The 72,089-nt window shown below is 40.6% G+C and overlaps 1 protein-coding gene across 1 annotated transcript; it reads left to right on the top strand.

The window, feature by feature from the left end:
• Positions 1–3,704: 3,704 nt before the first annotated feature.
• On the top strand, positions 3,705–45,694 carry HPRT1 (hypoxanthine phosphoribosyltransferase 1). The gene is made up of 9 exons (XM_025372991.1): positions 3,705–3,894; positions 17,586–17,692; positions 19,318–19,501; positions 30,820–30,885; positions 34,539–34,556; positions 38,445–38,527; positions 43,408–43,454; positions 43,626–43,702; positions 45,057–45,694. Exons 1-9 carry the CDS (start codon positions 3,868–3,870, stop codon positions 45,102–45,104), a joined length of 657 nt encoding a protein of 218 aa, XP_025228776.1. The 5' UTR covers positions 3,705–3,867; the 3' UTR covers positions 45,105–45,694.
• Positions 45,695–72,089: the final 26,395 nt, after the last annotated feature.

A 72,089-nucleotide genomic window follows, 5' to 3' on the forward strand; every position in this document is an offset into this window, starting at 1 on the left:
AAGCTATTCTGATGAAAGTGAAACATCTGACATTATTGAGAAAACCATTATCAACTCATTAAAAAATTAAACATTTAGTATAAATATTTCTGTGATGATTTTTTTTCATAGAAATACAAATTTTGGAGGAGAACAGCACCATGGTTAAAAACAGACATCTTAATAAATAAATTTCTAGAGAAGAAATATAGTTGGACTTGGTTGTGGCACACAAATAATTCATAATTGTGTTCAAGCGAGTCGATTACAAAATTGTTTCTGGCCAGGTGCAGTGGTTCATGCCTGTAATTCCAGCACTTTGGGAGGCCAAGGCAGGCGGATCACCTGAAGTCAGGAGTTCGAGACTAGCCTGACCAATATGGTGAAACCCTGTCTCTACTAAAGATACAAAAATTAGCCGGGCGTGGTGGCATGCAACTGTAGTCCCAGCTACTCGGGAGGCTGAGAAAGGAGAATTGCTTGAACCTGGAAGGCAGAGGTTGCAGTGAGCTGAGATCACACCACTGGACTCCAGCCTGTGTGACAGAGCTAGACTCCATCTCAGAAAAAAAAAAAAAAAAATTGTTTCTGGAAAGGCATCGGGAAGAGGAATCTTAGGTTACACTCATGCTTTCCTTATTTCTTCCTGCATGCAGATATTCCAGTAAAGAACAGTGACACACCTAGCATATAAGACGTCCAGAGTAGATAATTTTTTAACATTTTTCACCTCTATGACAAAATTGTTTTAGTAATAATCATATAATAATTAGGAATAATTGTTTTCTTGCTTTTTGTCTGTAGTGGGAAAACAATATTTTAAAAGAATACATTTCCATTTTAAATATAGTGTCCAAATTCAGTAAACTATTTCATATGTGAACCAGATTTTCACTTACCAAGAAAAAGTCTTACATCTTGCAGATTGCAGTGTTTGCTGTTTTCCATTTTAAATACAAATAAAAAGTCCAAATTGTCACATGGAACGACAAGATTGAAAGAACAGTACTGTTTCTTTGTCTTTACAATCATCTGGCTATCATTATTTGTTTCAAATCCACTGTTAAAATACAGGAATATCTGGTACTGGAGGATTTGGAGAAAGGAACTGCAAGCCAGAGGCAAGCTGGAAGGATTCTGAATTGTTGGGTACCTAATTTAGAAACAAATTTGAGTAGCTGAGTCCACGTGTGTCAGGGGCCGAATATATAACTGGAAGTTCTCTGAATTAACTTCTTGGTAGAACACAATGTTTGTTAAAAGGGTAAGGAAAATGTTCTAATATGAATTTCAAGTTCTATGCCAAATAGAAATGCATTGATATATTCACCAAAAGATATGTACAAAATGTTCATAGTAGCATTATTTCTAATAGCCCAAACCTGGAAACTGCCCAAATGTCCATCAACAGGGGAATGGATTAGAAGTCTTAGAGGCAGGCTGGGCGTGGTGGCTCACATCTGTAATCCCACCAATTTGGGAAGCCAAGATAGGAGGATCACCTGAGGTCAGGAGTTCGAGACCAGCCTGGCCAACATGGTGAAACCCCATTTTCTACTAAAAATACAAACGTTAGCCAGGTCTGGTGGCACACACTTGTAGTCCCAGCTACTTGGGAAGCTGCGGCAGGAGAATTGCTTGAACCCGGGAGGTGGAGGTTGCAGTGAGCTGAGACCATGCAACTGTACTCCAGCCTGGGCAGCAGAGCAAGACTCCATCTCAAAAAAAAAAAAAAAAAAAAGTCTTAGAGGCTAGAAGAAAGTGAAGAACTGTTTAAGGCAAAATTACTGTGGAACACATAACATTGGTATCATCATGTATTGAGCCAAGCTCTATGCTAGGCACTTTTGCATATATTATTTTGTTCAATCTTCACCACACTCTGTGACAAAGATATTAACCTCATTTGACATATAAGAAACCAAGCACACAGCGACCAAGGATCTTGCCCAGAGTCATAATGCTATAATAGTTAGTGGGGAACCCAGGATTTGAACTCAGTCCAAAGCCCATATGCACCTTTTCCATTATAGCCTCCTGCCTCTCCAGGATAAAGAGGGAAGGCAGGGAAAGTAGGGAAGTATGGACTTCACAAATTCATACATGCTAAAATTGTAACAGCTACTGCTTCTTGAGCACCTATTATGTGGCAAAAACCATATGAGGTACTTTACATAAATGATTTTTACAATTCTTGTAAAACTCTTCATGGCAGTAGTTATTATTCTCTCTCTCTCTCTTTTTTTTTTTTTTTTTTTTTGAGACAGGGTATTTCTCTGTTGCCCAGGCTGGAGTGCAGTGGCACGATCTTGGCTCACTGCAGCCTCGACCTTCTGGGCTCAAGCCATCCTCCCACCTCAGCCTCCCGAGTAGCTGGGGCTACAGGCACATGGCCACCAGGCCCAGCTAATTTTTCATTTTTGTAGAAACTGAGTCTCACCATGTTACCAAGGCTTATTATTCTCATTTTTTAGATGAAGAGACTGAGGTCCAGAGAAGCTCGATGACTTGCCTAGTTTTACAAATCTCCTGCCATCACATCCCCCTCAGCGTCCTTAATAAGAGGGAGGCGACCGACTATGTGCTGGGCACTGTGGTGGATGCTGGAGCTATAGGGTTGAGTATATAAGAAATGGTGTTGCTGGAGCAACTGTTGCTTGCTTACCTGACCTATCTGAGAATTAATTAGCAGGGGAACATATTTTTGTTTTCAGATTCAATATAGGAAATTGTGTAGGCAAAAATAAAGATCAGTAGTAGTAGCAGTAGTTCCAATTTGCTGACTGTGTACTGTCCTAAGTGCATACATATACATACACACACGCATACCTATATTCCTCTAATACTCAAAATGATCCTGTTTATGTATTATTAATATGCTCATTTTATTTTTAATTTTTATTTATTTTAAATTTATTTTTATTTTTGTTTATTTTTGAGACGGAGTCTCATTCTGTCGTGGAGGCTGAAGTGCAGTGGTGCGATCTCGGCTCACTGCGACCTCCGCCTACCGGGTTCAAGTGATTCTCCTGCCTCAGCCGCCCGAGTAGCTGGGATTACAGGCGCCCGCCTCCTCGCCCAGCTAATTTTTGTATTTTTAGTAGAGATGGGGTTTCGCCATGTTGGCCAGGCTGGTCTCGTACTCCTGACCTCAGGTGATCCACCTGCCTTGGCCTCCCAAAGTGCTGGGATTACAGGCGTGAGCCACCGTGGCCGGCCAATATACTCATTTTAGTGAGGCAAAAATAGAGGCTCAGAGTCTGATTTGTACAAAGCTACAGAGCAGTTAAGTGTCCTCTCAGATGTGTACCCTGATATGGGTGACTAGGGCTCTAGGTCTCAACTGTTACAACCAGTTAAGAGTTTGGGGAAGCACTGGGCCAAGAGTCAGGAAAATGGAAGCCACAGGTAGTGCAAGGTCTTGGGAATGGGATGTCTGGTCCAAGGAGTCACGCGGTGACTGGAACCCGAAAAGCCTGCGCCCGGTTTATGGCCGCCATGAAGCAACGCGGACGGCGGTAGGTTTGGGAATCTGGGAGCCTTCTGAATAGGAGACTGAGTGGGGAGGGAAAGGGGCTTCGCTGGGGGAGCCTCCGCTTCTTCTGGGAGAAAATTCCCACGGCTACCTAGGGAGCCTACAAACTGGTAGGCGCTGGCGTAGGCGCGTGGGCGGGGCCGGCGGGGCCGGGGGCGGGGCCTGCGGGGCTGGGCTGGGCGGGGAGAGGGCGGGGCCTGCTTCTCCTCAGCTTCAAGCGGCTGCGACGAGCCCTCGGGCGAACCTCTAGGCTTTCCCGCGCGGCGCCGCCTCTAGCTGCGCCTGCACCTCCTCTGCTCTGCCACCGGCTTCCTCCTCCTGAGCAGTCAGCCCGCGCGCCGGCCGGCTCCGTTATGGCGACCCGCAGCCCTGGCGTCGTGGTGAGCAGCTCGGCCCGCCGGCCCTGGCCGGTTCAGGCCCACGCGGCAGGTGGCGGCCGGGCCCTGAGGCGTGGGGTCCGCAGTGCGGGCTCGGGCGGCCGGGCCCAGGGAACCACGGAGGCGGGGGCGGCCACAGTTTCCCGGGTTCGGCTTCACGTCACGCGAGGGCGGTAGGGAGGACGGAATGGCGGGGTTTGGGGTGGGTCCCTCCTCGGGGGAGCCCTGGGAAAAGAGGGCTGCGTGTGGGAAGAGAAGGTGGAAATGGCGTTTTGGTTGACATGTGCCGCCTGCGAGCGTGCTGCGGGGAGGGGCCGAGGGCACATTCGGGAATGATGGCGCGGGGTGGGGGCGTGGGGGCTTTCTCGGGAGAGGCCCTTCCCTGGAAGTTTGGGGTGCGATGGTGAGGTTCTCGGGGGCGCCTCTGGAGGGGCCTCGGCACGGAAAGCGACCACCTGGGAGGGCGTGTGGGGACCGGGCTTTGCCTTTAGTTTTGCACACACTAGTTCATTTTTATGGAGATGCGCATGGCCTCATTGAAGCCCCACTACAGCTCTGGTAGCGGTAACCATGCGTATGTGACACACGAAGGAACTAGGGAAAAGGCATTAGGTCATTTCAAGCCGAAATTCACGTGTACTAGAATCCGGATTCCAGACTGACCATTGCCCCAGGACATAGAAAATGAGAATCTGGTCCTTACCTTCAAGAACATTCTTAACCGTAATCAGCCTCTGGTATCTTGGCTCCACCCTCACTGGTTTATTCTTGTTTGTTGAACCGGCCAAGCTGCTGGCCTCCCTCCCCAACCGTTCTGATCATGCTTGCTAAAGTAGTCAAAACCCCTGCCAGTTAAATGCTTTAACCTGCTTTATTACGATTATTTTTGTTGTTTTGGCAATGACCTGGTTACCTGTTGATTGTTTCTCCTACTAAAACTTTTTAAGGGCAGGAATCACCGCTGTAACTCTAGTACTTGGCTTGTAAGAGGTCCTCGATGATGGTATGTTGAATGAATACATTAAATGATTAACCACTTGAGGCCTAAGAAGCGATTCTATTTCATATTAGGCATTGTAATGACTTAAGGTAAAGAGCAGTGCTATTAACGGCGTCTGACTGGGAATCCAGCTTGTTTGGGCTATTTACTAGTTGTGTGGCTGTGGGCAACTTACTTCACCTCTCTGGGCTTAAGTCATTTGATGTATATCTGACGTGCTGGTTACCTCCTGGAGTTATTGAGAGGATTATAAGACAGTCTATGTGAATAAACAACCCTTGCATGGTCCCTGGCTGGGAATAGTAATAATAGCCATCATCATGTTTACATATGTAGTCCTAATTAGTCTTCAAAACAGTCCTGTAGCAATGGTATGATTATTACCATTTTACAGATGAGGAACCTTTCAAGCCTCAGGCTAACAGACATACTGTAGGTCATATAGTTATTAAGAGAAGGAGCCTGACTTGAACCTAGCTCTCTCTGGAGTAATACCAGTTAAAAACTAGGCTAATAATAGGTACTCAAAAAAATAAACAACCCTTGCATGGTCCCTGGCTGGGAATAGTAATAATAGCCATCATCATGTTTACATACGTAGTCCTAATTAGTCTTCAAAACAGTCCTGTAGCAATGGTATGATTATTACCATTTTACAGATGAGGAACCTTTCAAGCCTCAGGCTAACAGACATACTGTAGGTCATATAGTTATTAAGAGAAGGAGCCTGACTCGAACCTAGCGCTCTCTGGAGTAATACCAGTTAAAAACTAGGCTAATAATAGGTACTCAAAAAAATGGTAGTGGCTGTTGTTTTTATTCAGTTGCTGAGGAAAAAATGTTGATTTTTCGTCTCTAAACATCAACTTACTTAATTCTGCCAATTTCCTTTTTTTTGAGACAGGGTCTCACTCTGTCACCCAGGATGGAGTGCAGTGGCGCAATCACTGCTCACTGTAACCTCGACTTCCCGGGCTCAGGTGATTCTCCCCAGGCTCAGGGGATTCTCCCACTTCAGCCTCCCGAGAAGCTGGGACTACAGGTGTGCACCACCATCCCTGGTTAATATTTGTATTTTATTTTATTTATTTATTTATTTTTATTTTTATTTTTTTGAGATGGAGTTTCGCTCTTGTTGCCCAGGCTGGAGTGCAGTGGCTTGATCTCGGCTCACTGCAACCTCTGCCTCCTGGGTTCAAGCGATTCTCCTGCCTCATCCTCCTGAGTAGCTGGGATTACAGGTGCCTGCCACCATGACTGGCTAATTTTTTGTATTTTTAATAGAGACGAGGTTTCACCATGTTGGCCAGGCTAGTCTCGAACTCCTAATCTCAGGTGATCCACCTGCCTCGGCCTCCCAAAGTGCTGGGATTACAGGTGTGAGCCACCGCGCCCGGCCTAATATTTGTATTTTTTGTAGAGATGGTGTTTTGCCATGTTGTCCAGGCTGGTCTCAAACTCCTGATTTCAAGCTATCTGCCTGCCTCTGCTTCCCAAAGTGCTGGGATTACAGGCATGAGCCACCATGCCTGGCCTAGGTAGATGCTTTTAGCTTTGGGGTGTGATGCCTGCCCCAGTATACAGTGAATTTAATTATTGCTAGAGCTGGCTGTTTGTTAGTTTTCTTTGAACATAAGATACTCATTGTTTTTAGTTTGCAAATCCCTCTTCCTTTTTAAAAAATTTCCTTCCCTTAAATTGTTTGCATGTTAGCAATAACAAATGCTTAAATGGTGTTATGTGCTAGATACTCTTCTAAGCCCTATTATGTATATTAACTAATTTTTTTAATTATGCAAATCAGAGAGGTTAAGTAACTTGCCCAAGATTACCTAACAATACTAGGATTTGAACCTAAGTTTGTCTCACCCCAGATTCTGCTCTTACAATCTCTAAACTTTTAAGTTAGTGATGACAATAGTAGATATTTATTGAATACTTAACTATGTTTTAGGCGTTGAAGTGAATATTTTGCAGGCATTATCTAATGTAAACACCCTAAAGTTACATAACAGGTACCCTTTAGGTAAATAAACACTAGTATGACCTTGGAGGCACAGATAGATGAAGTAACTTGCCCAATATCACTTACATGAAATTGGCCCTTGGCCGGGCGCGGTGGCTCAAGCCTGTAATCCCAGCACTTTGGGAGGCCGAGACGGGCGGATCACGAGGTCAGGAGTTCGAGACCATCCTGGCTAACACGGTGAAACCCCGTCTCTACTAAAAAATACGAAAAACTAGCCGGGCGAGGTGGCAGGCGCCTGTAGTCCCGGCTACTCGGGAGGCTGAGGCAGGAGAATGGCGTAAAAACCCGAGAGGCGGAGCTTGCAGTGAGCTGAGATCCGGCCACTGCACTCCAGCCTGGGTGACACAGCGAGACTCCGTCTCAAAAAAAAAAAAAAATTGGCCCTCAAATGTGTCTGTTACAACCCATGCTGCTTGTAACTATCATTTTAAACTGCCAGGGTAAACTTGGACACACTTGAGCTAAGAAAAAGCTTCTAGATTTTTGCAAATTAATGTAAAATATACTTTATGTGGATATAATATCTTCTAAATTTCAGGGATGGTAGTCCTAGAAATGTAATTCCGCCCTAGCCGAGCTTACCCTGCCAATAATTTTTTACAGAATTGGTAAAACGGAGCACTTTTTTTTTTTGTCCTTGGCCACACTGTTATCAGTAGGGTGTAGATTGGCATCAGTCTGTAGGTGTAAACCAGAATTATTCTTTGTGACCACCAAGAAATAGAGCAGTTCAGTTCAGAGGTTTCTTTCTGTGAATTTAGCACTGTGACCTGCATACTACAGGTCTACTTTGTTTTCTATCCAATGTTTATATCTGGGTATTGCAAAAGGTAGGAAAAGGACCAACCAGATCAGCAGAGAAGAGGTGCCTTGGAGTTTTGTTTTAGTTTTCTGCAGTTCATTAGATAGTAACTAGTCCATGTCATTTTACTCCCCTGTAGTGAAGATATGTTGAAGATGTACTAGTATATTCTTCTACCTTTCTGTAATTTTATATTGTGTAGATTTGATAAAATTTATGTGTCCATCACCACCAGTAATATCAATATTGAACCTCAATTCTTATTTTCCTGCCCAGTGGCTGCCAAATTACTAACATTTACAATAATTCACTACTACTGAGATAATTTACTTCTGATTCAATAACATACTTCAGATTGTTAGGGAACTACTGTCTTCAGCATTGTGCTTCTGATAACTGATAAGTATAATTTTTTTTTTGTCCAGAGTGAGCATGTCTATTCTTCTACTGTACACACTAATAAAAGGAAAAATTATAATATTGAGTAAATTCATGTCCTTACACATATAGTAGTTATGAGCCCATGTCCCTAGAATGGGTAATAATTTTTCCCTCTCTTGATTGAGTAGTCAATAATGCTGATTTTAATTCTTATAACAGCTTTATCCCTCAGAAGGGAAGGCAAGCAAGTTATATATGTAGTTTATTTGTAAGACTGATATGAAATTGGAAGATGAATCTACTATTAGCTTAAATTGTTTTTACATTAGGGCATATTGCATCGGCAACTCATAATTTTGGTTTTTTGTTATCCTGAGTTAACACAAATTATCCAAGGAGATGGCAGATCATCTGCTTTGAGGGGTTTTTTTTTTTTTAGAATTTTAATGTATCTGAATATAAAAGGTAAAAATATGCCAACTAGCAATTTCTGCCCATTCCACAAGTTTGGAAATGTTATTGATTACTAGGAATAAAATAAAATGTGGTTTATCTATTGTTGTACCTCTTTTAATTCACATAGCTCATTTTTATCTTTTTTTTTTTTTTTTTTTGAGACAGAGTCTCGCTCTGTCACCAAGCAGGAGTACAGTTGGCTCACTCCAGTCACCGACTCCCTGGTTCAAGTGATTCTCCTGCCTCAGCCTCCTGAGTAGTCGGAATTACAGGCATGTGCCACCACGCCCAGCTAATTTTTGTAGAGATGGGGTTTCACCGTATTGGCCAGGATGGTCTCCATCTCCTGACCTCGTCATCTGCCTGCTTTGGCCTCCCAAAGTGCTGGGATTACAGATGTGAGCCACCGCGCCCAGCCCACATAGCTCGTTTTTAGACTCACTTCCATTAACTTTTGTTTGGACCCACGAACATTGTCTTTTTTTTTTTTTGGAGGTGGAGTTTCACTTTTGTTGCAGACTGTAGTGCAGTGGTGCAATCTCAGCTTACTGCAATCTCTGCCTCCCGGGTTCTAGCAGTTCTCCTGCCTCAGCGTCCTGAGTAGCTAGAATTAAAGGCGCCCACCACCACGCCCAGCTAATTTTTGTATTTTTAGTAAAGACAGGGTTTCGCCATGTTGGGCAGGCCAGGAGTGATCTGCCCACCTCAGCCTCCCAAAGTGCTGGGATTACAGGTGTGAGCCACCACATCCGGCCAACATGTCTTTTTTTTTTTTTTCTTTTTAACCACAAAGAGACGTAAGCAATCCTTGTCACAGATGATGAATTGATATGGCAAGTATTGTCTTAGCTTGGATTAATTTTTTTGCTTACTGTAATTTTAGATAATATAGCTTTGTAATTAGAAATTTTATGTGTAAACCACAAAAATGTTTACGTGAAGGCCATTATTACAGATGTGACATGCATAATTATTAAGAATTTGTATGCTTACATGGGTCAGTCTGGCAAAAAATTACGAAGTTTTAAAAATTAAAAAAAATTTGTAATGCTAGTTTTACTGGAAAGTAAAATTATTTCAGTAATTGATTATAGCAAAACTATTGATTTTCATTCTAGACAAAAGTTAGAATGAAAAGTAATTTCTCAATACTCTTTCATATTAATAAAAGTACCTGTAGCGATTTTTATCATTCACAAGTATATCACAAGTAAGTTAGAATTTGAGAACTGTGTTCCAGATCTCTGAGGAGATGCAGTCAGATTTCTGAACTGTCTCGGCAAATGGTAAGCAACTTAGAGCTAGTAATTAATAACCTGTCCTTTGATTTCTAGTTCAGCCAGAAATGGCCATAATTGAGAAAGGCAGATCTGGAGAGTAACCACATTTTCATTCGCTTACCACTTCTAGGCCCCTCCAGAACTCTCAAATATTTTGGGGTTGAGCCCTTCCCCAAAGCCATACAGGACCTTTTTTTGTGATCTGTTCTAGCCGTTTTTATGTTGGGTGCTTGTTATGGACTGAGCATTTATGTCCTCCCCCACCCCCCATACCTTTTTTGAAGTCCTAATCCCCCAGTGTGATGGTATTTGGAGATGGGGCCTTTGGAAGGTAATTACAGTTAGAAGTCAGGAGGGTCAGGCCCAGGTCTGATTGGGTTAATGCCCTTATAAGAAAAGACACCAGACCGGGCGTGGTGGCTCACACCTGTAATCCCAGCACTTTGGGAGGCCAAGGTGGGTGAATCACGAGGTCATGAGTTTGAGACCAGCCTGGCCAACATAGTGAAACCCTGTCTCTACTAAAAATATAAAAATTAGCTGGGTGTGGTAGCGGGCTTCTGTAATCCAAGGTACTCAGGAGGGTGAGGCACGAGAATCACTTGAACCTGGGAGGTGGAGGTTGCAATGAGCCTAGATTGTGCTACTGCACTCCAGCCTGGGTGACAGAGCGAGACTCTGTCTCAAAAAAAAAAAAAAAAAAAAAAGAAGAGGCACCAGAGAGCTTACTAGAAGAGGTGGTGTGAGCACACAGTTGGAAGACCTACAAGCCAAAGAAGAGGCCTCAGATTGAAACTTACCTTGCAGGTACCTTAATTTTGGACTTCCCAGCCTCCAAAACTGTGAGAAATAAGTTTCTGTTAAGTCACTCAGTCTATGGTATTTTGTTATGGCAGCCTGAACAGGTAATAGTTCTTTCAGAAAGTGTTGATAATGACCACATGCAACACCAAGTCACAAATAAAAAAGAGATGTGACTTATATTCATACAGAAAGTTGGGCACTGCCGTTGCCTTGTTGGTTTAGAAGGCTGTGCTAGTTCAGTGGCAGAGAGGTGCTGGTCTCCTTTACTCAGTTTACAATCTAGGCAGTAGAATGTAATCACTGCTTTAAACTTGATATTGCTTATGGAGAGAATCATTGGTGCTGGGTAACTTTGGGTTCTAGGTTTACTTTTTGTGTATATATAACTGTGTTTGGTAAATCACAAGTTTGTGGGCTTGTCGAATTAGATTTTGGTACAGATGATGAGCTTTATTATGCTGTACAGTTAGTTCTATGTATATATGCCTTTACCACTAGATTATAAGCTCTTTTTTTTTTTTTTTTTTTTTTTGAGATGGAGTCTCGCTCTGTCCCCTAGGCTGGAGTGGAGTGCAGTGGCACAATCTTGGCTCATTGCAACCTCCACCTCCCAGGTTTAAGCGATTCTCCTGCCTCAGCCTCCCAAGTAACTGGGACTATAGACACGTGCCACCACACCCAGCTAATTTTTGTATTTTTTGTAGAGACAGAGTTTCGCCATGTTGGCCAGCCTGGTCTCGAACTTCTGGTCTCAGGTGATCCACCTGCCTTAGCCTCCCAAAGTGCTGGGATTTACAGGCACAAGCCACCACACCCAGCTATAAGCTCTTCAAGGGTTGTAAATTTATAATCATCCTTGTGCCCTCCTGCAAATTCTGTTGCACAGTGCCTTAATCAAGGTAGATGCTGAATGCATTTTTGTATAATTGAGTATGTTGCAATCCCCAACTCTTTCCAACTGTTCCTGTCAAAGCAGCCACTGCATTGTTAACTAATCCATATTAGATGGGGTTAATTAATATCAGATGGGACAAGTAAGGGCTAATAAGATTATAGGCCACCAAGTAGATTTATGTCTAGCTCTTATAGAGAGTGAGTTTATTGGACCTGTTTAATAGGAAGTTTTGGTGTTTGAGACGATTAAAACTGAAGTTCCTGTTTATTATATCTATTTATATTATTTCATATCAGTGGTCCACATGCAAGTGAGGCTTCTGAGTCAGAGTTTGAGTTCTCTCTTAGACTACCATAACACTTTACCTTTATCTTTTTTTCTTTTTTTAAGACAGCATCTCGCTCTGTCACTCAGGCTGAAGTGTAGTGGTGTGATCTCGGCTCGCTGCAGCTTCTGCCTGCTGGATTCAAGCAATTCTCCTGTCTCAGCCTCCCTAGTAGCTGGGATTACAGGCCTGCACCACCATGCCTGGCTAATTTTTTTTTTGTATTTTTGGTAGAGACGGGGTTTTACCATGTTGGCCAGGCTGGTCTCGAACTTTTGACCTCAAGCAATCAACTCGCCTCAGCCCCCCAAAGTGCTGGGATTACAGGCATGAGCCACAGCACTCAGCTGTCTTTTTTTAAAATAGCAGTTTAACACTGTTCAGTTACTCATGTACATGTCATGCCATCTACTACACTGTAAGTTCTATGAGGGTAGCTGTATCAAATTTATCTAACTTTCTCTTTATGCATGACATACTAAGTATTCAATAAATATTTGCATGTTGGTGATAAGGATATAGGTTCTGAATAGTGGGTCCTTACCATTTAAGAATTGGTATTTGATGGCCAGGCGCGGTGGCTCACGCCTGTAATCCCAGCACTTTGGGAGGCCGAGGCGGGTGGATTATGAGGTCAGGAGATTGAGACCATCCTGGTTAACATGGTGAAACCCCGTCTTTACTAAAAAAATACAAAAAAAGTAGCCAGGCGTGGTGGCGAGCGCCTGTAGTCCCAACTACTCAGGAGGCTGAGGCAGGATGAATGGCGTGAACCCAGGAGGCGGAGCTTGCAGTGAGCCAAGATCGCGCCACTGCACTCTAGCCTGGGCGACAGAGCGCGACTCTGTCTCAAAAAAAAAAAAAAAAAAAGAATTAGTATTTGATATTTGATCATTAAATATGAATTAAGAGGACTTAGACTTTTTGTTAAATGTCAAGCTGGGAAAAGTTGTCATTTTAATGAATTGCCTCTTATTTAATTTCGTCTGATGATACATTTTGTTTTTATTTTGTAAAAATTTTTTTTTCTTTTTAGAGACAGGGTCTTGCTATGTTGCCCAGACTGGTCTGGAACTCCTGACCTCAAGCAATCCTCCTGCCTTAGCCTCCCAAAATGCTGGGATTACAGGCATGAGCCACCTCGCCCAGCCGTGTATTATGATACGTTTTGAACAGCTAAAAGTAGACATAGTATAATGAACCTGCATGTACCCATTGCCAAGTTCTGACAACTGTCTGTCTATAGCCAATTATGCATTTCTTAAATTAGAACCCCCTCAATATACCCAAATATATATATATATGAAGTTGTGAATTCATACCTAAAGTATCTCAAGTGATGCAAGTTTTATGAATTTTTGTTTATGCCTTTTGGGAAAGTTGTATTGGCAATTTTTTTATGCTTAAAGTAAACCATAAATAAATCTTTCAAAAAAAAAATCCAGGCTGCAATAAAACAAACAAAACAACTTATTGACATAAATGTGATATGTAAATCTGTTTTGATTGGAAATCAATTTGTTATATTGACAGAGATAGAATTCCTATTTTAGAATACATCTCTGCTGATCTGTCTGTATTCGTAGACTGCATATCTGGGATGAACTCTGGGCAGAATTCACATTGGCTTCATTTGAAACAAACAAGACTTTTGAAATTCTTAGTCCATCTGCAGAACCTGTAGCCAGGCACTGAACCATTTTGATAGATGCCGTAGTCGTTACAAGTGTATATTTCAAGGAGTTCTGGCTGGGTCCTAGTTTGTGCTTGTGGCAGAAGCAGTGAGTAACTGGGAGGAAGTTGGTGAGTAAGCTTCAAGGAAGAAGTCATTTTTAGTACTCTGGATCTTTCTGATTTTAAAGCACTACAAAATGGTGCATTTTCATTCTTGTCAAGTGATAACAGATATATTCTGATGAGCCTGAAATGAATACATATTGTATCATTTTTATAATATCTAGCAAAGTGTGTTATTTTCCCAAAACTTGAACTAAATTTCAGTTCATAAAATTTTTAAATTTTATTTTATTTTATTATTTTTTGAGACAGAGTCTCGCTCTGTCGCCCAGGCTGGAGTGCAGTGGCGCGATCTCGGCTCACTGCAAGCTCCGCCTCCCAGGTTCCTGCCATTCTCCTGCCTCAACCTCCCAAGTAGCTGGGACTACAGGCGCCTGCCACCACGCCTGGCTAATTTTTTGTATTTTTAGTAGAGATGGGGTTTCACTGTGTTGGCCAAGATGGTCTTGATCTCCTGACCTCATGATCCGCCCACCTCGGCCTCCCAAAGTGCTGGGATTACAGGCGTGAGCCACCGCGCCTGGCCAGTTCATAAAATTTATAAAATACTTACTTGTTGTAAAATATTTTTGGAATGTTCATATAGGTGACACACAAATGTCCCATTTTCATTCTTTCTATAGTAAATATGTTCTGATATAATGTGAAGGTTTAGCAGATGCATCAGCATTTAATCCTAGAGGATCTGGCATGATCTTTTCCCCCAAGAATAGAAAGTTTTTCTGCTTATGAAAGTAGTACATGTTTGTTTAAAAACAAATCAATATTGACTTCTTCCCGCTGTGTAGCACTACGCCCCCACCTGGCCATGACCAGGGGCATATCCTGGTCCACCTACCTAAAAATGTTTGAAGCCAGCCTCCTGGCCATGTGCACAGGGGCTGAAGTTGTCCCACAGGTATTATGGGCCAACCTGGCAATACATGAAGTTCCACCAAAGTCTGAGAACTCAGAACTGTGCTTTGGGGACTGAAAGACAACACAAACCTCAGATTTCTCAGCACTGGAAACCTCAAAATATAACTGAATTCCATAAATAAGATTTTAAGTCTTAAATATGTATTTTTAAATGTATTAAAAGTCAAGCTGCTTGTACTTAAGCACCTAATACAATGCTTAGGTTGTAAAAGGAGATGCTCAATAGGTACTAACTGGTATGTTGAGATTTAATTATGGTATGACCAGTATTTCTTGGAAATTGCCAAAGCTTATATCATCAGCTTCTTGAATGTGATTTGAAAGGTAATTTAGTATTGAATATCACGTGAGCTAGAGTATTTCATTCGTTCTGGTTTATTTCTTCAAATAGACTTTGAATATAATGGTGAATGGGCATTATAAATTAATAAAAATGACATTGAAAATGAAAAAAAAAAATATTAAAGTGTAGAAAGTGACCAGGCGTGGTGGCTCACACCTGTAATCCAAGCACCTTGGGAGGCTGGGGCAGGAGGATCGCTTGATCCCAGGAATTCGAGACCAGCCTGGGCAACATAGGGAGACTTCATCTCTAAAAAAAAAAAAAAAAGGATTTTTTTAATTAAAGAATTTTTAAAAAGTGTAGAAATTGTCAAGACCCCACTTCTTACCATTATTTGGTATATTTCTCTATACCTACCCACCCTTCCTCCTTTTTCCCTCCCTCCCTTCCCAATCTTTTTATCTTTGTATTCTGATTTTTTGTTTGTATATTTTGCTTTAATTTAATGTATCCGTTAATTTCCCATACATTTTATATCTATATATAAAAATACGTGCTGCCAAAGATAATTTATAAGAAAGACCATTGAATTTTTTTTAAAAAGTAGTATATATTCATTGAAGAAAATTTAGAATATATAGCAAAGTAATAAAGAAGTAAATAAAATTGCTGTAACTCCTCTTTCAAAGATAATTGCTTTTATGATTTTGTTGTATTTTTTTCTGTATATAGGTACATATATAGTATTTATAAAGCTGTAATCATAGTACATTTTCACATCACAGGTACCATATCAGTGTTACTAAATATTTTGTATGCCAGGGGCTAGACATACCAAGACAACCAATATGTGGTTCTACTTAAACAATATTAGAGTATCTTTTATAATGGCACTTCATTAGTTGACTGTAACAATCTTAGACTTCTAAGAGTTTGAGTTTTCAAATGATCACTTAGGTTTTTTGGGTGATTTTCCCCCCCTACTGTGAGATGAGAGAGGCTGTTTGGATTTGGGATTGGGGTAGGGGGGACAGCAGTTTTTCTTTTCTTTTTCCAGGTAGGGTATTGCTGTGTCACCCAGGCTGCAGTGCAGTGGTGTGATCTCAGCTCACTGCAACCTCCACCTCCTGGGCTCAAGTGATCCTCCTGCTTCAGCCTCCCCAGGCGCGTGCCACATGCCTGGCTAGTTTTTGTATTTTTAGTAGAGATGGGGTTTCACCATGTTGGCCAGGCTGGTCTCTAACTCCTGACCTCAGATGATCCACCTACCTGGGTCTCCCAAAATACTGGGATTACAGGCATGAGCCACTGCATCAGCCAGCAGTTTTTCTTGTTTTGTTTTGTTTTGTTTTTTGAGATAGGGTCTTTGTTGCCCATGCTGGAGTACAGTGGTGTGATCATAGCTCACTGCATTCTCAAACTCCTGGGCTCAAGTGATTCCTTCTGCCTCAGCCTCCCGAGTAGCTGGGACTACAGGTGTGCACCACCATGCCTGGCAAATTTTTAAAAAGTTTTTTGTAGGGATGGAGTCTTGCTACATTCCCCATGTTGGTCTCGAACTCCTGGCCTCAAGCAACTCTCCTGTCTCAGCCACCCAAAGCACTGGGATTACAAGTGTGAGCCACCACACCATGCCAGTTTTTCCTATTCTGTGTGATATTTTATCTTGTTAGACTGCAGTGTGTTAAAATTTGTTTTACTAAATTTTCAAACATACTCAAAAGTGGAGAGAATAGTGAATACCGATATATCATCACCCATGTTTAGAATATTATTAAATATTAAGATTTTGCTGCATTTGTCTTAGCTCTTTAAAATTTTTCTTTTTCTCTTTGTGACCTAAAGGAAATTCCGTATCATATCACTTGACTTCTATATTCTTGACTAAGATGACTAAGACATATAGTTAAGTGGTGGGTTTTTGATTTTTTCTTTTTTTTTTTTTTTGAGACGAAATCTCACTCTTGTCCCCCAGGCTGGAGTGCAGTGGCGTGATCTCAGCTCACTGCAACCTCTGCCTCCCGGGTACAAGCAATTCTCCTGCCTCAGCCTCCCAAGTAGCTGAGATTACAGGCGCCTGCCACCATGCCCGGCTAATTTTTGTATTTTTAGTAGAGACGGGGGTGTTCACCATGTTGGCCAGGCTGGTCTCAAACTCCTGACCTCAGGTGGTCTGCCCGCCTCGGCCTCCCAAAGTGCTGGGATTACAGACCTGAGCCACTGCGCCCGGCCTGTTTTTTGTTTGTTTGTTTGTTTGTTTGTTTGTTTGTTTGTTTTTGAGACAGAGTCTTGCTCTGTTTCCCAGGCTGGAGTGAAGTGGTGCATTATTCTTGGCTCACTGCAACCTTCATCTCCCAGGTGCAAGTGATTCTCCTGCCTCAACCTCCCAAGTAGCTGGTACTACAGGCATGTGTCACCACACCCGGCTAAGTTTTTTGTATTTTTAGTAAAGATGGGATTTTGCCATGTTGCCAAGGCTGGTCTCGAACTCCTGAGCTCAGGCAGGCAGCCTCCCAAAGTGCTGGGATTACAGGTGTGAACCAACGCGCCTGGCCTGTTGTTTTCTTATATAATTCATTATAATACCTACAAAGTTAACAGTTACTAATATCATCTTATACTCAAATTTCTCTGATAGACTAAGGTTATTTTTTAACATCTAAATCCAATCAAATGTTTGTATCCCATAATGCTCTCATTGAAACAGCTATATTTCTTTTTCAGATTAGTGATGATGAACCAGGTTATGACCTTGATTTATTCTGCATACCTAATCATTATGCTGAGGATTTGGAAAGGGTGTTTATTCCTCATGGACTAATTATGGACAGGTAAGTAAGATCTTAAAATGAGGTTTTTTACTTTTTCTTATGTTAATTTCAAATGTCAGCAACTGAGTACTTGCTATTTGAACATAAACTAGGCCAACTTATTAAATAATAGATGCTTTCTATTGTTAAAATATTCTTTATTAAAAAAAGAGAGGAGGGCCTTACTAATTACTTAGTATCAGTTGTGGTATAGTGGGACTCTGTAAGGACCAGAACAAAGTAAACATTGAAGGGAGATGAAAGAAGGAACTCTAGCCAGAGTCTTGCATTTCTCAGTTCTAAACAGGATAATGGGCTGGGGCTGAATCACATGAAGGCAAAGTCAGATTTTTATTATTATGCACATCTAGCTTGAAAATTTTCTGTTAAGTCAATTACAGTGAAAAACCTTACCTGGTATTGAATGCTTGCCTTGTATGTCTGGCTATTCTGTGTTTTTATTTTAAAATTATAGTATCAAAATATTTGTGTTACAAAATATTCTAACTATGCATATATGTATTTATATTTTAACATATGAGTATAGTTTTAAATGTTATTGGACACTTTTAATATCAGTGCATCTAGAGCTATCTAATATATTTTAAAGGTTGCATAGCATTCCATCTTATGGAGATACCATAACTGATTTAACCAGTTCACTATTGATAGACACTATCTTGTTCTTACAAACTGTACTAGAAGAAACATTCTTTTACATGTTTGGTATTTGTTCAGCTTTATTCAAGTGGAAATTCTGGTCAGGGGGAAAGAGTTTATTGAATATTTCGGTATTGCCAAATTATCCTCTAAGAAACTGAATCATTTTATACTCCTGATGTTATATGAGAGTGCCTTTTTCCTCACAATTTGTCTCTTTTTTTTTTTTTTTTTTTTTTAAAGACAGGGTCTCTGTTGCCCAGGCTGGAGTGTAGCAGAATGATCACAGCTCACTGCAGTCCCAACCTCCTGGGTTCAAGCGATCCTCCCACCTCAGCCTCCTGAGTAGCTGGGACTATAGGTGTGCGCCACCACTGCCAGCTACTATTTTTATTTTGTAGAAATAGGGTTCGCCTTGTTACCCAGGCTGGTCTTGAACTCCTGGGTTCAAGTGATCTGGCCCACCTCAGCCTCCCAAAGTGCTGGGATTATAGGCGTGAGCCACTGGCCCGGTTTCTACAGTCTCTTTTAATATTGTATATTGTCCAAGAAATTTCATTTAATCAGAACCTGCCAGTCTAATGGGTGAAAATGATATCTTGTTTTTATTTGCATTAAAAAAAAATTATGATAGTGGTATGCTTGGTTTTTTTGAAGGTATCAAATTTTTTACCTTATGAAACATGGGGGCAAAGGATGTGTTACTTGGAAGATTTTTTAAAATTTTTAATGCATTTTTTTGAGACAAGGTCTTGCTTTGTTGTCCAGGCTAGAATGCAGTGGCACAATCACAGTTCACTCCAGCCTCAACATCCTGCAATAAAGTGATTTTCCCACCTCACGTCTCAAGTAGCTGGGACTGCAAGTACATACTACCATGCATGGCTAATTTCCAGGCTGGTGTGGAAGTTTAATGACTAAGAGGTGTTTGTTATAAAGTTTAATGTATGAAACTTTCTATTAAATTCCCGATTTTATTTCTTTAGGACTGAACGTCTTGCTCGAGATGTGATGAAGGAGATGGGAGGCCATCACATTGTAGCCCTCTGTGTGCTCAAGGGGGGCTATAAATTCTTTGCTGACCTGCTGGATTACATCAAAGCACTGAATAGAAATAGTGATAGATCCATTCCTATGACTGTAGATTTTATCAGACTGAAGAGCTATTGTGTGAGTATATTTAATATATGATTCTTTTTAATGGCAACAGTAGGTTTTCTTATATTTTCTTTGAATCTCTGCAAACTATACTGGCATTCATTTCACTTGGTTACAGTGAGATTTTTCTAACATATTCACTAGTAGTTTACATCAAAGCCAATACTGTCTTTTTAAAATTAGTCACCTTGGAGGATATGTACTTATTTTACAGGTATGTGTGTGTTTTTTTAATAAACTTCTTTTAGGAATTGCTGTTGGGACTTGGGATGCTGTTTTCACTATACATACATACTAGTGGCAGATACCATCTCTTGAGCTACATTGGTTTGGGGGGAGTCAAAAGTCCTTTGGAGCTAGGTTTGACAAATAAGGTGGGTCAACACTTGTTTCCTAGAAAGCACATGGAGAGCTAGAGCATTGGCAAATTGAAGAAACCACTTTTTTTTTTTAAACACACTTAAGAAAGGGGAGTGCAGGTATACCCGAGAGAGTATGGGTATACCAGAAGCCACTTTTGATCCACAGTCACTCTGCCTGTGTCACACAATTGAAGTGCATCACAACGTTGACACTGTGGATGAAACAAAATCAGTGTGATCTTTACAAGTGAATTTCATTCATAATTTGATAGTGCAGATGTTTGATTTTTATTACTTTAGACTATTGTTTCTGATTTTATGTTGGGTTGGTATTTCCTGTGAGTTACTATTTTCCTTTAAAATAGGAATTTTTCATACTCTTCAAAGATGAGAACAAATGTCCAGCTTTTGCTGTTTCATGAATGAGTCTTGTCCATCTTTGTAGAAACTCGCCTTATGTTCACATTTTTATTGAGAGTAAGACCACTTATCTACATTTAACCTTCAACCTCATCCTCTCCATTAATCATCTGTTTGAGTGACCCAAGTTTTTGACCTTTTCCATGTTTACATCAGTCCTGTAGGTGATTGGGCAGCCATTTAAGTATTATTATAGACATTTTCCCTATCCCATTAAAACCCTTTATGCCCATACATCATAACATTACTTCCTACCCATAAGCTCCTTTTAACTTGTTAAAGTCTTGCTTGAATTAAAGACTTGTTTAAACACAAAATTTAGACTTTTACTCAACAAAAGTTATTGATTGATTGGTTAATTGATGGTTTACACTAGGACTTCATTCTAGTCAGTATAGTTGCTGGAAGTATAACTGGCCAGCCTTTAATACATTGCTGCTTAGAGTCAAAGTGTGTACTTAGAGTTCATGGTATGATTTATCTTTTTGGTTTTCTATAGCCTCCTTCCCAATCCCCATCAGTCTTAATCAGTCTTGTTACGTTATGACTAATCTTTGGGGATTTGTGTAGAATGTTATTTTAGATAAGCAAAAACGAGCAAAAAAATTAGGGGAGTTTAACTTTAACATTTTCTTTTAAAAATCATTTTATAGTTATAAGACCAATTTTGAGTGGTAGAAGCACTTTGACATTTTATTTCCATTTTCTACTTTTACTTTTTTTCCTGTTTTAGATCTTAGAGGATTATTAAGCTGAACTCCTCAATTGATAAAAAGCATGACATCTTAAACATAAGCAAAGCATATTTTTAGGTTAATTTTCACATAGAAAACAATTTATTTTATGTGAAATTCTATGTAGATATACTTTTCTTAGTATTTATTTACATATTTAATTAATTAATTTATTTATTTTATTTTATTTTTTGAGATGGAGTCTTGCTCCGTCACCCAGGCTGGAGTGAAGTGGCATGATCTCGGCTCACTGCAAGCTCCGCCTCCTGGTTTCACACTGTTCTCCTGCCTCAGACTGCCACGTAGCTGGGACTACAGGCGCCTGCCACCACGCCCGGCTAATTTTTTGTATTTTTAGTAGAGACGGGGTTTCACTGTGTTAGCCGGGATGGTCTTGATCTCCTGACCTCATGATCCACCCTCCTTGGCCTCCCAAAGTGCTGGGATTACAGGTGTGAGCCACCGCGCCCGGCATTTTATTTTATTTTATTTTATTTTATTTATTTATTTGAGATGGAGTCTCACTCCGTTGCCCACGCTGGAGTGCAGTGGCGTGATCGTAGCTCACTGCAACCTCTGCCTCCCAGGTTCAAGTGATTCTCCTGTCTCAACCTCCTGAGTAGGTGGGACTACAGGTGCCTGCCACCATGCCCGGCTAATTTTTGTATTTTTAGTAGAGACGGAGTTTCACCTTGTTGGTCAGGCTGGTCTCGAACCCCTGACCTCAGGTGATCCACCCACCTCGGCCTCCCAAAGTGCTGGGATTATAAGGGTGAGCCACTGAGCCCGGCCGACATGTTAATTTTTTTAAAAAGGCTTTACTGGGGTATATTTTATATAATATAATAATCACATGTTTTAATGGTACAATTCCAAGCTTTTTAGTATATTTATAAGGCTATGCAAGGAAGATATACTGTTAAACAGTAGAAATTGAGAAAGCTCTTCTGATAATATCTCTTGATTTGGTGATGGCTCATGCCTGTAATCTCAGTGCTTTCGAAGGCTAAGACAGCAGAATTACAGGAGGCCAGGGGTTTGAGACCAGCCTGGGCAACACAGTGACACGCTATCTCTACAAATAATAAAAATAAAAATATCTGTTGGTTTGAAGTAACTTTTTTTTTTTTTTTTTTAAAGACAAGGTCTCATTCTGTCACCCAGGCTGGAATGCAGTAGCAAGATCACAGCTCACTGTGGCCTTGACCTTCTGGGCTCAAGTGATTTTCCCACCTTAGCCTCCCGAGTAGCTGGGACTACAGGTGTGCACCACCATGAGTGGCTAATTTTTTTTATGTTTGTAGAGATTGGGTCTTACTATGTTGCCCAGACTGATCCCAAACTCCTGGGCTTAAGCAGTCTTCCCACCTCAGCCTCTAAAAGTGCTGGGATTATAGGCTTGAGTCACCATGCCCAGCTTGAGGTAACATTTCTACCCTGTTTAATAATTCAGCAGCTTGTCATGTAAGATATTCATATATGCATATAAAACATTAGGCAGTTTAATTTGGAAAAACTGTAAAATGGAAATTTTAAATTGTTTGCAGCATCAATAACATTGATGTTAGTATGATTTTTACATGCTGATCTTGACCAGTTTGAAATAGTGAGTTAAAATCTGGCTGATCCATACTAAATCCTAAAGAAATATTCTATGAACTGTTAAATGTTTCCAGACTGTATAAAGAAGCATTATGATATAAACACACCCATCTATTTTTTTTTTGGAAATAAAAACTCCATTTTTCTTATTAAAGAAAACATGCTTATTAGAAAACATACGGCTGGGTACAGTGGCACACGTAATTCCAGTGCTTTGGGAGATCGAGGTGGGAGCGTCACTCGAGGCCAGGAGTTTGAGACCAGCCTAGGCAACATAATGAGACCTCATCTCTACACAAAAAGATTTGGTTGCACATGGTGGCGTGTACGTATAGTCCCAGCTATTTGGGAGGTAGAGGCTGGAGCATCCCTTGAGCCCAGGAGTTTGAGACTGCAGGAGTTTGAGACAGAGGGAGACCCTGTCTTAAAAAAATAAGAAAGAAAACACAACTGCAGAAAATTATAAAGGATTTCAGTCATTCCAAATATCACTGCCACTTTTTATTTAGAATATTCTAAAGAATTCTCTGTGTACACACACACATGCGTACTCTTAATCCAAGTAGCTAGGTAGGATTTTATTTACCTAGTGCCTAGATGGGAAATTGCCTGGGGATTCCAAATACCTATTTCATTAAATTAAAGATGCTGCTGATTTTAAGGCTTAACACTATTTTTCATACTGCCAAGAAAGAAACACTACCAGTTATAATTGTAAATTGTCATCAATTGTAATACATCAAGTTAGAGCTATTATTAATAAAGTGTGAATGTGCATCTTAGAGCAATGAAATATAGTACTATATATTTGATGATCTTTTCTGTCCTGTGATATTCAGAAAGTGAAAGTTAAATATGGGCTGGGCATGGTGGCTCACACCTGTAATCCCAGTACTTTGGGAAGTCAAGACGGGAGGATGGCTTGAACCCAGGAGTTCAAGACCAGCCTAGGCAACGTAGCGAGATGCCATCTCAAAATATTAAAAATAAGTAAATAAATAAAAAGAAGGTTAAGTATGCAAATGTATTTCCTTTGTTGTGAATTTATTTCAATTTTATAGTGATTTTTTTTTTTTTTTTTGAGACGAAGTCTCGCTCTTGACCCCCAGGCTGGAGTGCGATGGCATGATCTCAGCTCACTGCAACCTCTGCCTCCCAGGTTCAAGCTATTCTCCTGCCTTGGCCCCCCAAGTAGCTGGGATTACAGGAGCCTGCCACCATTCCCAGCTAATTTTTGTATTTTTAGTTGAGACGGGATTTCACCATGTTGGCCAGACTGGTCTAGAACTCCTGACCTCAGGTGATCCACCCGCCTCGGCCTCCCAAAGTGCTGGGATTACAGGCGTGAGCCACCGTGCCTGGTCAGTGATTTTTTGTTTTTGGTTTTGGTTTTTTTTTTTGAGACAGGATCTTGCTCTGTCACCCAGGCTGGGGTGCAGTGGTGCCATCTTGGTTCACTGCAACCTCTGCTTGGGCTCAAGCAATCTTCCCACCTCACTCTCGAGTAGCGGGGACCACAGGTGTGTGCCACCGTACCTGATTAATTTTTGTATTTTTTTTTTGTAGAAACAAGGTTTTGCCATGTTGCCCAGGTTGATCTCAAACTCCTGGGCTCAAACAATCCAACTGCCTTGGCTTCCCTAAGTGAGATTACAGGCATGGGCCACTGTACCCAGTCTAGTGGTTTTTAAATTTTTATTTATTTATTTTTACCAAAGAAACAATGAAGCCTCAGGAGGAAAACTTGATACACAAGTAAATTTTATTGGAAATGTTTTTGTGTGGACCTTAAGCAGAGGGAAAATTAGTCTGCATTATGGTGTATTCAGACTAAATGACTGATACTAAAATGAAATTATCCTTAGGATTTGCAATCTTAGAGAAAACTTTTTCATTTTTATTTTTTTTTGAGTTACAAATTATCTCCATTTACATTTGAGAACAGTGAGTCACAGAGGGATTAAGTAACTTACTCAAGATCATACAAGTCTTTGATTTGAACCCAATCTTTTAACTCTGTAGAACTCAGAGTCACTCTTATCTGGAAAAACTTTTTAACTGATGTGGATCCTCTAATATGGGCTTCCTATTATTCATTCTCTATTAGTCAGAAGTTTTGTAAGCAGACAGAATTCATTTTGCCAATTATGGGACTTTTTCCCTCAGTTGCAGTCAAGGTTCATAAAACTATAACTCTTTATCTTTAATTAGAAATTTTTTTTGAGACAAGGTCTTGCTCTGTTGCCCAGACTGGAATGCAGTGGCACAGTCATAGCTCATTGCAGCTTTGAACTCCTGGGCTCAAGGGATCCTCTGCCTCAGCCTCCCAAGTATCTGGGACTACAAGCACATGCCATTACCCCTGACTAATTTTTTTTTTTTTAATTTGTAGAGATAGGGTCTTGCTATGCTGGTCTCAAATTCCTGGTCTCAAGCAATCCTTCTGCCTTGGTCTCCCAAAGTGCTGAGGTTACAGATGTCAGCCGTTGCACCTGGCCAAAACGATAACTTAAAATACACACACACACACGTGTATCTCAAAAGCATCAAAAGAGAAAAGCTGTAGCTTTAGTCTTGATCTTGATAGTGACTTGATTAGGCTATCTGTTTAACATCAAAGATGCAAATTAATACTGTCTTTGAGTGAGCATATTAAAAATGCAGAAAATTTTGGAGTAGTTTTTTATTTTAAATTGTAGTCTGTATATTTAACATATACAACATGATGTTATGGGATACATACAGATGGTTAAAAGATTACTGCGATGAAGCAAATTAACATATCCCTCAATTCACATAGTTACCCTTTTTTTTTTTTTGGTGGCAAGAGGAGCTTAAAATCTCATTTAGTGTGAATCCCAAATACAGCACAATTTTATTACCTATATACCTCATGTTGTACATTATATTTCTAGACTTGTTCATCCTACATATTTGCTACTTTGTATCCTCTGAGCTACATCTCCCCATTTTCTCACTTGCCGCCCAAGTAGTTTCTTAAAGTGTCTCATATAAGAGGGCAGTAGCTTTCAGCTTAAACTTTTTCTCTGTATGTATTTAATCAATTTCTTTGAGGTATACTTTTCTCTCCAGAATAGTTAGATGTAGGTATACCACTTTGATGTTGACACTAATTTACCTAGAACTTATCTTCTGCAAATCTGTCTCTATTTCCATCTGTCTCCATCTTTGTATCTATCTATCTATCTATCTATCTGTCTGTCTGTCTGTCTGTCTGCCTGCCTGCCTGCCTGCCTGCCTGCCTGCCTGCCTGCCTACCTACCAACCTACCTACCAACCAAAGCAAATTCATGCCCTTCTCCTATTTATTGAATTGAGACCATAGACAGGGGTGAGATACAAAATTTGACAGGAATGGGAATGTGTATTATCTGTGGCATAAGGAAACTACAGAACTAGGTTCAAAAGTGTACTTTCTAGTTCTTTCCCATGGCTTTTCACTTTGATATAGTCCTTATCAGGCAACTGAGGTTTTATATAAGTCCCCTGATTCTTAGAACATGAAGTGTAGTATTCAAGTCTGGTCCCTTGAAACCACAATTTTGTGAAAAAAAATTAAGAAAATTGAATAATTTATTCAGCAGATACATATTGATTATCTGTTATACAGCCATGAGAAGTGGTTCTGTTGCACACGTTTATTTTATCAGATCCTAATCCCAAACCAGGCATAGAATGGAAACCATGAAGATAGGATGAAATAACTTCTGAATGTTTGAAAATAGTGTACTTAAAAATACCAGGTGATGTTTGTTTGTTTTTTGTTTGTTTGTTTGTTTTTGAGACAGGGTCTCACTCTGTCACCCAGGCTGGAGTGTAGTGGTGCAATCTCACCTCACTGCAGTCTTGACCTCCCAGGCTCAGGTGATCTCCCACCTCAGCCTCCCAAGTAGCTGGGACTACAGGCGCATGCCACCACGCCCAGCTAATTTTTTGTATTTTTTGTAGAGACTGGGTTTCACCCTGTTGCCCAGGCTGGTCTAGAACTCCTGGGCTTAAGTGATCCTCCCACCTCAGCCTCCCAAAGTGCTAGGATTACAGGCAGGAGCCACCATGCCTGGCTGAAAATACTAGGTTTTTAAGTATCAGCACTACCTCTTCAATCTTTTCTATTACTGTGTTGTGCTAAATGGTATTTTTTATTTAATTAGAGCAATGCTGTTCAATAGAACTTTTTTTGAGGGTGGAAATCTTTTATGCTTCTGCTGTATGGTACAGAGCCACTAGTGACATGTGGCTTTTGAGCACTTGACACATCTTGTGCAACACAGGAACTGAATTTTTAAGTAATTTATATTGCCACATGTGGCTACCGTATGGGATAGTGTAGGACTAGATGATCTGTAAAGGCCCTGCTTCATCAATGTCATTTTTTAACTGACAGAGACTTTTAGTTTTTTTTTTTTTAAGTAATGTGTTTATTTAAAAGAATTCATAAAATACAAGTAAATAAACTTACTACCTGAGCATATATCCTTCCATACTTATTTTTTCTGCATACATATTTTGGAAAATGGAATATCTGCCATTTTTTTTTTATCTGAGATACAGTCTACCTCTAAAAATATGTGATTCTAACATTCTCACTTTTGTTGGCATTTGATCAGGGTATAGAAAACAGTTAAAGGACAGAGGATGGTTGAGAGATTATGATATGAAGAGAAAATGTGATTGTGTGTGGTAGACTTGGGGCCTGCCTGAATGTTGAGAGGATGACTGTTTTCCAATAAAAAAATTCCATTCTAGGATCCTAAAAGAAAGGTCTGAAGTTCACTGCAGAAAGCAAGCTGCATAGTACTAAGCCACTAAGGGGACATGGAGCCAGGACTTCCTACCTCGGTAATATTCTCATCATGCCCTCTTGGGAACCCAGCCTTGTTGATTAGCCTCTCTGCTTTCTCTCCTTATAGTTCAACCTCCCTGTTTGTTCAAAGCAGTTCTTTTCCAGCCCATTTATTATGCACTTCTATACAGCTTTTCCTCCTCTTTTCCTATACCATGCTGCAGTTCTTATTGCTACCTAGAGGTTTTCAAAATTCCTAGGGGCGGACAAGTAGGCATAAATAAAGTTCTTCCCTATTATCCTTATTTTTTCACCTAGACTGAAGAGGTAGACAAAATAGAAATAAAGACATTAAGGGTATGTGTTTGCAGTCCCAAAGAGCTGCTCTGGCAATTTTATGTAGTTGACAGTGACACTCTTGAGTTCAGGACAGATTGGACTCCTTGGCTGAGAGGAGCGAGGAGATAGGATGGTAGAGGAGAGGGTAGAGCAACTCTGGAGGAAGCTTTCCCCTCACCTTTGCCAATCCTGTTTTCCTAGACTTAACCATAATTAAAGATGAGGGAGGCACTCAGTGAAGGGATCTAGTGGGAAGCTTGTTCCAGACAGCCAAGGAGGAAGGTTTGCGCAGTTCCTTTGGCCACCCAGGTGGTGTAATTGATCCATATATGCCATCCATATACAATGTAGGCACTTATACCTGTATTCCAATGTAGTGAACTATACCATTACTCTTAAATTAATATTCTTTATTAGCTTCCATGGTGGCTATAGGCCAGGCGAAAGAGTTAAGAAAAAATAAATAGCTAGGTATGATGACTCAAGCCTGTAATCTCAGCATTTTAGGAGGCTGAGGCAGGAGGATCGCTTGAGTCCAGGAGTTTAAGACCAGCCTGGGCAAAATAGTGAGATCCTGTCTCTATTTTTTAAAAAAGCCTTGGGGCAAACAAGAATATGAAGGTTTGGATGCTAATAGAACAGCAGTGTCTTACTTCTTGGAGTTCTCTTGTTTCTTGTCCTATCACCATAGCCTTTGGATCACAGCAATTTTTCCATAACTCCATACTTTCAGTTCTTGAGTATTTTTTCCTTTATTCCTCTTGTCTCTGTAAAAAGAGATCAACTGGAGTCAGACTGTAATACCAAGTGTCTCCAGAAGATGTCACTATTTAACAGGCTTTACAGTGTAAATAATTTGGTGTGAGTCACTGTCATCTGAAGCTTGTTGTCTTTTCTTTCTTTTTTATTTCTTTCTTTTTCTTTTTTTTTTCCCCATCAATTCTGTATGTTTGAAATGCTGAGTTTTAAGTTAGTGAATGAGGGATGTCTGTAATTTCCCTAAAATGAGAAGTAATACGCAAAGGTTGATATCAGAAGTCATATGCTCACTTTGCAACACCAAACAATACTGGCCCATTTGTGTTTTTCGAAAGTAATACTCCATAATAAATGGATGTATATGTAGAAGCATAACAAAAATAGAAGCACATAGAAGTGAAAAGTCTCATAAACCCCATTCTCACTACTCATGCAATTGCTGTTACAAATTTGTTTAAATGTTGAATAAAAATGGTGTCATAGGCAACACAGTGTTCCACTCCTTGGTGTTTTTAATAGCATTATTCTGTCTCAGTGTGCATTGGATTACCAGGTGCTTTTTAATAGTTGCATGGTATTACATTGTGTAGATGAACTTGATTAATTTAAATGGTTCCCTGTTAATGTACATGTTAGTTCGTTTTTGTGAACAACTGGTACAGTGAACTTTTTTTTTTCATAATAATAATAAAAAGAAAGACAGGGTCTTGCTGTGTTTATCAGTCTGGCCTTGAATTCCTGGGGTCAAACGATCCTCTCACCTCCACCTCCCCAAGTGCTGGGATTACAGGCATGAAGCCACCGCACCTGGCCCAGTGAACACTCTTTAATGTATCTTTGTATACTTGTCAGTGTTTTTGTAGCATTGATTCCCAGAAGTGGGATTACTGGGTTAAGTGACATGCGTATTGCAATTTTAACAAAAGAGGCTATGCCAATTAATACTCTCACCAACAAGAGTGCTTATTTCCCCTCAGCATATTATCAGGCTTCAGTTTTGCCAGTACGGGTGGGTGAACAGTAGAATCTCATTGTTTTAGTGTTTGTTTCTCAGATAGATATAATTTTATACCTTATGGCCTTCTCTTCTATAACTTGTCTATTTGTGTTCATTCTCCATTTTCCTATGGGTTCTTATTGTTGGAGCCCAATATATAAAAGGGGGTATTCGTTACAGAACTTTTTCAGTTTTGATTCATGTCATGCCTGGGTTTTTACCCTTTCTATGGATGTTAAAAAAAATTCTTCTATATTTTCTTCCAGTCCACTTATGGCTTTATTTTTTACATTTAGATTTTAATCCATCTGGAATTTATTTTTGTGTATGCTGTGAGGTAGGGACCATACTTTTATTTTTTCCCAAATGGGTAACTAGTTGACCAAACATCATTTATTGAATAATTCATCTTTTCCCTACTGACTCGAAATACCATCTTTATTGTATACTAAATCCTCATATATTTCTGGGTCTGTTTCTGGGCTCTAGTTTGTTCATTTACTGTGCTGGTACTGCACCGTTGTAATTGCTGTGGCTTTATAGTATGGTATGGCTTGCTCTCTGCAAGGGCAAGTCGAAGCTCTTTTGTTCACCTGCTCTTTCACCCAAATTTTCTGTCCTGAATCCAGCACAGCCAAATTATGGTCATTGTCACCACCAACTGCAGTGGGTGTTGAGCATTTCCCATTGAATCTCCTGTAAGGGTTTTATTGGATTCTGTGGTAGCAGGAAAATGGGAGCCTAAGGTATTCCTTAAAGGACTACTAATCAGACCTGGTTTCCCAGACAATGCTGAAAATGACTGGGCCTGGGCTAGACTTTTGAGGGACATACCTTGGGGTTGGATGTGATATAGACCAGCCCTTACAATTTGCTTGACTCATGGGAATCGTACAGGGCCAGAACCAGACACCTGTCATGCTAATAACTTCCCTCACAATTCAGAAATCGCTGTGATTGAAGATGGGTGGCTGTTATAATACTGCCCACTTAAAAATGAATGTAACCTATTTTTTAGGACTCTTAAAAACATCAAATCAGTAATGGCCAATTAGGACTTTTTAATTTTTACTAATCTCTACTTGAAAGTTTTCTAGTCATTCATTTCAGGAAACCTAATTCTTATAATTCATGTCATTTAGAATATCATAATGCTATGAACATTAGATAGCTAACTTCTCAAATCTTCTAGTTCTCATTTAATTTGAAGTTTGTGTGTGTACATAAGGATATTCGTATACGTGTGTGTGTGTGTGTGTGTATATATATATATATAGTTGTTTTTTTTTGTTTTGTTTTGTTTTTTTTACTAGAATGACCAGTCAACAGGGGACATAAAAGTAATCGGAGGAGATGATCTCTCAACTTTAACTGGAAAGGTATGTATCTTGAAGGGAAAGAAAAAAAAGCACTTCATACCAAGAGTCAATTAGTAACAGTGTGCTTTCAATCACTAAGAGATAGTTTACATAGTATAACTAAATGGGTTATTTAACCCTTGGAAGCAATCTAGGTTAATTATCTTTCCCTAGGTCATGTAGCAAAAAGACAGTAGAATCCAACATTAACCTTAAACGTCCCTATTGTCAAGTACTGCTGTCTGCCTCTGTGGGACTCTAATTTGGGATCCTTCAAAAAACATTGATGGGGGAAAAGACAGCCTTTTTAAAAAAAGAAAGAAAGAAAGAAAACTATGTGAGTCTTCCTGAGATAGACTAACATAGTTTCCTAAAAGATAGCAAAGCAGTATCATGTAGTGGCTGAAAGTGTGAGTTCCGGAGCCTGACAACTGATTGAAAGCCTGGCTTAGTACTTCCTAAATGTGACCTTGGGCAAGTTACTTAACCTCTTTTTGTCCCATATGTGATTAGGGTGAGGTTGATAATGGCAGCCATAGAGTTAAGAGGATTAAGTGCTATAATGCAAGTAGAGCTCTTACAACAGTTTCTGGTAAATAAATGCACTCAATAAATTCAGACATACTATTATTTTAAGAAATCTCAAAGAGTTATCTTAGTACATTAAAATCCTCCTGGTGTGGACCATTGGTTTTGGTATATTGTGCTTCCATGTAGTTTATCTCAAGATGTTTTTAGATTTCCCTTTTGAATTCTTTGATGACCCATTGGTTGTTCAGGAGCATGCTGTTTACCTGAAAATAATGGAGATATTAAGATATTTGAATATTTATCTTCTAGTACATTGAAAAACTTTTTGAGAGTAACCAATAATGATGGAATGCTACTGCTTTTTTTTTTTTTTTGAAGCTGCCAGTTATTGTTTACTTACACTGTGCCAAATATAAAGGCATTAATCTCATAAAAGTTTCACAACAATCCTGTGAGGGAGACGATATCCCCATTTTACAGATCAGGAAATTAAGGCTCAGTAAGGTTAAAAGACATGCCCAAAGTCACAGAACCAGTAAGTGGTAGAGCTTGAATTTGAATGCAGACCTGACTCTAAAGCTCTTTTCTTTCTTTAGATTTTAGTGTTCATTGCTTACATGAATGAGTATCTATAAGAAAACTTTAACATGTAAAACTTGTGTGAAATTCTCTTGTCCCATATCAGGGTCATGTCAAACTAATGTCCTCCTCAGCATATTTGGAAAGCTTCAGAGGAGAAATTAGCTTTGCCCCTCCTGTTCATTTCATATACCACTGCTAGACCTGTCCTTCCCTTTCAGCATGCTTTGTCCATATTTAGAAGCTGTTGAAGCCATTACTTGTCTAATCAGTTTTTAGTGCTGGAATAGACCTAGCCTTTTAGGCCTTCTGTGATTTAGCTTGATCTCATCTTTCCCACCTAATGGCTCTGTTCTACTACATAGATCTGATCTGAAACAGTTCTCTGTTTCTAAAATAACTTTATTTTCATGATAGTCACAGTAAAGTACATTTATTATGGAAAAATCAATAAGTATAAATTGAGTGAAAGTTATTTCTTGGTGGTAAGATTATGGGATTATTTGAACTTTCTGTTTCATTTTATTTTATTTTATTTTATTTATTTATTTTTGTGATGGAGTCTCGCTCTGCTGCCCAGGCTGGAGTGCAGTGGTACAATATTGGCTCACTGCAACCTCCCCTTCCCAGTTCAAGTGATTCTCCTGCCTCAGACTCCCAAGTAGCTGGGATTACAGGCACACGCCACCATGTGCGGCTAATTTTTGTATCTTTAGTAGAGACAGGTTTTCACCATGTTGACCAGGCTGGTCTCCAACTGCTAATCTCAGGTATCCGCCTGCCTCACCCTCCCAAAGTACTGTGATTACAGGAGTGAAACACCCTACCTGGCCTCATTTTGTCTTTTGGGGGCATTTTTATGCACAGATACATATGTATATAAATATTTTTCCTTTTTTTCCCCAGTTAGTACTTGAGCAGATGAACTTTGGACCCTGAATACCTGTATTCAAGTCTCTAATACCACTTCTTGGCTATTTTCATTTTATCAAATGGCCTCTTTGCTCATTTTTCTCATTTATTAAGTAGAGATGTAACTACCTGATATAATTCAAAAACTCTCAATAATGGCATTCTTTTATTTTTTAGACTCTAGTGTCTGTAATCCTTGTACCATGCTGGGATTCATTTGAACAATTACATGGCTTTTTTTAGTGTATTATTAAATTTGCAATTTACTTAGAATTTACTGGGATCTCGTACAAATGGGAAAAAAACATAATTGTGTTACTCATTTGCTGTGTGCCTTTGGATTGACCCTATTTTTTGTATTCATTTTCTCGCCATATCCTGAGTTCCACTTTGAATAAAAAGTAATTTTTTCCTGCCTGTAAAATAGGCTACCAATGGGCTGCAGTTGTCTGTAGTAGCTGCTTCACTGAGGATAGCTCAGCATGAGAGAAGTAGTATGAATTGCTTGCCATAAATTATGGGCTAGCCTTACTTCATTCTGTACTTGGACCTGTTTAGGCTTCTTAGAGATCTTACCTCCAACAATAAACTGCTTTGAGACAGGAAAAGGTAGAAGCTTTACTTGGTTATAACTTTACTTTTAATACCTAGAACAGTGAGTCTTCAAACTTGTATTTGCATGCCCAATTTATAAAAAGTTTTCTGAGCATTTACCCCTAATATATGCATTTTAAATTATATATGATTTATGGTGATAATATTATATATGTTACAAAATACATACAAAAATATAGATTAAACAAGGTGAGGTAAAAAATTAAAAAGTTCTAATCTTTCTTGCAAACCAGTGACTCTTTTATGCCCTACTCTGGTAAACACTATCTTAGAAGACTATATAGAACATTAAAATCTTTATATAGTTATATGACAGAGTATGGTGAGAGCTACAGATAAACAATACATCGTGAATCTTCTTGTGGCAATGTTTATAACCAAAATGCTGCCTCATTCTTATAACTAGCATAAGAACAGATAGGACTTTCTTGATTTTGAGGGGTAATTATTAGATGGTATTTTCTCTTAAGGACTCTTCTAGCTATAAAATTCTTAAATGTAGAAAGCGAAGTGAGAGTTTATGGTGAGAGGAAGCATTGGTATCATTTTTTAGTGTAGTCCAAGAATATGGACACATTCAGAAAATGCAGATCAATTTTAGCCTAATGAGAAAATATATTTTGAATTGGAGTCCATATGGTTTTTGAGTTATTGTACAAATATAATTCTTAGAATGTTAGAGTCAGGAAACTATAAGAAACCAACTAGTTCAAGTTTCTCATTTAACACATGGGAAACTGAGGCCAGAGAAATTTCAAGACTTGCCCAAGATTAGACCTCTTGTTAAGTAATGAAAGTGTTTTAAAAACAAATGGGTCAAATTCTGTTTTTAAAATTTCCATTACGATGAAAATTTCAGTATTACAGGCTTCCAAATCCCAGCAGATGGCTCACTTGTTTAAAGGAGAGTTTGATGTAATAAAGTATCTAAAAACAAGAGTGTGAATAATTCCTTAGGGTTGTTATGATGTGATTTGACTTATAATTGGAAATACCGTCTTATTCATTGTACTGATTTTCATTTCTTTTTCTTCTAGAATGTCTTGATTGTGGAAGTAAGTTCACATTTACTTTTAATATAACATTTATGATTTTTCTAATTTAGTATGCACCATCCTAAAGGTAAGCCAGGGAAAGAAATTCCTCTGCATCAGTTTTAATGGTGGACTTATGTTCTAAAGGAGTGAGACTGGTTTTTTGTAAAGACTACTTAGTAATTTGTTTTTACCAGTAATGGAATGGTATACTTCCTACCTCTCTTTTTTTAGTTTGAAATATTTTCTTTCTAAACATAACTCTCTCTCTCTATTTATCTATGTATAATATATACATACATATCTTATATTTTATGTATATATATATATCTTGCTTAGATTTTGTCTTATGTAATATTTGGTACATAAAAAGTAATATTTATAATTTATAGACTATTTTCCATTTGTCATTATGTCCTAAAGTATTTTGTATCTTAGCACGGAGAGGCTAAGCAGTTTCCTAGGGTTACCCGCTAGTAAGCTAAGGGAAACCTTTACTTCCTTTAGCTCAGTGGTTCTCAAAATGTGGTTCCCTAGACCAAAAGTATTAATATCAGACAAGAACCTACCTAATCAAAATATCTGTGATGAGGCCAAGCAAGCTATGCTTTAACAAGTCTTTGAGTGATTCTGATGCATGCTAAGGTTTAGGGGCCCTTGTTTTTACTCGTAAGTCATTTTCTCATTTAGGCCTTCTCTGGCCATCCTATCTAAAATCTCACTTTTTCATGCTGTCAACTTCCTATTTCTCCTCAATACTTTTATTTTCCTGATCACTTATCACTGTCTAACAGCCTCTTTCTCTCTCTCTCTCTCTCTCTACATATATATAGATATATAGATATAGATATATATACATCTATGTAGATATAAATATATCTATATTTTTGTCTGTGGTCATCTATTGAAACCTTTCTATCTTACTGAATCCTACAAACATCTAAAGCACAGCTTGTGATCCTGTCTCCTACTCAGACCCCATTTTCCCATTCTTTAGTCTTTAGGCTACATTCTTTAGAGTTTTTCAGTGTGACCCCAATATACATTACCAACCTTATTTTCCAGCTTCCTTTCATTTTCTCTATACCTTTTACTGTTTCCCAGAGCTTGTACCTTTACTTTTCTGCCCCTGTTGTTTGCTCCTTATTTCTTTTCTTAAAATAATAGCTTTATTGAGATATAACTCACATATCATACCATTCACCCATTTAAAGTGTACAATTCCATTTTTTTTGTTGTTGTTGAAACGGAGTCTCGCTCTGTTGCCCAGGCTGGAGTGCAGTGGCGTGATCTCAGCTCACTGCAGGCTCCGCCTCCTGGGTTCACGCCATTCTCCTGCCTCAGCCTCCTGAGTAGCTGGAACTACAGGTGCCTGCCACCACGCCCGGCTAATTCTTTGTATTTTTAGTAGAGACGGGATTTCACTATTTGCCAGGATGGTCTTGATCTCCTGACCTCGTGGCCCACCCGCCTCAGCCTCCCAAAGTGCTGGGATTACAGGCATGAGTCACCACGCCCGGCCAATTCAAAATTTTTTATTATATTCTCAGCATTGTGCAATCATTATCATATTCAATTTTAAAACATTTTCATTGCCCCACAAAGAAACCCAATCCCCTTAGCCATCACTCCCCATTTTCCCTTCCCCCAGCACCTAGCAAACTGATCATCTACCTACTTGCTATCTATAAGATTTGCCTATTCTGGACATTTTGTATAAATAGAATCATACGATATGTGGCCTTTTGTATCTGGCTTCTCTCACTTAGCTTAATGTTTTCAAGGTTCATTCACGTTGTGGAGTATATCTGCACTCATTCCTTTTTACTGACAAATTTTATGGATAGACAGGTGTTCCTCAACTGTGTCCTGATAAACCCATCTGAAGTTGAAAACATCATAAGTTGAAAATGGATTTACTACCTTGATAAATCTATCCTAAAGTCAAAAAAATCTCATGTCGAAGCATCGTAAGTTGGATGCCATCTGAATTACATTTTTGTTATCCATTCATTGGTTGACAGACGTTAGGTTGTTTCCACTGTTTGCTCCTTATTTCTTGTACCTGAAATGTCCTTATTCCCTCTCTTCTTATCCCATGTTTTAGTCATTTAAGACCCAGCTCAAACGTCACCTCCACAAAACTTTCCTTGATACCTCTTTCCTCCTCAATTCACTTGGACCTTTTGCATTTAATTATTATTTTTTTTAAGACAATGTCTCACTCTGTTACCAGGCTGGAGTGCAGTGGTATGATCTCAGCTCACTGTAACCTCTGCCTCCCAGGTTCAAGCAATTCTCATGCCTTAGCCTCCCAAGTAGCTGGGACTACAGGTCTGCGCTGCCATGCCTGGCTAATTGTGTGTGTGTGTGTGTGTGTGTGTGTGTCTATATATATGTGTGTGTGTGTGTGTCTATATATATATGTGTGTGTGTATATATATATATACTTTTTTTTTTTGTAGAGACGGGGTTTTGCCATATTGGCCAGGCTGGTCTAGCCTCAAGCCATCCTCCTACCTCGGCCTCCCAAAGTGCTCGGAATAATTATAGACATGAGCCACTGCACCTGGCCTGCATTTAATTTTAATTATAAAATATTTTGAACTCAGAAAAGAGGGTATGCTCAATACCTATGTACCCACCACAAAGTATTAACATTTTGCCATATTTGCTTCTGATCTTATTGTTTTAAAGAAATTAAAGGTCATAATACAACTAAAGCCCGATTTTTTCCCTTCATTCCCAGAAGTATGACAATTATCCTTAAAGTTGATATATATCATTCCCATGCATGTTTTTTATACTTCCCTAGTACAAGTTAACTGTATCCTCTGCTCAGGGGCTCATCAAGCTGAATCAAGGGACTCACAATCCTCTTCGAAGTTCCTTCAGGTTGTTGGCAGAATTTAGTTCCTTGTGATTGTAGGACTGAGGGCCCGTTTTCTCACTGGCTGCTGGCCAGGGGTTGCTGTCAGCTATTTAAAGGCTCATGCCCTAGCCCATTACATTCTCACAACATGGCAGCTGACTTCTTCAAAACCAGCAGGAGAATCTTGCTCTAGTCTGCCACATAACCTAATCACAGGAGTGGCTATCCCGTTAGTTTCACAGATCCTGGTCACATTCAAGGGGAGGGAACTCTTCCGGGTGTGTACACCAAGAGACAGGATTTTTTTTTTTCTTTTTCTTTTTCTTTTTTCTTAAAAAGTCTTAAAGTCTTTTATCCCTAAAGGAGGCAGGAATTTTGAGAGCCGTCAGAATTCTGCCTACCACAGCCCAGAAATCTACATTTTTCACAAGTCTCCAGCCATGATGTTTCTGATGGCTTACACTACTTTATTCCATTTTTAAAGAGTATTTTTATTGAAAAGCATTAGGATTATGGTTTAAAAAATATTTTCCATAACAAAGATGAGTTTGTTTAGAGTCCTACTTTTGACTAAATAGCTGGGATTCACTTTTATGTAAAGTCATTTTATAGCCTTATTAATTTGGGTGCCTTTAAAAATGGTATAAAGCAGTGTTTCTTAAAGTGTAGTCTGTTAGCCACCTATATTGGAGAGTTGGGAGGAGAGAGTCTGTATCTTGAATTTATGAGAAAAATTCTAAAATACTTTTTATAATGAAGGACAACATCATAACTCCCTAATAAAATGTGCATGTATATATTTAAATTTGCTGTAATTGACCCTGTGCCTACAAAATCCAGTCCTGGGGGCTGGCATTCTTACTGCTTGCTGAGGGCCAGATGATTTATAGATTCCAGAATATCTCCGTGTGAATTTTGGTGACAATTACTGCACTGAAAAGAATGGCAGTATTACAGTTATACATGGGGGTTTTGGTACTTTATGTTTATATAGTGACTCTGAATTTAAAGCTATGCAATGTCTTCTTTTTTGAAAGGATATAATTGACACTGGCAAAACGATGCAGACTTTGCTTTCCTTGGTCAGGCAGTATAATCCAAAGATGGTCAAGGTCGCAAGGTATGTATGACATTTTGACATAGAATATTTCCCTCATTTGAAGGGGGATTAAGTGATTGCTTCTTTGTAAGGATAAATGTTTTCAACTGTCATTTTATCTTTAAGAAGTAATGTACTCTCATATAAGACTTAAGATATAATCCTTTTAAATAATTTTGTCATGTGTCAATAAAGCTCATAGTTACAGTCACTTCCTTGCCTAATATTAACATTTGGTTTTTCAGCATGCTAATTATATCAGTTTGTCCTGAGTAGCATGGCAGAGGATTTTGAGCCCCCTTACAAAATTAAGAATAAGGATTCCACAGGGGGTGAGGAAGTGATAGGAAGGGGTGGGCCCTGAAAATCTGGACCTCCTGGAATTGAGTGATGTATGCTACATCTTCTTTGTGTCTGTAGTGAAGTTTTATAATGCCCGCTTCCTTTTTTATTAAGTCAGGCTCACCTCCTCACCTTACCTATGCTGTTTGACTTTTGCTTTTATAGTTCTACCTGTGTTTATTTCTCATTTTAGTTTCATCCCTCAACAACTCTGGGGTGGCATTGTTATTCCCACTTTTCAGATAAGGATACTGAGGCATAGGGAATTGCCCAAAGGTACGGAGCTAGGCAGCTATAGAGATGAGATTTGAACCCAGGGAACCTGGCTCACAGTTTATGCTTTTGCTACCTTAAATTTTTAATAGAGTGACATCAAACAAACATTTAAGAATATGTTTTTCTTTTCCTTTTACAATTTCATTAAAAAAAATTAAGTCTCTGATCAATCTGCAGTTTTTATGTAGGGGTCAGGTAATGATCTAACTTCTGTTTTTTTCCTAAGTGATTAACAGGTTTTTATAAACCCCTTTTAAAAAATAACTATCTGTCGAGCATCTTTGAATCAGAGTAAGCCTTCTAGTGAGTCATATGTCAGCAGTTTGACTGTATGGGCTTTTCTAATATCCAGTCCAAGTGTTTATCAGTGAGTTTTTCTTTTAAATAGATTTGGGACAGGTACTATGAGAGTATATAAGTGATACGTTATAGGACACTGAGTAGTATCCTATGAAATGGCAAAAATCACAATCACTTTTGCACCAACCTAATAGAAATTAATCAATGCACTTGCTTGTTTTTGTACATGCTCTTTAGGGTTTTAAATGTCAACCTACTGTGGCATAGACTTCAATCCTCCGGGTATTCTTTTGTTGTTCTTTCCTGGTATATGCTGTGGAATTGAGATAGACTGGTTCGTGAGAGAGAGATTTTGTGTTGCCACAGGTAGGACATGCTCAAAGAATACTTGGGTCATTTCTTGACCCAAGTCATCTATTCACCATAGTTTTGTAGCACTGATCTTGCATACATTTCATGTATCTTCCATGAACTCCACGTCAGTGCTGCTTATCTGATACTCAGAAATTAAACACTAAGGAATAAGATTGTCAGGTAGGGTTGTTTTGGAGGGTCACAAATCTTGTAATGTCCAATATTTCCACTCTCCCTGCTGAGAATTAGTTTTGGCTTCCTTGGAGGTGATATCGCCTCTGTTGAGAATAAGTGGCCTACTGTGATCACACCACTGCACTCCAGCCTGGGTGACAGAGTGAGACCCTATCTCAAAAAAAAAAAAAAAAAAAAAAAATGCATGGCCTAGACGACTTCTAAGGTTCTTCTCACCCAGTTCCAGTTTTCATGTTGTAGGCAGAGCAGTAAAGTGAGAAAGACATGGACTTGGGAGTTTAATCTGGCATTTCACTACCACTTAATCTGAGCAACTATTTCATATTTAATCTCTCTCAATGTATTTACTCATCTTTAAAGGGGAATGATTATTAACATCTTTTACTCAGGGAAACTATGTGAGTCAAGGAGATAATGTATTTGAAAGTCTTTTTAACTGCAAAGCACTGTTTCACTGTTGGTTATAATGTGATTGATCTCATTGAAGTGAGCAGCTGCTTAATTGTGCATTTTAGAATGTAGGGAAGTAGTAAGATTTTTCGCATATTATATAGGTAGCTGGTTCTAGAACTGTAAACATACTCTTTTTTATGGAGCTCTGAGTCACATGCCATAAAGTTCATTCTTTTAAAGTTGTACAATCCAGTGGTTTTTGATATATTCAGAGTTGTGCATCTGCTACCCCTATTTCGTTTTAGAACCCAAAGAAACCCTGTACCCATTAGCAGTCATTCTCCCTTCTCCCAGCCCCTGGTAACTACTAATCTACTTTCTACAGAAAGTCCGTACAGATTTGTATATTATGGACATTCCATATAAATGGACTCTTGCAATATCCTGTCTTCTTTCACTTAGCATAGTGTTTTCAAGGTTCATCCAGGTTGGGGCATGTATCAGTACTTCATCCCTTGTTTTGGCTGAATAATATTTCATTGTACAAATATATCACATTTTGTTTATCCATCTGTTGGTGAACATTTGGGTTTCTACCTGTTCACTTTTATGAATAATGTTGATTTGAATGTTTGTGTACAAGTTTGAATACCTGTTTTTAGGTCTCTTGAGGATATAATTGCTAGGTCATATGGTAATTCTATGTTTAACATTTTGATGAATTGCCAGACTGTTTAACAAGGTATATGTACTATTTTACACCAGTAACATATGAGGGTTCCAATATCTCCATATCCTTGACAACACTCGTTACTGTCCTTTTTATTATAGCCATCCTAGTGGCTGTGATGTGGTATCTCATTGTGGTTTTGATTTGTGTTTCTCTGATGGTAATGATGTTGAACATGTTTTCATCTGCTTATTGGCCATTTACATATATCTTCTTAAGAGCGGTTACCCATTTACAGTATGGAAAATGCTTCAGATGCAACTCTAGTCATGCCTTAGAGATGGAGCTTTATTAAACATTCAGATCTGTAGGCATATGAAGTGCTGAGTTCTGCTGAACTCCTAATACAGATTGCACTGAGTTTAGTGATACCTTTTCTGGAGCATTCCTGAGTTCAGGTAGAGGGAAGAGTTTTTGCTGTGATTGGCTTGTTATGTTCTTTTTAAATGGAAATGGAATTGAAGTGTCTCCTCTATCCATTTATTGGAAGAGTCATGAGGGGCATGATTAGATGATATCCCTTAGAGTCTCCGGCTTAGGTTAGTGGTTATCTACTTAGGCTGCACATTGGAATCACCTGAGAGTTAAAAAAAAAAACCCAGGACAACCTATGCCTGTGTCTCACCTCCAGCAATTCTGATGTAATTGGTCAGGGCTGTGGCCTGAGTAGCTGAGTTTTGGTTCTTTAAAGCTGCCAGGTGATTCTGATGTGCAGTCCAGGTTGAGATCACTTTGGGCCCTTTCCAGCTCTTTAAACATATGTATTTATCTAGAAAGGTATAAGTTTTCTTGAGACTGCCTTGTATATATCTTGTATATATGTGGGAAAGCATAAGTTTTCTTGAGACTGCCTTGTATATATCTTGTATATATGTAGGAAAGCATAAGTTTTCTTGAGACTGCCTTCAACATCTATAAAGGCTTTCAAAGCAGCTTCTATAGCTTTTATTAATGGCTGAATATTTTTCTACGGGCAGCATTTGGGTTATAAAATTAGCTTTTGGTAGAGTTGACTTATACCACCTCCAGCTTTTGCTCTCAAAAATAAATACTGGTTCTTTTGGCACACTAGTTGTTTTAGCCTAAAGTTCCTCTTTGTAAGCCAGTTATTAAAAAGTTGTGATGCAGCCAGGGTGAAGTGGTACACATCTGTAGTCCCAGCTACCCGGAAGGCTGAGGTGGATTGCTAGAGCCCAAGAAGTGAAGGCTGCAGTGAACTGTGATTATACCACTGCACTGTAGCCTGGGCCACAGAGCGAGACTCATCTCTTTTAAAAAAAGAATGTTGTGAGGCCAGGCATGGTGGCTCACGCCTGTAATCCCAGCACTTTGGGAGGCTGAGGTGGACAGATCACCTGATGTTGGGAGTTCGAGACCAACCTGACCAACATGGAGAAACCCCATCTCTACTAAAAGAATACAAAATTAGTGGTGGCGCATGCCTGTAATCCCAGCTACTCGGGAGGCTGAAGCAGGAGAATCACTTGAACCCGGGAGGTGGAGGTTGCAGTGAACTGGGCGAGCCATTGCACTCTAGCCAACTCCATCTCAAAAAAGAAAAGAAAAGAATGTTGTGGCTGGGCGCAGTGGCTCACGTCTGTAAACCCAGCTTTTTGGGAGGCTGAGGTGGGTGGATCACAAGGTCAGGAGATGGAGACCATCCTGGCTAACACAGTGAAACCTCGTCTCTACTAAAAATACAAAAAAAAATTAGTCAGGCGTGGTGGCGGCCGCCTGTAGTCCCAGCTACTCGGGAGGCTGAGGCAGGAGAATGGCATGAACCCAGGAGGCAGAGCTTACAGTGAGTGGAGATTGCGCCACTGCACTCCAGCCTGGGTGACAGAGCAAGACTCCGTCTGGAAAAAAAGAAAAGAAAAGAATGTTGTGATAAAAGGTGATGCCCACCTCTCCCACACCCTTTTACAGTTTAGGGATTGTATCTCCAAGGTTTTTGGACTGAGAGCCCTTATATTTTCATCTTTGCTCTTTGAGACTCGATACCCATTCATCCTCCTTATTAGCTCCCCTTCAGTGGACACATTGGTAGTCAGGGTGCAGGTCTCAGAACTGTCCTTCAGGTTCCAGGTGATCAACCAAGGGCCTTGTCTGTAGTGCCAACTCGTTGCTGCCCCTTCCTAGTAATTCCCATAATTTAGCTCTCCATTTCATAGTCTCTCCTTGAGTGTGTTGAAAGTGACCATGGTACACTCAGCACGGATGAAATGAAACAGTGTTTAGAAACATTAGTCTTTTCTTTTGTAATGCCCTGTAGTCTCTCTGTATGTTATATGTCACATTTTGTAATTAACAGCTTGCTGGTGAAAAGGACTCCACGAAGTGTTGGATATAAGCCAGACTGTAAGTGAATTACTTTTTTTGTCAATCATTTAACCATCTTTAACCTAAAAGAGTTTTATGTGAAATGGCTTATAATTGCTTAGAGAATATTTGTAGAGAGGCACATTTGCCAGTATTAGATTTAAAAGTGGTGTTTTCTGTATCTAAATGATGAATTATGTTTCTTTTTAGTTGTTGGATTTGAAATTCCAGACAAGTTTGTTGTAGGATATGCCCTTGACTATAATGAATACTTCAGGGATTTGAATGTAAGTAATTGCTTCTTTTTCTCACTCATTTTTCAAAACCCACATAAAAATTTAGGAAAGAGAATTGTTTTCTCCTTCCAGCACCTCATAATAACAGACTGATGGTTCCCATTAGTCACATAAAGCTGTAGTCTAGTACAGACGTCCTTAGAACTGGAACCTGGCCAGGCTAGGGTGACACTTCTTGTTGGCTGAAATAGTTGAACAGCTTTAATATATAATAACTGTTGCATTATTATTTCAGATGATAAATGTGGTCATAAGTAAGAAATAAATGATCGAGTTTAGTCTTTTAATTCACTGTCCTTTGGATACCTGCCTCTTACTCTGGAGGCAGGAGTCCCATGGATGTGTTCATGAACATGGTTGAGGAAGATTTAGGAAGACTGCAACAGCACACTACCTAAAGCAGGTTTTTTACTCCATCTTTTTTTGCCACTTACCCTGGCCTCCCACTTTGATAATGCTTAAAATTCCCTACTTGATTTGTCTTTCAAAACTACATATTGAGGCTGGTTGCGGTAGCTCACACCTGTAATCCTAGCACTTTGGGAGGCCAAGGCGGGTGGATCACATGAGGTCAGGAGTTTGAAACCAGCCTGGCAAACATGGTGAAACCCCGCCTTTACTAAAAATACAAAAATTAGCTGGGTGTAGTGGTGCGTGCCTGCAATTCCAGCTACCTGGGAGGCTGAGGCAGGAGAATCACTGGAAACCGGGAGGTGGAGGCTACAGTGAGCCAAGATCACACCACTGCACTCCAGCCTGGGTGACAGAGCAAGACTCTGTCTCAAAAAACCAAACCAAAACAAAAAAACAAAAAACTACGTGTTAAGACAAGAAACAGACTGGGCGTGGTGGCTCATGCCTATAATCCCAGCACTTTGGGCAGCCGAGGCGGGCGGATCACGAGGTCAGGAGATCAAGACCATTCTGGCTAACATGGTGAAACCCCATCTCTACCAAAAAATACAAAAAATTACCCGGGCATGGTGGCGGGTGCCTGTAGTCTCAGCTACTCGGGAGACTGAGGCAGGAGAATGGCGTGAACCCAGAAGGCAGAGCTTGCAGTGAGCCGAGATTGTGCCACTGCACTCCAGTCTGGGCGACAGAGCAAGACTCCGTCTCAAAAAATTAAAAAAAAAAAAAGACAGGAAGCAAATTAATGGGATAGATTACTGCTTTGTTTTCAAAAGATACACTCCCCAAAAGTTACTGGTCTAAAATATAGTAGTACTATCTCTGTTTAGTAAGAACCCTGCCAACTAATAGTGTTCTTATATGTAAAATGCTGTTCTTGCCTTTCATTTCAGAATATACTTTTTAAATGTGAATTTCTGGATTTTTTTTATAGCATGTTTGTGTCATTAGTGAAACTGGAAAAGCAAAATACAAAGCCTAAGATGAGAGTTCAAGTTGAGTTTGGAAACATCTGGAGTCCTATTGACATCGCCAGTAAAATTATCAATGTTCTAGTTCTGTGGCCATCTGCTTAGTAGAGCTTTTTGCATGTATCTTCTAAGAATTTTATCTGTTTTGTACTTTAGAAATGTCAGTTGCTGCATTCCTAAACTGTTTATTTGCACTATGAGCCTATAGACTATCAGTTCCCTTTGGGTGGATTGTTGTTTAACTTGTAAATGAAAAAATTCTCTTAAACCACACCACTATTGAGTGAAACATTGAACTCGTATCTGTAAGAAATAAAGAGAGGATATATTAGTTTTTTAATTGGTATTTTAATTTTTATATATGCAGGAAAGAACAGAAGTGATTGAATATTGTTAATTATACCACCATGTGTTTAGAAAAGTAAGAAGCAGTCAATTTTCACATCAAAGACAGCATCTAAGAAGTTTTGTTGTGTCCTGGAATTATTTTAGTAGTGTTTCAGTAGTGTTGACTGTATTTTCCAACTTGTTCAGATTATTACCAGTGAATCTTTGTCAGCAGTTCCTTTTAAATGCAAATCAATAAATTCCCAAAAATTTACTGCTTTATGGATTCTTCAATTTAAAAATCTTTAAAATAAGGTCTGTCTCTTTAAAAAAAAAAAAAAGCTATGCATAGTTATCATTTCTCTACAAATTAACCTAATATAGTTTTCTGTTGGTTCCATTTTCCTTGTTTGTTAAGTTTTAGTAGCTAAATTGTAATCTTAATGATTATGTAGTAGAATGGGTTGGTGGAGCTACAGAAATTCCTAGCTACTTCGGAGACATTAAATTTCAGACACGTGGTACACTTTATATTACATTTTACTATGCTAAAATAACATGGCTTTGTTTTGGAATTCTGTTCAGTTTTGCAGATTGTAATCTCAGCTATATCTCAACAGATTGTTCTCAGATATGTCCTATCACCTTCTTTGTGTAGATAGTGCTTTATTGACCAAGAACAATGACAACAACACCTTTTGTTTTCTGGGAGCAGGAGAAAAGTTTTAAGCCAAAACTCTTAATTGCTTATCTGCTCCATGTGAGGTATGAACTAGCAACCTTATGAGCCATCTAGCTTACACGTGTTCCTTAAAAAGTTTGCTGTAGGCCGGGCACAGTGGCTCATGCCTATAGTCCCAGCACTTTTGGGAGCCCAGGGTGGGGGATCACTTGAGCTCAGGAGTTCAAGACCAGCCTGGGCAACATGGCAAAATGCCATCTCTACAATTAAAAAAAAAAAAAAAACTGGGTATGGTGGCACACAACTGTAGTCCCAGCTACTCGGGAGGCTGAGGTGGGAGGATTGCTTGAGCTTGGGAGGTCAAGGCTGCAGTGAGCCTTGACAGTGCCGCTACACTCCAGCCTGGGCGACAGAGTGAGACCCTGTCTCAAAAAATAAGTTTGCTGTAATGCCCAGCAACAAAGTAGGAGACTCAAACTAATACTAAATAATTTTCTGTAGTCGTAGAACTTCTTAGTTTACAAAATATTTTTGCTTCTGTTATCTCATTTGATCTTCATACCCATGTAAGGTTGAGGTAGATGTTACCATGTGTGAGTGCAATATCCAGAACTCCTGAATCCCCTTCTTCCCCTAAAATGTCAGCCTGCTGAGGTCCACTTGGCTACCCTCTTGAATACTGCATCCAGCTTCCCACTGCCAAGCCTCTTTACTCTTTTTTTTTCAGTTGCACTTATTACCACCTTCTAGTAAGTTGAACCATATGAAATTACCATTTTTGTAGGTAAAAAATGGCCGATGATAGGCAGTTTGCCGGTCGGATAACCTAATAACATGTTATATAATTTACTTGAATGACACAAGTGGTGGGTTGCTATGTCCTGGAGGAGTTAGCTCCAGACTCCAGCTAAATGATTTTATAACCTCGCAGCTCTCCACTATGTGAGGAGGCAATGTTGAAAGTCCCATATCTTATCAGAACCAGGGAGGCAGATGAGAAACTGCCTTATGGCAGCTCCCACAACATAGGGAGGTGGGTGACAAATGGCCTTGGGACAGCTTCTTCCCAAGACTGGTTATGTTACAGTGTTCCTGGGAGGATCACATGGCATTCCTCCAAGATGTGTCAGACTGCTATTGACCTTGTCTATGTGGCCTATATGGAGACATTCATGGCAGAGCTGTTCCCTTAGAAGCATCTACTAAGTTGATCTTTTCCTTTCTTACTTACTGTCTGTCTCCCTTAGTAGGCTGTCAGCTCCATGAGTACAGGACCTTGTCAGTCCTAGTCACTCCTATATCCCCAGCACCTACAAGAGTGCCTGAAAAATTGTAGTGCTCAATAAATATTTGTTGGATAAATGATAGAATGATAGGAAGTTAAAAAGCAATTAAAATACTTGAAAATTATAATGTCTGTATTACCTAGAAAGAAGCAAAACATTTTTCAGGTTAAGCAAAAAAAAAAAAAAATTAAGAATAGCTAACATGTATTGAATTCTATATGCAATGGAATGATACTAAGCGCTTTTGAATCCTTATGATAACCCTATAAGGTAGGTTGTTTGGGTTTTTTAATTGTCCCAACTTTACAGATGAAGAAGTGCAGGTCCAGAGAGCCACATAATTTGCCCAGGATCACACAGCTAGTAAGTAGCAGATGAGGAATTTGAACCCAGGCAGTTGTATTCCACCATCTGCCCTCTTAGTTCATTGCCACTTAACCTATAGTGGCCAGCTCTTGTGTAGAAATTAATACACTGATAACATAGAGGAAAACATTAAGCTCATTGAATGTAGTAAGTCCGGATGACTTGTACATTAAACACAGCTTTTTGAGGTCACAGCTGATCTCTAAGAATGTAAACTGATTTCCTCTGGCACTAGAAAGCATTTTCAAAGACTGTTAGAGAGTTTCTCCAACATTCTCTTCAGATTTTTCTGCTGGCTTATTTTATGATCCTGTGGACAGCTTCAGACAAAATAACTTTCTGGTATGAAGGATTGTGTTTACTTTTTTTTTTTTTTTTTTATTTTATTTTTTTTTTTTGAGACAGTGCCTTGCTCTGCTGCTGCCCAGGCTGAGTGCAATGGCATGATCTCGGCTCACTGCAACCTCTTGCCTCCCTGGGCTCAGGCCAGGTGTATGCTACCACTCTCAGCTAATTTTTAATTTAATTTTTTAGAGATACAATCTCACTCTGTTTCCCAGGCTGGTCTTGGAAATCCTGGACTCAGGCAGTCCTCCTGCCATGGCCTCCCAAAGTGCTGGGATTATAGGCATCAGCCACCATGCTCAGCTTGTTCTGCCATTTTCAAATGTGAATTTTATAGACACTTCAAACCACTTGAAAGAGTGATGATGTTTTAATGGTTTTCATTATTATTTGCAACTTCAAGCATTAAACACTGCCAAATTAAGTTTCAGGTTTTCTCTTTACACAATATGGATGTACTTCATAATGGACTTCCTCATCATAATTAATGAGTGAAGTGACATTCAAACTTGGTAGCTTTTCAGTAGAACTTCCTTTCCCAACATTTTTTCTGTCCCTTTAATTATGGCAATATCTGAGAGCTCTGAACATAAGTCAAAGGTTTGATTATTTTTCATGTGGCTTCCTCTGCCTGGAATTTTTTGCCCCGCATCTTCCCGTTGCCCCCTGTGTCCTCTTGTCATGCCCCTACCCTTTTTTGAGTGTTTCTATTTTCTGGCACTGCAAGACATAACAGGCTCATCTTGTGTTTTCCCTACCCTGACCCAGAATCAGCCATTACTTCAAGGAGCCCTGGTTCCATTATTGGAGAATGCTATTAGAAACCAGGATCTGGTGCTAGGCATGCTCATTTCTATTGGAATGCCATACAAATAATTTGTGAATTGTTTGTAGGTTCTCCCAGTGGATAGGATTAGGAAATAAAACATGCGTACTAACCACACATACACACATATCTACATCTATTTCTGTATCTGTCTGTATACATATTAAACATGAGTTGATAACTAATGTTTCTGCTCTAATAGCCTTCATCCTAGCCTCCCCCTCTTCTTCTTTGTCGCTTTTTCAACAGTGGGAAATGTGGCTCTTGTTATGTACACTTTATTCACTTATTTGTTTAACCCTAGTATCCTAAAGTAGTTCCGTATGCCTGTAACAGATTGACTAACTAGAGTTCATTATTTGTGGACAGATCTTTTTGTCCGAAGCCTTACAGCAGGGGTGTCCAATCTTTTGGCTTCCCTGGGCCACACTAGAAAAAGAAGAATTGTCTTGGGCCACACATAAAATACACTAACACTAACGGTAGCTGATAAACTAAAAAAAGAAAAAATCACAAAAAAAAGTTCATGATGTTTTAAGAAAGTTTACTAATTTGTGTTGGGCCATGTTTAAAGCCATCCCGGGCTGCAGGTTGGACAAGTTTGCCTTACAGTATCCAGTCAAAATAGTGTTTTCCAAAATTACTTATTTTCTTCTTCATCCCTTTCAGTGTGGCCATTATTTATAATGCAGTTGGGTTCATTAGTGTTTGTATTCCAAATATACCCTCAGCCTTCATATCCTAGTTTTAGTGAATTATTAGGGTGAAACATAATAAGAGTCAGAGCTATACAGAAAGGTCTACTCAGAGGTGCTTTGTTCCCTCCTATTCTGTTCCCACTACTCCTACTTTCCACTGACCCTGTGAGCATCATATTTATTTTTAATGGCAGCTACATTTTTACCAAGTGCTTACTATCTGTAGGCACTTGGTGTGTATTGCTTCTTTTGGTGTTCACAGCAACCTCTTGAGGTAAGCACTATTATTATCCCCCCTTTTTCTTTTTTCTTTTTTCCTTTTTTTTTTTTTTTTTTTTTGAGACAGAGTCTCACTCTGTTGCCCAGGCTGGAGTGCAGTGGTGTGATCTCGGCTCACTGCAACCTCTGCCTCCCAGGTTCAAGTGATTCTCCTGCCTCAGCCTCCCGAGTAGCTGCGAGTACAGGCACAAGCCACCACGACCCGGCTAATTTTTGTATTTTTAGTAGGAATGGGGTTTTGCCGTGTTGGCCAGGGTGGTCTCGAACTCCAGACCTCAGGTGATCCGCCCACCTTGACCTCCCAAAGTGCTGGGATTACAGGCATGAGCCACCACGCCCAGCTATTATCCCCATTTTTTAGATGAGAAAGCTGAATCCCAGAGAGCATAAGGAGCTTGTCCAGAGTGACATCTCTGATGCATAACCAGTACTCAAATCTATTTTTCTGACATCAAGGCATGTGTAAACTGTAAAGGGGCTGTTTGGCACCTACTTTCCTAAAGTCCAATCCCTTCTCTGTCCGGGTCTTCCTGAAGCTTGGCACTTCTGAAGTCACCGCTCTGAAAACATTCTGGTAACTGTTAAATCCCTTGTTCTAGCTATTCATGTGTTCTGTGTGGTTAAACAAGGTTCACAATGGGCCACCTGGCCTTTGGAACTTGGGTGAAGAGGCTGCCTTCAGTTGATCCTCCCCACCCCCACTTTCAAAACATGGGTTTACATGTGTTACTTGTAAATTAGGAAACATAACCATGTTTTGAGCCTTCATAGAAAACAAATGTCTGGGGTCACACAGGTTAAAAGGAGCAACCAAATTCAGCACTCTCCTTGTTCTATTCAGTAGACAATTCTGGGACCTTCCTGTGCCTCAGGTTCTGTACTAGCTGTTTCAGGACTTTGGGATAAATACAAACTATCCCTGCCCTCAGGGGGCTTAAGGTCAGGTGTACAAGTGACTCTAATGCGAGGCAAGGCTGGATTCAATGCTGGGAGAGGAGGGCATATCTAATGCTATGGGAATTCAAAGAGGAAATGATCAGAATGAGAAGGGAGAGATGAGTCATTCCAGAAGCTTCAGGGAAAAGCAACATTTAAAATGAGACTTTGGAGAGTGAGGGAAATTTGGACAGATGGATATAGAGGATGCAAGGCTAGGGGAAAGATTTTAGCCAGAAAGTCTGCTTGGGCAAATGCATGGGTAAAAAAAGAAAATCCACTTTGGGAGGACAAGGTGGGCGATCACCTGAGGTCAGGAGTTTGAGACCAGCCTGGCCAACATGGTGAAACACTGTCTCTACTAAAAATACAAAAATTAGCTGGGTGTGGTGGTGCCTGTAATCCCAGCTACTCGGAAGGCTGAGGCAGGAGAATCACTTGAACCCAGGAGGTAGAGGTTGCAGTGAGCTGAGATCGCGCGACTGCACTCCAGCCTGGGCAACAAGAGTGAAACTCCGTCTCAGGAAGGAAGGAAGGGAGGAAGGGAGGAAGGGAAGGAGGGAGGGAGGGAGGGAGGGAAGGAAGGGAAGGAGGGAAGGAAATCACAGGGCAGTGTGGCGAATGGTGATGATTCTAATTTGGTTGTGGCAGAGAGGATGTAGAAGGAAGTGATAAGAGAGAAAGCCAGACAGATGGATTGGGGTCATCTTAAGGGCCTTTGTGCCAGTTAGGATGTTCTAGACTCCAGTCAGATTGCCCAGCTCAAACTGGCTTAAACAATGAGGGGGTTTATTGGCTATGTAATTGGGAAGTCCAGAGGTAGCTCAGGCCAGATCAGTTTGATCCACTGCTCCATTATGATGTCAAAGACCCATGGGATTTCCGCCCCATGATTCTGCTGTCCATAGAGCCAACTTCATCCTAAGGCCAGTCCTTGTGGTCAGACAAGGGCTGCCAATAGTAATCTGAGTGCAAGTTTCTTTGAGAAAGTCTTTCTGTGTCAACTCTCTTAAAAGGGGTGAAAAATCTCTCAAGTCACACTGACCAGAATGGGCCCATGCACCCATTTCTTACCAGTCACTGGCAGCTGGGGGTGGGATTGCCCTTTGCCCAGTCAGGTCCGTTTCTGGAGCTAAGATTAGACTCCATTTCCCTTGGGACACATTGAACAGAATTAGGATTCAATGAAGAAGGAAGAAGTGGAGAATTGGTTTGGTGTTAGGTAGGCAACCGAAAATAACCTCTGTTGTCTCAAGTGCCAAGAAAGTGGTGTTTTCTGCTTGTTAAGGTAAAAATGGGGATCATGGAAAATGTTTTAAGTTTGATAGACCAAAAAATATTCCAGTGTTTCATCAAATCTAAGAGGCTATCAATTACAAGATATACCATTATTTTATGTACCACCAAGGAAGAAAAGATGCTACCAATGAAGTTAGGATGTATTGCAGGTTGGGTTCTCTGGGAAGCAGGCTCAAAAGGAGGTGAGAATGCAGGACATTTATGGGAAAACGCCCTTGGGATCAGTACTGGAGAAGGAGAACCAAGCAGGGTTGATGGGGCACAGGGAGAAGTTGGGATGCCATGCAGTCACAACAAAGGCCTCAGCCAACCCCACAGGGAGCTCAAGAAGCTGAGATGGCCCTTCAGTGTTGTCCTGCCTTGTGGTGAGTGAATTGGGTCTTCATATCCCCATGTTGACTGGTCACTGGATGTGGGCTACCTTAGGAATGGGCATCTCTTCAGCAGAGGTAGCTTTCTTCAAACGAGGTGATTCCAAAAAGAATCAGCCACTCACTGAGGGCTGTCGGCTGTCAGCATTCTCAGCCACTACTCAAAGGAGACCTTTTGTCCAGGAAGGGGAACCTAGGTGGCATGACACATTGTCTATTACAACATGCTACTGATTATAAGGGGCGGGGGGCAACCCAATGTCTGAGATATTAAAATGTAAGTCTCTTAGAAGCAATGGATAATTCTATAATTATGGTTAATCAGGAAGGGGAAGAAGTGGGGAAATCGACCAAGGGCCTGAAAGAGAAAACAGCCACAACAGGCCACTAGAAAGATAGAACACTGGAGGGTGGAAAGCCCTAGAAGTTTCTTCCAGGGTGGGCTGGGCGCGGTGGCTCATACCCGTAATCCCAGCACTTTGGAAGGCTGAGGCGGGCAGATCATTTGAGGTCAGGAGTTGGAGACCAGCCTGGCCAACATGGTGAAACCCTGTCTCTACTAAAAATATAAAAAATTAGCTGGGTGTGGTGGCATGCGCCTGTAATCCCAGCTACTTGGGAAGCTGGGGCAGGAGAATCGCTTGAACCCAGGAGGCGGAGGTTGCAGTGAGCCAAAATCGTGCCACTGGACTCCAGCCTGGGCAACAGAGTGAGACTCTGTCTCCAAAAAAAAAAAAAAAGTTTCTTCTAGGGTGGCTTCTGTGCCAGAGTCAGGTGCTCCAGCTACCTCTAATTTATGGTCCTCCTGCACTGGGAAACAGATTTTCTACTTTTGTTTTCATGATAAATAACATTTCCCCCGATTTTAAAAGTTATGGATTTGGCTGGGCATGGTGGCTCACGCCTGTAATCCTAGCACTTTGGGAAGTCAAGGCGGGCAGATCATTTGAAGTCAGGAGTTCCAGACCAGACTGGGCAATATGGTGAAAACCCGTCACTACCAAAAAAATAAAAAAAATAAAAATAAATTGCCAAGTGTGGTGGTACGCACCAGTAGTCCTAGCTGCTCAGGAGACTGAGGTGGGAGGATTACTTGAGCCCAGGAGATCAGGGCTGCAGTGAGCTGTGATTGTGCCACTGCACTCTAGCCTGGGTGACAGAGTAAGACCCTGTCTCAAAAATAATAATAATAATAGGCTGGGTGCGGTGGCCCATGCCTGTAATGCCAACATTTTGGGAGGCCGAGGCGGGCGATCAATTGAGGTCAGGAATTCAAGACCAGCCTGGCCAAAATGGTGAAACTCCGTCTCTACCAAAAATAGAAAAATTAGCTGGGCATGGTGGCACATGCCTGTAATCCCAGCTACTCAGGAGGCTGAGGCAGGAGAATCGCTTGAACTCGGGAGGCAGAGGTTGCAGTGAGCCGAGATTGTGCCACTGCACTCTAGCCTGGGTGACAGAGTGAGACTGCATCTTAATAATAATAAAATTTTTAAAAAGCTATGGACCTGGATGGAGGGAAATGGAATATATAAAAGAAGTAAACATGCACAAGAAGATACAAATACAGAATAAAAGTAAAATGCAACCATCATCCCACTACCCTAATACCAGGGTATCCATTTTTACATCTTTTCTTTCATTCTTTCTGTCTTTATATAGTTGTATAAATGCTGCATAAACGTCCTCTTACCTGCTGCCTCCTCAAAGACCTCCCTCCTTCTTTCACTGCCCCTTTCTGCTCCTGGAGAGCCACCCTCTCTCCATTTATCCTTCCCATCAGCTTCAGGTTCTTACCATGTTACCGAAAAGAAAATATTATAAGCCTCTGTCACTCTCGACATAGATCTCACCTCCTTCTATTCATAGCCTTTAAAACATATATATAGCAGTTATTGTGGTTATTTTTCTGATCACAAAATAAAAAAACACTTTCTAGAAAACTGGAATATAGAGGCAAGATTTTTTTTTTTTCTTTTTTAAGACGGAGTTTTTCTCTGTTGCCCAGGCTGGAGTGCAGTAACGAGATCTCAGCTCACTGTAACCTCTGCCTCCTGGGTTCAAGCAATTCTCTTGCCTCAGCCTCCTGAGTAGCTGGGATTACAGGTGCCCACCACCACGCCCATCTAATTTTTGTATTTTTAGTAGAGAGAGGGTTTCACTGTGTTGGTCAGGCTGGTCTCGAACTCCTGACCTTGCAATCTGCCCGCCTCCGCCTTCCAAAGTGCTGGGATTACAGGTGTGAGCCACTGCGCCCGGCCGAGGCAAGATTTCTTTTCTTTCTTTCTTTTCTTTTTTTTTTTTTTTAAGGAAAACCCAGTTATTCCATTACCCAGTGAAACTCTAAACATGTTGATGTACATCCTTCCAAAATTTATTTTTATGATAACATGCTTTTTATTTTTAATTATTTTTATTTTATTTTAAGGTCCGGGATACACGTGAAGGACTTGCAGGTTTGTTACATAGGTAAACGTGTGCCTTGGTGGTTTGCTGCACCTTTCAACCCATCACCTATGTATTAAGCCCCACATGCATTAGCTATTGATCCTGATGCTCTCCCCTCCATTTCCCCAGCAGGCCTCGGTGTGTGTTGTTCCCCTCTCTGTTTATGAGAACATTTTCTTTACATAAAGATTTCATTTATTCCCATGGAATTCTAAAAGCTTTTCATACTTGTGAAGGAATAATAGTTTAGAAATAAACTGAACTTTAAAAGATACCATTTTAAAAAATAATATACACCCATCAGAAATTATGTTTATGGGAAGTATGCAATAATATTAAACCCTATCATCTGTTGACTGCCTCCTATATTCCAGAAACTTTACATACACTAATTATAATCCTTACAAGAACCCTGTATAGGCTTTAGCATTAGATGGACCAACTTTCACCAGCTGTGTGGTCTTGGATAAGTACCCAACCTCCTGTCCCTAAGTTTCCTCACCTGTGAAAACACAGTTTCTACCAGCTTTCAAATAAGATGATCAATATAAGGCACTTGGAACAGAACCTGACACATCATAAGCACTCTATAAATGTCCATTATCACCAAATAAATTCCAGGTGCCTTGAAAATTTAAATGAAAAATAAAATCAAACCATGGACAATACTAGAAGCAAATTTAGGTGAACACTTTTCTAATCCAGGGGTGGGCGGTGAGGGGGGAGGCAGGGAGGCAGGGACAAGACCTTTTTTTTTTTTTTTCTTTTTTCTTTTTGAGATGGAGTCTTGCTCTGTCCCCAAGCTGGAGTGCAGAGGTGTGATCTCAGCTCACTGCAACCTCCGCCTCATGGGTTCAAGCGATTCTCCTGCCTCAGCCTCCCGAGTAGCTGGGACTACAGGCTCGCACCACCACGGCCAGCTAATTTTTATATTTTTAGTAGAGATGGGGTTTCACCCTGTTGGCCAGGATGGTCTCGATTTCTTGACCTCGTGATCCGCCTGCCTCGGCCTTCCAAAGTGCTGGGATTACAGGCTTGAGGCACCGTGCCCAGCCGGGAGAAGATCTTTCTAGGCATGATACCAAAGGCAGAGACAATAAAGGCAAAGAATTGACAGAATCCACCATCCGATAAAAATCACTTCTGAGGCCAGGCGCGGTGGCTCATGCCTGTAATCCCAGCACTGGGAAGCCGAGGTGGGCGGATCACTTGACGCCAGGAGTTCAAGACCAGCCTGGCCAACATGGCAAACCGCTGTCTCTACTAAAAGTACAAAAAATTAGCCAGGCATGGTGGCACATGCCTTTAGTCCCAGCTACTCAGGAGGCTGAGGCATGAGAATCACTTGAACCTGGGAGGTGGAGGTTGCAGTGAGCCAAGATCATGCCACTGCATTCTAGCCTGGGTGACAGAGTGAGACTCTGTCTCAAAAAAAATAATAATTAAAATAAAATCAAATCACTTCTGAATGGTGGAAAGCACCACAAAGTTAGAAGTCAAGCAGTAATTTGGAGAAAAGAATTAGTAACTTGTTGGACAGACAAAGGACTTTTTTAATATAACAAAAACTTTAAAAATTAAAAAAAAATACACATTCGAGGATATTTTCCTAAAAACACAGGCAAAGGACATAAACAGCAAAGCAAGAAAACAGCTCGATGTGGCCATTTTATCCAGGGGGGCATTTTGGTGAGCCCTATGGACACAGCTGCCATGATGCCAACAATGTGACAGCTGTCCCTTTCAAAATGCATTAGCCCCAGCTCTTCCTCTCCCCCTAACCTCCAATCCAAAGGACCTGCACTTTCTACTTTACTCCTTTCTGCATTAATTTTCTTTTACAAATGTGTTACTTGTCATCAGAAAAAAGAAAGAAATAAACTGTTAAGACAGGGTTAGCCCCTTAAAGGGAGCAAGAATCACCTTTCTAAAAGAAATTGTATATTAAATATAATATTTGCATATGTGAATCCTGAGAGAAAAGTTAACAGTTTAGTTGAGTATTTCCTCTAGAGTCTGGAGCTAAAAATAGAGAATCTTACTGTGTCCTAAATCTTTTCCTTCTTCCACCCAGTGTCTGTCTGGATCGAATTCATTCATTCAGTCAGTTGGCACTCACTCAGCCAGGCATGGTGCTAGGCCTCAGGACCTCGCTGTGAACCGAAAACTGTCCTGCCCCCCATGGTGCAGGTAGTCTCCTCTGGAGTTGGAGGAAGAACAGGTAAAAAATAATTAAATATTCAGGTTAACGATATATTGTCAGGTTTGAGGATTTCGAAAAGGGCACACAGAATGGCAGGGGCTGCTGTTTTAGATACAGCGGCCAGGAGGCCTCTGATGAGGTGACCTTTGAGGAGAGAAGTGCAGGAGATGAGGGGACAGTGAAGAGGATTTCTAAGAACACTCCAGGCAGACAGAACAGCGACAGCCAAGGCCCTGAAGCAGGCAGGGGCCTGGTGTGTGTGAGGAACCTCAGGACTGCCAGCATGGCTGGAGCAGAGACATGAAGGAAGAGGGCCATGGAGATGAGGGCAGGGAGATCCCGGAGTGGGGAGATCAGATGGGGCTCTGTGTATCATGCAAAGGACTTTGCATTCTGTTCCAAGAGCTGGAAAGGTTGACATAATTAGGAAAAAAAGCCCAGAAAAGCAGAGGTATCCATTTTTCATGGTAAAGATAATTTCAATTAAAACACGATTCCTGGGTATATGTAATTTTTAGGCTAAATGGTGCCCAATCCCTAGCTCCCTCACCCCCTCACTTCCCTATCCCTAAAACCTGTACCTCAACTCCTGTTTGTAAGTGATGGGAGTTAGGAACAGAGAAATCTCCCGGTTGGGTTTTCTGAGCAAAGAGGTAACATAGCAGCTCTGTTATTTTCTTTCTTTCATGTCTCCAAGGGAACCATGACTCACCCTTAGCTATCCCCCGGGAATGTGGCCCTCAAGAGTGTTCTTTTACTGATTCGTGATTTTGTTATGTACACCTGGAGCAATGGAACATACCATACCAGTTTGTCAGGGTTGCTTTGACATATGTGAACCCGGATCCGTGCTTGGGGTCCTGAGTTTCAGGTGCCATGGCCGGTTGCTAGCGGGTTGTATGTGTGTGATCAGCCCCTATCTGAGTCTCTCAGACCCTGAAACTCCAAACAGGCTTCCCTGGGCAGAGACATTCTGTCCATGCTCTGTGGCTTGCTGCTCGAGACGGAAAAATCACATCCTGTGTGGCTTCCTCTCAAATGAAGAAGGACATTGGAAGCCTGTGCTGGGCTTCTCTGGACCCCCCGATGTGTATGTATGTATATTAAAGACAGAGTCTCACTCTGTTGGCCAGGCTGGTCTTGAACTCCTAGCCTCCTAGCCGCAAGCAGTCCTCCCATTTTGGCCTCCCAAATTGCTGGGATTACAGGCATGAGCCCCCATGCCCGATGTATATATTTTTCCAGCTTCCTTCTTTTCTGTATCATTTGCTATTACTAACTCTTAGCTATTAGTATAAACTGATCTTGAGTTACGTAAATCTTTCTGGAGATTCAATGTGATGGGATGATTGTGTCCTCTCAAAATTCCTATGTTGGAGTCGTAACCCATGGTACCTCAGAAAGTGACTATATTTGAAGACAGGTCTTTAAAGAGGTCATTGTAAATTAATTAATGAGGTCATTAGGGTGGACTCTAATCCTATATGACTGGTATCCTTATAAGAGGAAATTAGCACGCAGACACACAGTCAGAGGGAGAAGACAGCCAGTCATCTACAAGCCGAGGAGACAGACCTCAGAAGAAGCCAACCCTGCCTGCACCTTGATCTTGGACTTCCAGTTGCCAGAACTGTGAGAAAACAAATCTCTTGTTTAAGCCAGAACCCAGCACGTGGTACTTGTTAAGGCAGCCCTAGAAAACTAATACACTCACTGAATGAGGCAGGTAGCTGTTTCTTTCATTTTTTGAGACAGGGTCTCACTTTGTCTCCAAGCCCGGAGTGCAGTGGTGCGATCACAGTTCACTGCAGTCTCTACCTTCCAGGCTCAAACCATCCAACCCCTCAGCTTCTCAAGTAGCTGGGACTACAGGCATGCACCACCACACCCTGGTAATTTTTGTATTGTTGTTTTTTTTGTTGTTGTTGTTTGTTTGTAGAGACGGGGTTCACTGTGTTGCCCAGGCTTGTATCAAACCCCTGAGCTCAAGCAATCGGCCCTCCTTGGCCTCCCAAAGTGTTGGGATTACAGGCGTGAGCCACTGTGCCTGGACATGGTAACTTTTTCATATGCTATTTGCTTGACGATTATTTTTCTGTTTCTGATATAATGCTTTTTATTAGTTATCTGTTTTATTTTTAATGTTTGAATTTTTAAAAGTAGTATAATTTGCATAATTAAAAATTATATTTGAATAATTTAAATATATTTGTATAACCTAAAATTTAAAAAGTATGAGAGAGTACACAGTGAAATTTTCCTCTCATCGCTTTTTTCCATTTAACCAGTGCACTTCCCAACAGCCAACAGATAATTTTAGTTTCCTCACTCCCTGAGCTATTTTATGTATATGCAAGTAGATATATACATACATATTTCTGCCATGTAACACAAATAGTAGCATACTATACAACTGCTCTGCTCCTTCCTTTTTTTAAGCTAAGAATATTAAAAGAGTGAAAAAGACGTACGCTAACAAAAATCAAAAGAAAACTAGAGTGACATTATTATAAGAACTGATGATGTAGATTTCAGAGCAATGATTACTGCTAGGGAAAAAGGGTCATTTTACATTGAACAAAGAGGTCAACTCATCAGGAAGACATAATAATCCTAAACACTTATGCACTTAACAGAGCATCAAAATACATGAAGCATAAATGATAGAACCGTGGGGGAAAGGAGACAAATTAACGATTGTAGTTGAAGATTTCAGTATCCCTCTATGAAAAACTGGGCAGTACAAGTACACAGAAAATTGGGTAAAGATATATGACTTGAACAACATTATCAACCAAATTGACCTCATTTACATTTGTGGAATATTCCAACTAAGAACGTCAGAAACTATACTCTTTTCAAGTGCACATGGAACATTTACCAAGATAGACAATAAAAAGGGTCACCACAAGTCTCAACACATTGAAAGTATTCAGATCATATAAAGTATGCTCATGACCATGATGGAAATGAATTAGAAACCAATAATATATCTCTGGAAAATACACAAATATTTGGAAATTAATATGCCTTCTAAAAAATTTATGCATCAAGAAGAAATCAAAAGGGATATTTGAAAGTACTGTGAACTGATGGCTGGGCGCGGTGGCTCACGCCTGTAATTCCAGCACTTTGGGAGGCTGAGGCAGATGGATGAGGTCAGGAGTCCAGGCTGGACAACATGGCAAAACTCCGTCTCTACTAAAAATACAAAAAATTAGCCGGGCGTGGTGGCAGGTGCCTGTAATCCCAGCTACTCAGGAGGCTGAGGCATGAGAATTGCTTGAACCCGGGAAGCAGAGGTTGCAGTGAGCCGAGATCGCGCCACTGCACTCCAGCCTGGGAAACTCCGACAAAGAAAGAAAGAAAGAAAAGAAAGGCAGAGAGAGGGAGAGAGAAAGAGAGAGAGAGAGAGAGAGAGAAACTCACCATTTAGCAACCATACTAGTAATAACTGATTTGGGCAAGAGTCATCAATGGGTGAAAGCTTGATGAGGAATAGGACACTTAGATAACCCCAAATGAAGCCACAAATTATTAATAACAAAGGGGAAAGTAGTAATTTTACAATGGCAAGACACTACCGTAAACGGATAATGAAAGAACATCAACAATAATGGGAAAAAAATGATATAATTTACCTCCTGCTATGCTGCTCTGAGAACAAGCATAAGTTCTGTGGTAGTCCTCCAAAAATGCATAACCTGAGTCTATTCGTGGGGAGGCATCAGACAAACCCAAATTGAGGGACATTCTACAAAACAACTGGCCTATGTGCATCAAAAATGCCAATGTCACAAAGTCTGGGGAACTCTTCCTGGTTCAGGATACAATTTAATGTGTGATCCTGGACTGTGAAAAAAGTGACTATAAAGGATGGTATTGAAACAGTTGTCAAGATTGGAGTATAGTAGTAACAAATCAAGGCTAAATTTTCTGATTGTACTGTCAAGTGTAAAAGAATGTCTTTATTAGAAAATACACACTGAAATATCCGCAGGTGAAGGAGAACAATAGCTCCAATTTACAAACGGTTCTGAAAAAATAGATACACACGCACATACAGATAGAGAGACAGAGCGAGAAGGCAAATGATAAAGCAAGTAGGACAAGATTTTTTTTAAACTGGTGAATCTAGGCAAAGAGTATTCAGGAATTCTTTGTACTACTGTTGCAACATTTCTGTAAATTTGAACTTACATCAAAATTTAAAGTTTAAAAAGGAAGTAAGAGAAGGCATAAACAATATTAAAAATAAAACAGAATCATTACTATAGATGTAGTAGAGATTTTAAAGATCATGAAGAAAATACTAGAAATAAGAGTCTTTATGTTTTGTTTTATTTTATTTATTATTATTATTTGAGACAGAGTCTCATTCTGTAGCCCAGGATGAAGTGCAATGGCGCGATCTCTGCTCACTACAACCTCCGCCTCCCAGGCTCAAACTATTATCCTGCCTCAGCCTCTCAAGTAGCTGGGATTGCAGAAATGCGCCACCACGCCCAGCTAATTTTTGTATTATTTAGTAGAGATGGGGTTTCTCCTTGTTGGTCAGGCTGGTCTTGAACTCCTGACCTCAGGTGATCCACCTACCTTGGCCTCCCAAAGTGCTGGGATTACAGGCGTGAGCCACCGCACCCGGCCCTTTATCTTTTAGATATACATACTGAAATACTTATTATAAAATGGTGGGATATCTGGGATTTCCTTGAAGATAATCCAGGGGGCCAGACATGGTGACTCATGCCTGTAATCCCAACACTTTGGGAGGCCGAGGTAGGAGGAACACTTCAGCTCAGGAGTTCGAGATCAGCCTGGGTAACACGGGGAAACCCTGTCTCTACTAAAAATACAAATAGTAGCTAGGTGCGGTGGTAGCACATGCCTGTAGTTCCAGCTACTTGGGAGGCTGAGTTGGGAGGATCACGTAAGCCCAGGAGGTAGAGATCAGCCTTGGCAACATGGCAAAACCCCATCTCTACTAAATATACAAAAATTAGCTGGAGTTGGTGGTGCACACCTATAGTCCTAGCTACTTGGGAGGCTGAGGTGGGAGGATTGCTTGAGCCCGGGAGGCAGAGGTTTCAGTGAACCGAGATTGTGCCACTGCACTCCAGCCTGGACAACAGAGTGAGACCCTGTCTCAAAAAAAAAAAAAAAAAAAGCTGAGGTGGTTGGATCACCTGAGGTCAAGAGTTTGAGACCAACCTGGCCAACATGGTGAAACCCTTTGTCTCCCAAAAATACAAAAATTAGTTGGACATGGTGGCCCACACCTGTAATTCCAGCTACTCAGGAGGCTGAGGTAAGAGAATCACTTGAACCCGGAGGTGGAGGTTGCAGTGAGCCAAAATCATACCACCGTACTCCAGCCTGGGTGACACAGTGAGACTCCATCTTGAAAGAAAGAAAGAGCAAGAGAGAGAAAGGAAAGAGAGAGAGAGGAAGGAAGGAAGGAAGGAAGGAAGGAAGGAAGGAAGGAAGGAAAGAGAAAGAAAGAAAGAAAAAGAGAAAGAAAAGAGAGAAAGAAAAGAGAGAAAGGAAAGAAAGAAAGAAAGAAAAAGGAAAAGAAAGAGAAAGAAGAAGGAGAAAGAAAGAGAAAGAAGAAGGAAAGGAAGGAAAATGAACAGAAGGAAAGGAACAGAAGGAAAGGAAGGGAAGAAAGAAAGAAAGAAAGAAAGAAAGAAAGAAAGAAAGAAAGAAAGAAAGAAAGAAAGAAAGAAAGAAAGAAAGANAAAGAAAGAAAGAAAGAAAGAAAGAAAGAAAGAAAGAAAGAAAGAAAGAAAGAAAGAGAAAGAAAGAACGAAGAGAAGAAAAGAAAGAAAAGGAGAAAGGAGGGAGGGAGGGAAGGAGGGAGGGAGGGAGGGAAGGAAGGAAGGAAGAAAGGAAGGAAGGAAGGAAAGAAAGAAACAGGAAAAGAAAGAAAGGGAGAAAGGAGGGAGGGAGGGAAGGAGGGAGGGAAGGAAGGAAGGAAGGAAGGAAGGAAGGAAGGAAGGAAGGAAGGAAGGAAGGAAGGAAGGAAGGAAGGAAGGAAGGAAGGAAGAATCCAGAGGGATGGGAGCGATTGGGTAGATACAGGAGAAACTAGAATGCCCATATGTTGATGCTGGGTACATGGGGCTCATTAAACTACACTCTTTTACTTCTATGTATTTTTGAAATTTTCTATAATAAGAGAATATTGTGAAGACTTTATAGAAATAAGTTTGAGAACCTAAATAGAATAAATTACTAGAATAGAACTGAGGAAGAAATGGAAAATCTGGAAAAAAATGCAATAATCATTAAAGAGATTGAATTGGCATTTGAAAGTCTCTCCTCACAGAAGACCTCCTTCCTCTACTATGTATCTTTGGCATACATGAGGTCAAATGTATGGTCCAGTCCAGCCTAAGCCTGTGCAATTCATTCATTCATTCAGCAAATATCTATTGAATACTACATATGGGCCAGGCACTCTACTGGGTACCGGGGACACATAAGTGAACAACAACAACAACAACAACAAAAGAAAAGTGTCTCTAATTTTGTGGCACTTAATATACAATAAATAATAATGTATAAGTGATATATAGTATGTTAGGAGGAGAACATTACTACGGAAAAATAGAGAAGGATAAAGGAGACTGAGAGGCAGAATGGTGGGCCCGTTTGTAATTTGAAAGGCAAGGTTGTAGGCAAGGTTCAGATTGGAACACTGAAATATGATTTCCCACAGAAACGAACAGGTCTCCTTGGAGAGATGGCTAATTCAAGGTCTGGGTCAAGAAATGTACAGGAAGAGCTTGGAACATTTTGTTGTACCAAAAAGATAAAACAGAACAAAACAAAACTCAGTTAATTAGTTACTGTTGGAAGATGCTAGCAAGCCAGCTCTTTAGTGATTTTAAAAAGACAGATAATTATAAGAAAATTTTTAGTAAACAAGCATTTATACTGTTTTCGACACAAACTACCACTGACTACTCAAAAAATACATGAGGGGACATTTCTTTTTATGGAAGAATTCTGGCTAATAAGAAGAATAGAATTAATCACCAGTGGCTGCCAGGATCACAAAAAGAGATACAACTAGATATTATGTGTTTTACTAATTTTTTGTATTTGGGGGGCTGGTCTCTTATATGTTTCTTTTGTAGAAACAGCCCTGGATTCATCTCCTAGGGCTGCCATAACAAAGTGCCATAAAATGAGTGTCTTAAAACAACACATGGCCAGGCGCAGTGGCTCACACCTATAATCCCAGCACTTTGGGAGGCCGAGGTGGGCAGATCACTTGAGGTTAGGAGTTCAAGACCAGCCTGGCCAACAAGGTGAAACCCCCGTGTCTACTAAAAATACAAAAATTAGCCGGACATGCTGGTGGGCACCTGTAATCCCAGTTACTCAGGAGGTTGAAGCAGGAGAATCGCTTGAACCAGGGAGGCAGAGGTTGCAGTGAGGCGAGATCTCGCCATTGCACTCCAGCCTGGGCAACAGAGCGAGACTCCATCTCAAAAACAAACAAACAAACAAACAACAACAACAAAACACCCACATTTATTTTCTCAAAGTTCTAGAGGCTGAAACTCTGAAATCACAGTGTCAATAGGGCTGTGCTCCCTCCAAAGACTTTAGGGGAAGATCCTTCCTTGCTTCCTCCTAGATTCTGGTGGTTCCTGGCAAGCTTTGATATTCCTTGGCTTATGAGAGCGTAATTACAACCTCTACCTCCATATTCATGTGGCCATCTTCCCTCTATGGGTGTCTGTGTCCAAATTTCCCTCTTATGGACACCAGTCGTATTGGATTAGGCTCCCCCTAATCCAGTATGACCTCATCTTAACTTGATTACATCTACAAAGACCCTATTTCCAAATAAGGTCACATTCACAGATTCCAGGTAGACATGAAATTTGGGTAACACTGTTTAACCCAGTATGCCACCTATGAAGTATTCTTTTTATTTTTCTCTTCAACTTTTATTTTAAGTTCTGGGGTACATGTTTAGGATGTGTAGGTTTACTACATAAGTAAATGTGTGCCATGGTGGCTTGCTGCACAGATCAACCCATCACCTAGATATTAAGCCCAGCATCCATTAGCTATTTTTTTCTGATGCTCTCCCACCCCCCGCCCCACCCCTGACAGGTCCCAGTGTGTGTTGTTCCCCTCCCTGTGTCCATGTGTTCTCATTGGTCAGCTCCCACTTATAAGTGAGAACATGCAGTGTTTGGTTTGCTGTTCCTGCATTCGTTTGCTGAGGATAACAGCTTCCAGCTCCATCCATGTCCCTGCAAAGGACATGATCTTCTTTATTATGGCTGCATAGTATTCTGAAGTATTCTTGACAAAAAGAAAAAATCAACCTGAATCTAGAGTCAACTAAAAATTTACAGAAAATACAGGCGACTGAGTAACGTGTTAAATGACATCACAGGGATGCAATTAACCAACTCCAGACTATGGAAAACTCTACAGGACAAACTACCTGGTACCTTCAACAGATAAATCGCAGGGAATAAAGACATGATAGGGGAACCTAGACTAAAAGAGACTTAAAGATGAACCAATAGCTATGTTTGGACCTCATTTGGATCCCAATTCAAACAAACTTTAAAATACACACCCATTTATGACACTTATGAGACAATTGGAGATTTGAACACTGACTTGAATATCCATTGATATTAAAGAATTATTATTTTTGAAAATGTGGAATAATATTAAGGCTATGTTTTTTTAGAGAGTCCTTATCTTTTAGAAACATACTAAATTTGCAGATAAAAGTGACTTGATGTTGGAGATTTTTTTTCAAAATAATATGGGAGTTGGGGGACGTGGGTGCAGATATGGCTGTGACAAGATGGTTCATGGGCTGATAATTGTTGAAGCTGGGTGATGGGTACATGTGGAGGTTCATGATACTATATTTTTATGTGTTTCAATTTTTCCATAATAAAAATGGGTTTTTTTAGAAAAAAGAAAGAAAGAAAGAAAAATAAGGTATCAGGATAAGCCTAAACAAGAAGGTGACATTTGCTCTGGATCGTTCAGCATGTACAGGGCCCCTGTCACCATCTGGCTTTAAAAATACTAAAAAATAAATATTGTGTAGGGGCTGTGAGAGATTAAAGATGGCCACAAATTCTTTTTTTAACCCAATTCTCCCATGCGATTTATTTTAAAATTTATGTATTTTTATTAATTAATTTATTTATTTATTTTTAGAGATGGGGTCTTGCTATGTTGCCCAGGCTGGCCTTGAACTACTGGGCTCAAGTGATCCTGCCTCAGCCTCCTGAGTAGCTGTAACTACAGGTGTCCACCACTATGACTGTCCTCTGCCACAAATGCTTTTAATTCTCCCCTTAAGAGCTGAAGCTAATTTCCCTCCCTTTCAATTTGGCCTGGCCTTAGAGACTGGCTTGACCAATAGATGGCAGCAGAAGTGAAGTTCCAGGGGTTCTGAGGCTAAGTCATGAGAAGCCTTCTAGCTTCTGTTTGGCTGTCTTGGAACACTCTCTGGATGTCCTGGGCTACCATATGAGAAGTCTGCTTACCTCGAGTCAGTCATTCTGGAGGCCATGCTCCAGTAAACAGTCCCAGCTGACTCAGTCTTCAACCCAACCCCACCAAGCCTCCAGACTTGGGATGAGAGGACTTCACTTGCACTTCCCAGACCGGCCCATCTGCTGTGTGAAAATAACGGTCAACCAGCTGAACCCTGCCTGAATTCCTAACCCATAACATCTGGAGATACAATTCAATGGCGGATGCTCTAAGCTACTAGGTTTTGAGGTAGTTTTGGGGTTTTTGTTTTGTTTTTGTTTTTGTTTTGTTGTTGTTGTTTGTTTTTTGAGACGGAGTCTCGCTCTGTCACCCATGCTAGAGTACAGCGGCGTGATCTGGGCTCACTGCAACCTCTACCTCCTAGGTTCCAGCAGTTTTCCTGCCTCAGCCTCCCAAGTAGCTGGGATTACAGGTGCGTGCCACCACGCCCGGCTAATTTTTGTATTTTTAGTAGAGATGGGATTTCACCATGTTGGCCAGACTGGTCTCGAACTCCTGACCTCGTGATCTGCCCTCCTCGGCCCCTCAAAGTGCTGGGATTATAGGCCTGAGCCACTGCGCCTGGTTGGTTTTTGAGGTAGTTTTTAAGGCAGCAATAGGTGGCCAAAACATAGGTTTATAAATATGACAAACTATTTTTTGTAAGCAAAGGAATAATAAACACACAGGCAGGATGGTGTTTCTTGGGGGAGGTAGGTGCAGGTGGTAGAGGCAGGGGCAATGAGATGTGGAAGAACACAGGTAGAACTAAAGGTGTTTCCTAAGAGCCTACTTTGGAGGTTGGGTGTTGTGGTGGATTTTTTTTTTTCTCACTGTTGCCTGGGCTGGAGTGCAGTGGGACAATCACAGCTCACTGCAGCCTCACCTCCCAGACTCAAACAATCCTCCCACCTCAGCCTCCTGAGTAGCTGGGACCACAGGCAGGCACCATCATGCCTGGCTAATTTTTTTCTTTCTGTATTCTTTTGTAGAGACGGGATTTTGCTATACTGCCCAAGCTGGTCTTCAACTCCTAGGTTCAAGTGATCCTCCTGCCTCGGCCTCCCAAAGTGCTGGAATTACAGGCATGAGCCACAGCACCCGGCTGGTTTTTATTTTTTTATTTTCATTTTTAGAGACAGGGTCTCACTCTGTCACCCAGGCTGGAGTGCAGTGGCATAATCACAGTTCACTGTAGCCTCCAACTCCTGGGCTCAAGTGATCCTCCAGCCTCAGCCTCCCTTGCAGCTGGGACTACAGTCATGAGCCACCAGGCTTGGCCCTGTCTACTTCTGTAACAAGGAGAGCAGGCAGTGAAGTGCTGTTCAGCAATGTTGTAATTAGAAAGGAAATGGGCAGGGCAGAGATACAGATAAATTGCTGTTTTACCATCTTGCCCAACACGGTTGTAATCAAGCCTACACAAGTATAAAGGTAATTAGCCAGTAATTGACCTGCCTATTTCTTCCATCTACAAGAGACTGATTTTAAATACAAAGATGCAGAAAGATTAAAAGGATGGGCTTTTTATGCTGATAGCTCTCTCACAAACCTGGTGAACATTCCTGAAAGTCACCAGACTTTCTTTAAGAAGTTTAGCAATCACCAACACCACAAAGTGACACAGTGCAAGAAGGGCAAGGATTCTCCGTATGCCTGGGGAAAGTGGCGTTATGACAGGAAGTAGAGTGGCTACGGTGGGCAGACTAAGCTGATTTTCCGGAAAAAGGCTGAAACTACTAAGAAGATTGTGCTGAGGCATGAGAGCATTGAGCCCAATTGCTTATCTCGGAGAATGCAAACATTTTGAACTGGGAGGAGATAAGAATAGAAAGGGCAGAGTGATCCAGTTCTAGCGTGATCTTTTTTATTGGGAAGAAAATACAATCTTGAGGTTATGTTCACTTCATTTGGTTACAGTTGCCATTTAAACTTTTATATATATATATATTTTTATATATATATAAACATGCGCGCGCGCACACACACACACACACACACACACACACACACACACACAGAGTCTCACTCTGTCGCCCAGGCTGGAGTGCAGGGGTGCAATCTTGGTTCACTGCAACCTCCACCTCCCGGGTTCAAGTGATTCTCTTGCCTGAGCCTCCTGAGTAGCTGGGATTACAGGCGTGTGCTATCACACCTAGCTCATTTTTGTATGTTTTGTAGAGATGGAGTTTCTCCATGTTGCCCAGACTGGCCCCAAACTCCTGGCCTCAAGGGATCCGCCCTCAGCCTCCCAAAGTGCAAGGATTACAAATTTGAGCCACTATGCCCAACCTACAGTTGGCATTTGGGGAGGGAATAAACTAGAGCCATCATTAAAATTCCCCTTGTGGAGAAATTTATGCTTCGTGAAAAAAAGAAAGTAAAAGGATGGAAAAATGTATTGTGCAGTAAGTGTAAGAAAGCTGCATGGTTATATTAGTATATTAGTATAAGACAAAGTAACTTCAAGACAAAGAGAATTACCAGAAAGAAAGAGGGCCGGCCAGGCACGGTGGCTCACGCCTGTAATCCCAGCACTTTGGGAGACCAAGGCGGGCGAATCACAAGGTCAGGAGCTCAAGACCAGCCTGGCCAACATGGTGAAACCCCGCCTCTACTAAAAATACAAAAAAATTAGCTGGGCGTAGTGGCAGGCACCTGTAATCCCACCGACTCGGGAGGCTGATCCAGGAGAATCGCTTGAACCCGGGAGGTGGAGGTTGCAGTGAGCAGAGATCAACCCACTGCACTCCAGCCCAGGCAACAGAGTGAGACTCTGTCTCAAAATAATAATAATAATAATAATAATAATAATAATAATAATAAAATAAATAAATAAATAAATCTGTTAGGATATAATGGAGATCTGAAATTTACTATCAACCACCTGGATCTAATTAGAGAACAGTATACCTAACAACAGCAGAATAGACACATTCCTTTCAAGGGCACATAGAATGGTCACCAAGATAGAGCATATTCAGGGATATATGATAAGTCTTAAAAATTTTGTTTCATCGACTTTTATTTTAAGTTGCAGGGTACATGTGCAGGATGTGCAGGTTTGTTACAGAGGTCAACATGTGCCATGGTGATTTGCTGCACAGATCGTCCCATCACCTAGTTATTAAGCCCCACATTAGCTGTTCTGCCTGATGGACTCCCTCCCCAGCCCCCACCAACAGGCCCCAGTGTGTGTTATTCCCCTCCTGGGTCAATATGTTCTCATTGTTCAACTCCCACTCATAAGTGAAAACATGCCGTGTTTGGTTTTCTGTTCCTGCATTAGTTTGCTGAGGATAACGGCTTTGAAATCTTCTAAAGTATGTTCTCTGATCACAGTGAAATTAAACCATAAATTAACAAAATAGAAAAAAATTCCCAAATTGTAGTAAGTCAACTAATACTTCCATGCAACTCATGAATCAAAGAAGAAATTAAATGAGAAATTAGATTTACGAATAAATAAAATGCTGTACTTATGTTGTTATTTCCTGATTTTACATTTTATTTTTTATTTATTTATTTATTTTTAATTAAAAAAATTTTTTTTTTTTTTTTTTTTTTGAGACAGAGTCTCGCTCTGTCACCTAGGCTGGAATACAGTGGCGTGATCTTTCCTCATTGGAACCTCTGCCTCCCGGGTTCAAGCAATTCTCCTACCTCAGCCTCCTGAGTGGCTGGGATTACAGGTGAGCATCACCACGCCTGGCTCATCTTTGTATTTTTAGTAGAGACAGGGTTTCACCATGTTGGCCAGGCTGGTCTCAAACTCCTGACCTCAAGTGATCTGCCTGCCTCGGCCTCCCAAAATGCTGGCATTACAAGCGTGAGCCACCGCGCCTGGCCTGATTTTACATTTTAAATATTACCGATTGGCAAATATTGAAGATGAGGATTTAACTGTCATATAGGCACACACACATATTTATCCTCTTTCCGTCCTCCCAACAAAGTTTTAGCAAGTTTTGCTTAATTTACATTTGGTGCTTTCTTTAAAATGACTAAATAAACATTGTTCTCTGCTGAGTGAGATACTATACTATGATTACATATCCTTTGTTGCACAATGTTTTGCTTTTCTTGTCCCCAGCCGCTGTTTCCCTCTCTCTGTCTCACTCTCTCTCCAAATACCAATGAAGGCAACGTAAGGATATAACCATGAAGAGGGCCTTCACCACAAACCATGCTTTACTCTGATCTTGGCCCTCTAGCATCCAGAACTGTGAAAAATAAGTTGTTTAAGCCATTATGTCTATGGCATTCTATTATACCAGCCCAAAACCACTGACACGGTGTCTTAAATCTTTATGTGTTTGAGGCCTGGCGCGGTGGCTCATGCCTGTAATCCCAGCACTTTCGGAGGCTGAGACGGGAGGATCATTTGAGGTCAGGAGTTCAAGACCAGCCTGACCAACACAGTGAAACCCTGTCTCTACCAAAAACACAAAAATTAGCTGGGTGTGGTGGTGGGCGCCTGTAGTCCCAGCTACTTGGGAGGCTGAGGCACGAGAATCTTTTGAGCCCAGGAGACGGAGGTCGCAGTGAACCGAGATTGTGCCACTGCACTCCAGCCTGGGTGACAGACCGTGTCTACAAACAAACAAACAACAACAACAAAAAACACTTTATGATGTGATGTATTTGATTATCTTTGATTATGTGTTGGATATTAAATTTTTTCATTAAAATTTTTTTATTTTTAAAAATTTCTTGTTTCTGGCCGGGTGCAGTAGCTCACGCCTATAATCTCAGCACTTTGGGAGGCCGAGGTGGGTGGATCACCTGAGGTCAGGAGTTCGAGACCAGCCTGGCCAACATGGCGAAACCCTGTCTCTACTAAAAAGACAAAAATTAGCTGGGTGTGCTACTAAAAATATAAAAAATAGCTGGACGTGGTGGTGGGCGCCTGTAGTCCCAGCTACTCGGGAGGCTGAGGCAGAATTGCTTGAACCTGGGAGGCAGAGCTTGCAGTAAGCCAAGATCACCTCACTGCACTCCAGCCTGGGCGACAGAGTGAGCCTCCGTCTCAAAAAAAAAAAATAAAAAAAAAAAAAATTCGTTTCTTTTTGTTTCTTATTTTTCTTTTACTAATTATTTCTTTCTTACAAACCCTTGTTTCAAAGGCTGACTCTCCATAGATCACAGTGAAAGAACTGTCCCGCAATGAATGAAACCCTGACACAGAAGCAGGTCATCTACAAATGCTTTAGCACCAGGTTTTGCACAAACATGCATTGCATGACGTGGACGTTAGATTTTAATTTAAATAAATAGTTTGAAGCCCAGGATATTGTTGTATTCCTCCAAAGAATATATGTACATTTATCCTCAGGTGTCTGGGGCTACTAGCTATCTGAAATCAACTGAACTTAATTTCAGGTTATGAGATTTTC

Source organism: Theropithecus gelada, chromosome X (genome assembly GCF_003255815.1).
Source record: "Theropithecus gelada isolate Dixy chromosome X, Tgel_1.0, whole genome shotgun sequence".
In the NCBI taxonomy this organism is placed as follows: Eukaryota; Metazoa; Chordata; class Mammalia; order Primates; family Cercopithecidae; genus Theropithecus; species Theropithecus gelada.

What these genes read in the sequence shown, in the direction of transcription:
- HPRT1 (XM_025372991.1), top strand. Translation starts at nt 3,868, where the DNA reads ATGGCGACCCGCAGCCCTGGCGTCGTG. An exon ending in AAGATGGTCAAGGTCGCAAG is followed by an intron (nt 38,528 to 43,407) that starts GTATGTATGACA and finishes TGTAATTAACAG; the next exon opens with CTTGCTGGTGAAAAGGACTC. An exon ending in TGTTGGATATAAGCCAGACT is followed by an intron (nt 43,455 to 43,625) that starts GTAAGTGAATTA and finishes GTTTCTTTTTAG; the next exon opens with TTGTTGGATTTGAAATTCCA.